Source organism: Galleria mellonella, unplaced genomic scaffold (assembly GCF_026898425.1).
Source record: "Galleria mellonella isolate WM207_F2 unplaced genomic scaffold, CSIRO_AGI_GalMel_v1 utg57, whole genome shotgun sequence".
Taxonomy (NCBI): domain Eukaryota; kingdom Metazoa; phylum Arthropoda; class Insecta; order Lepidoptera; family Pyralidae; genus Galleria; species Galleria mellonella.
This window is the reverse complement of record NW_026442119.1, coordinates 9,191,955-9,251,748: the sequence shown is the minus strand read 5'-3', so window position 1 is coordinate 9,251,748 and position 59,794 is coordinate 9,191,955. Positions and strand designations below refer to the sequence as shown.

At 33.4% G+C, this 59,794-nt stretch overlaps 2 protein-coding genes, 2 long non-coding RNA genes and 2 pseudogenes across 7 annotated transcripts; 3 read left to right on the top strand and 3 right to left on the bottom strand.

Moving 5' to 3' along the window:
• Positions 1 to 5,165: 5,165 nt before the first annotated feature.
• Positions 5,166 to 12,527, bottom strand: LOC113509928 (uncharacterized). 3 transcript variants are annotated; one of them, XM_052899328.1, is made up of 7 exons: positions 12,303 to 12,415; positions 11,549 to 11,793; positions 7,605 to 7,714; positions 6,898 to 7,030; positions 6,148 to 6,392; positions 5,614 to 5,746; positions 5,166 to 5,553 (listed from the first exon to the last, which is right to left on the bottom strand). In XM_052899328.1, exons 3-7 carry the CDS (start codon positions 7,661 to 7,663, stop codon positions 5,305 to 5,307), a joined length of 819 nt encoding a protein of 272 aa, XP_052755288.1. In that variant the 5' UTR covers positions 7,664 to 7,714; positions 11,549 to 11,793; positions 12,303 to 12,415; the 3' UTR covers positions 5,166 to 5,304. The 3 variants fall into 3 exon arrangements, with proteins under 3 accessions (XP_052755288.1, XP_052755289.1, XP_026749159.3); XM_052899329.1 differs by lacking the exons at positions 11,549 to 11,793; positions 12,303 to 12,415 and having other exon boundaries at positions 7,605 to 7,971; XM_026893358.3 differs by lacking the exons at positions 6,898 to 7,030; positions 7,605 to 7,714; positions 11,549 to 11,793 and having other exon boundaries at positions 12,303 to 12,527.
• A 15-nt stretch (positions 12,528 to 12,542) lies between these two features.
• LOC128201665 (uncharacterized) lies at positions 12,543 to 18,548 on the bottom strand. The gene is made up of 6 exons (XM_052899330.1): positions 18,025 to 18,548; positions 16,003 to 16,112; positions 15,307 to 15,439; positions 14,553 to 14,797; positions 12,978 to 13,087; positions 12,543 to 12,657 (listed from the first exon to the last, which is right to left on the bottom strand). Exons 1-5 carry the CDS (start codon positions 18,097 to 18,099, stop codon positions 13,072 to 13,074), a joined length of 579 nt encoding a protein of 192 aa, XP_052755290.1. The 5' UTR covers positions 18,100 to 18,548; the 3' UTR covers positions 12,543 to 12,657; positions 12,978 to 13,071.
• LOC113509854 (uncharacterized) lies at positions 14,761 to 19,985 on the top strand (annotated as a pseudogene).
• LOC128201712 (uncharacterized) lies at positions 19,821 to 21,531 on the bottom strand (annotated as a pseudogene).
• Positions 21,532 to 21,675: 144 nt separating this feature from the next.
• On the top strand, positions 21,676 to 46,827 carry LOC113509938 (uncharacterized). Of its 2 annotated transcripts, none has more exons than XR_008253367.1 (6): positions 21,676 to 21,984; positions 22,367 to 24,444; positions 25,519 to 25,986; positions 26,306 to 26,434; positions 39,002 to 39,112; positions 46,790 to 46,827. It is a non-coding gene; the product is annotated as an uncharacterized LOC113509938 (long non-coding RNA). The 2 variants fall into 2 exon arrangements; XR_008253366.1 differs by having other exon boundaries at positions 21,677 to 21,984; positions 26,324 to 26,434.
• A 4,826-nt stretch (positions 46,828 to 51,653) lies between these two features.
• On the top strand, positions 51,654 to 54,435 carry LOC128201666 (uncharacterized). The gene is made up of 3 exons (XR_008253368.1): positions 51,654 to 51,691; positions 52,018 to 52,129; positions 52,845 to 54,435. It is a non-coding gene; the product is annotated as an uncharacterized LOC128201666 (long non-coding RNA).
• Positions 54,436 to 59,794: the final 5,359 nt, after the last annotated feature.

The window sequence follows — 59,794 nt, the reverse complement described above, 5'->3', positions numbered from 1 at the left end:
ATAGGAATTTTCACAAGTCAACTTAGTTTAAATCTAGATAGTTACTTTTATAACAATTTATCGTTTTCGCATTCTCGTGTCGGATCTGTTTTAAACCTTGTTTCTTTCATTTATTTGATTATCGACATCGACGGTTACCACTTTCCCTCAGGTGAGCCGTCAGCTTGTTTGCCATTCTAAGTTGTATAAACAAAAAAAAAAAAAAAAATAGAAGAGCGAATATATCGAATGTGGGAGAAATTACATTTGTTGTTGTCAAGCGTTCAGGGCAAAGCTTATGAATTGATTAAAAATTATCCTGTTACGAATGAAAAAAAATATATGAATGCTTATGAAACTCTTACGAAATATAATAGGCAGCGATAAATCAATACAACTTATTATAACAAAATGTTATGCTGTGACCCTATTGATTTTAAATCAAGTTTCGAACTTGAACGTATCGTATGTAAATTTTCAGAAAATTTGGCCATATTAAAAAATATAAATTAAGTACCAGATAAAAATTTTATGCTGTTCCATTTGTTGTGGTCAAAACTTGATAAATTTACAAAGGAAGTAGTCGATAGCACAGACTCAGGAATTGATTACTGTTAACTCACAATTAGACCAGTTACATTTATCTGATTCTGATTCCATTAAAAATCCTCATCAGTAATTTTACAATCTTGTTAAGCCGCCGATCATCCAGTTATCAAGTTGGCTCCTATGAGCCTGATATGATAATACCACGATACCTTTACAAGTATTATTCATAGCAACAATTCTATACCAGATATCAACAAATTCCATTATCTAAGATCTTCATTGAAGGGATGCGCTGCTGTGGTAATACAATCCATTGATTTTTGGGCTGCTAATAACAGAGTTGCATGGCAATTATTATGTGATAGGTTCAGTAATCGATGTTTATTGATACAAAATAATCTCTCCGCATTATTTGTTACTTCTATTACTAAGAAGACTTCAGCGTCTATACGTAAAATAATTGATGATTTTAATAAAAGTTTCCATATATTAGAAACGTTAAAGGAACCGATTAAACATTGGGGCACTCTCCTTATTCATATAATATCAAGTAAATTGGATTAAAAAACTTATCACAAATGGGAGGCATTTAGGTGTCAAATAAATAAATCAAAAACTGTCACTTTATTTATTAATGACATTTTTACAAAAGAGAGCTGATTTACTCGATGAGCGCAGTTCTCGCAACGTTTTGTTATCTACAGTGCTTATTAAGTTGTGTGACGTCGACGGGAACGAACGCATTGCCTGTGCTGTGTTAGACAACAGTAGCACGTCATGTTTAATGACAGAAAGTATTTATAATAAATTGAAATTACCATTTAAGCATGTCAATAAATCTGTTTTAGGCATTAATAATTCAGTTTTATATGTTAGTATGTGTGATGTCACCCTAAAATCAGTAAATTCAGACTATTCAACAAGAATTCAATGCTTTGTTTTGTCATTCATTACTGACGACGTGCCATGTTGTTAGTTCGATACTTCAGGTCTTGATATTCCAAAGAATTTAGTATTCTTTGGAATATCTACTTCTCTATTACTACTTATAGATTGGTGCTGATGTATTTTGGGATATATTGGGTTCACAAAAGATTGAATTAGGATTAGGAAAACCTATTCTATATGAAATTAAACTAGGCTGGCTAGTTACAGGCCCAATTAAAGCTCATATAAGCTTTTAACATTACTCATGTTTAATGTAATTTTTTACAAATTTCATTAAATGAGTTTGAGTGTTCTTATAATAACAATGACCTTCAAAATTAGTTGAGATGCTTTAGTAGTTTAAAACGTAAAGTACACTCGTCATATTAATTTTATGTAGAAAGGTTGTTTTAAAACTGTTTGAATTTATTTAATTTAGAAAATGGAATAGAATATTTTGATACTATTTTAAGAAATTTTTTCGAATATGATAATTGGTATTTATTATCTCTTATACGCAGATTGTTTTATTAATTCAATTCAACACGTATTCAATTATATATGCCCGTCTATATTTGTACTACGTCATTGTTAAGAGTTGTGATTAATGTCAGTAGTCTTAGTACATAAAGACTTATGGATGGATCTTATATCTCTATTTTCTATCTTTCTATCACATTTATATTTAAATTAGATTTAGTTGTACATGAATTTTATATTGGAAGGAATATAAAGTAATTTTTTTTGTAAAATATATTTAATTAATTAAAGTATGCACCGTTGTTATCTATGCACTTTTGACATCTCATAGGTAGTTCATTGACCTTTTTACTAAGAAAATCACGGAGGCGAGAATCGGCAAATTCTTTGGAGGCGATTTGGAGTGTCACATCGGAGTTGAATTTTTTCCTTGTAAGAAGTCCGAATTCCGGAAAAAATGGTAATCTGTTGAAGTAAGGTTGGAGTACGATAGATGTCGCACACATTCCAATTATAGCTCGTCTAACTTAGTAGTTGTTTGTTGTGCACTGTGTGGTCTTGCGTTATCGTGAAGCAGAGTGGCCTAGACCGATTGACCAATATTGGTTGTTTAGCAGCGAATTCTTTTTTCATGGTTTACAGTTGCTGATATTAGATATCTGCCGTAATCATTTGGCTAGATTTTATATAGAAAGTTGTAGTGTGCGACACTTGCGATAGTCCACTAAACACTCACAAGTAACTTTTACTGAGTAAATTTTTTTTTAAGGCAGGATTTGGTTGGGTCTCCAGGGTTCTACCATTGCGATGATCGCTTGCATAATATATGCATATCAAATCTCTGCTCCAAAAATTTTGCAATAAAAATATAATTGGTTTTTTTTAACAATAACTCCGTTAATTTTTAATATATCAGCTTCATTCAAAAACCATTTGAAAGGTAATTTCAAGATCTATAAAATCGTCTTAAATAAGATTTTAAAAGCCCTTATTTTTTAAAAAAATAAAGGGTTCCGGTTACATGGTTCTCGCAGTAAAAGTTAGGCTTTAAACGTCTCTATCTCAGTTATTTTTCATGCTATAAAATATAAAAATAAAAAAAGAACCAAAATATTTTTTAAAAAAGGACAAAAATTTCGTCCTTTATCATTTTTACCAATATTTTTGATTTTATTAAATCATACTTTTTTTTTTAAAAATAAGTATTCTAACCTGGGCAAAATATTTGAGGTCATCACTTATTCAGAGAAAAAGAAAGTTTTTTAGCCATAACCATAAATTTAGTTCATTAACCACAAATTAGAATTTTTGTGAAAATGGTGAAGGTTTTGTTTTCGTTTGTTCCTAAAATTCGAAAGTGTTATTTTAGTTTTATTATAACTTGCTCAATTTTGATGCTATTAACTTTGTACAGTGCTCATTGGAAAGGTATTTTCGAATACTTTAAAGAGTGTTTAGGAAGTATATATATCATAAAATGCATCGGTTTCCCGTTATTTAAGTTTGAACACTTAGATTTAAGTACTCGCCGAAAAAAAAATATTTATACAATTACCTATAGTTCACTTCGAATTAATATTAGAAGGTTTTTCAAAATAGGGATTTGTTGGTTCTTTTATTACCTTAAATTTTGGTATGACACATTTTTTTTTGTAAAAACTCAGCTTTTGAGTTAAGAAAAACCGTTTTGAAACATGAATTTTTATCACGAAAAATCACAATCTTTGATCTTCAATAACACAGAAAATATCGATCTATTTCAAAACTTTATATAACAAATTTTACTTAGAATTTGTCTCTCTATTTATTCCTAGGGCTATTTTAATTAAAATAATTTTCACCTCCGAGAAGGGGTGGCATCTACACCCAGGGCAAAAGCGCAAGTTGGCACTGTCCCTTTTTTCTTAAGGTATCCCCCACCTACTCATCAATTTTCATGGTAGTGAGAAAGACTCTGTTTTCTGCGCTTAGCCTCTCATTTGGGCCGTTGTGCGTATGAGTCGTGGCTAGTATAGCCAACCTAGCTCCGCCCAGAAGCGCAGAAGCTTCCTGGGTTCTTCACAGGCCTCACGGAGCGACCTCACCGTTCCAAAGATTTCTAAACGTTGATGGGCCACAGCCTCACATTCCAGGATTACGTGAGCAGCCGTTTCTTCAGCGTCGAAACAGCCTCGACATAGAGGGCTGTCTGTGGGTCCTATTGTGTATAAATGTTTGTTTAATGGACAATGGCCCGTTTTTGTCCCTATCATTATTTTGAGGTTTTTTCTATCTAGATGTAATAAACGTTTTGATAATCGTTGATTCAACGTAGGTACGGCCAATTTTGATTGTCTGCAATCAGTAGTCTGTATCCATCTTTGGTTTTGTATGTCAGCGGATCTTTGACGAATCCACATTCGAAATTGCGAGAACGGAAGAGGAAGAAGTGGATACGGGCCTACCACCCTCGTTCCTGATCCTCTTCTAGCCAGTTCGTCTGCGGCATCGTTACCATAAGATCCACTGTACCCTCTTGTCCATTGGAGGATAACTCGGTTATTGGAAGATATCCTATCCAGTGAATGGTGGCATTCAATTATAAATTTGTTGTTTGTCTTGTTGTTTGGTAATGCTTTTAGTACTGCTGCGCTGTCAGATAAGAATCTAATGCTAAAACCATTTATTCCTAGCTTAATTTTCATGGTAATCGATGGAGATTCTACGAAATCGGAGGTGAAAAGCTTCATTGACTGTATTACTGAACTCAGTAGTAAATAATTAAAATCATACTTTTAAATAATAATTTAATAAATAATATTTACAAAAAAGTTTATTTTTACAAATTAATTAAGTACAGTAACACCCTGAATCTAGACTATCTTAAAATAATATCACTTCAATTACAAAAATACATTGCTCAATATTTAAACAAAAAATAAAATTAAAATAAATTATCGAATGGAAAATCTCATCTAATATTCAATTATAAACGTCAATAGTTATAATAAAGTTTTTAACAAAATTAAAATGACTAGAATTTTGAATCAAATTTTAAGAAAACTTATCAATAAACTTATCAACTACGAGTACTTACATTATCTAAACATCATTAAACACAGCCTAATATTTGCTAATTAACGATTATAAATTCAAATCAACCGTTGAATTCTAGGTAACAAGTCAGTATTAAACAAATTTATATGTATAAGAACAAAAATAACACGATCTGTTATTTAACACAACTAGGGGATTAATTTTAAGAAATACTAAAATTTTGTTTCAGATATTTGGTAAATTAGGCACATGCCTAAATAAATGAATATAAATACAAATGGAATAGCAAACACATTTTCGCTGTAGCTTGAAATATTAAATAACAATAGGTACTTACTGTAATTCGCGTTCCTCTAAACGCCTTATAATTGCGGGCTTAATTTTAGGCCAGCCTCGACTATGCAAGCCCCGACCAGTAATAAAAAAAAGTCGACGAGATTTTGAGGCCCGAATATCTCGACCAAGGTCTTCCTTCATGTTTTGAATATGCGTGTCGATGAATAAATCGAGGGCCTCTTTGGCTTCATCGACACGCAAGTAGTGGAAGTCGATGGTCGAGTCATCGTTGTTACTGGAGTGGACCTGCATACAAAACGATACAAAAAGTTAATTTATTTAATTTTAATTATCCTTCTTACTTACTTGCATAATCAAGGCGGCAGCTATACTATTATACTGCTCATATTGGGATTTGTGGAATGCACTCTCATCCGAGTAATATCTGGCCACTTCCGTCATCCCGCGACGCGTGAATTGCTCCGCCTTCTGATAACTCCTGCAAACGTAATTTCATTGAAAATTATAAACATATATACAATCGCGGCTGTAACCCCTGGTCGGGTAGACAGGCTCGTTTGTTGGTATTATTGTACATATAAGGTTCAAAATATGAACGATTCTTCTCTTATAATCTATTGGTATTTTATATAAATAAATACTTTATTATTGTTATTTGTCTTTTTGCATTTTATTTTCATTACCCATATGCTCCGAACTTGCTTGCGTGAAATAAGCTAAAAATATCTTATGTGTTTATTTAAGATAATTATGTTCTCTGTGAATATCTCTAAGAAATACTAAAGTTTAGTTTCAGATATTTGGTAAATAAGGAATATGCCTAAATAAATGAATAAAAATACAAATGGAATAACATATAAAATAACAATAGGTACTTACCGTAATCCGCGTTCCTCTAAACGCCTTATAATTGCGGGTTTAATTTTAGGCAAGCCTCGACTATGCAAGCCCCGACCAGTAATAAAAAAGAGCCTACGGGATTTTGAGGCCCGAATATCTCGACCAAGGCCCTCCTTCATGTTTTGAATATGCGTGTCGATGAATAAATCGAGGGTCTCTTTGGCTTCATCGACATACAAGTAGTGGAAGTCGATGGTCGAGTCATCGTTGTTACTGGAGTGGACCTGCATACAAAACGATACAAAAAGTTACAATAAAAGTTTGTAAACAGAAATGAGCGTGCCATTGAAAAATCTATCTGTACGCAGTTTCCTTTACACTGTAAACATTATTAATTTACATTTATGATTCAAACTTATACCATTTCAAAATTATATAATAACTTCTTAGAACTAATGGTACTTTGATGAACGATATCGAATTTTTCCCTTATTTCATTGAACGATTGATATATCCGATGAATAGGATTATTTTGTGACACATTATCATTGGTTGATGGAACACTAAATAGTTGGTCGAGTGTGTCTAAAAGAGTGTTTCCGTACAATCAAGTACAAAGACGCTGTTATATTTTTATTTAAATAAAATTTAAGTAGGTACTCATTAAATTTTAATTAAATAAGGTATCCTTTACGAAGTTATTGTCATGTGATAGCAATTTAAAAGCTAATAGCAATATTTACGAAATGTGATCAAGTTAATTCTGTTTTAATTATCCTTCTTACTTACTTGCATAATCAAGGCGGCAGCTATTCTATTGTACTGCTCATATTGTGATTTGTGGAATGCACTCTCATCTGAGTAATATCTGGCCACTTCCGTCATCCCGCAACGCGTGAATTGCTCCGCCTTCTGATAACTCCTGCAAACGTAATTTCATTGAAAATTATGAATATATATACAATCGCGACTGTAACCTCTGGTCGGGTAGACAAGCTCGTTTGTTGGTATTATTGTACATATCAGGTTCAACATATGAACGATTCTTGTCTTATAATTTATTGGTATTTTATATAAATTAACACTTTACCATTGTTATTTATCTTTTCGCATTTTTATTTACACTACCCATATGCTCCGAACTTGCTTGCGTGAAATAAGCTAAAAATATCGTATGTGTTTATCTAAGATGTCCTCTCTGAATATCAAACTTCTTTCAACACTATTCAGCCCTTAAAGCGTGATCTATATTTTTTTTTATTAAACACCAAGAAGAATAAACAACTAGAAAAATATATATATTAAAAAAATGGGTACTGTATCTGTATCTAATATATGATAAAATATAAACAACCGGAAAGATGGTTTAAAACAATTAAATGTGCATCGACACTTTATAAAAACTTTCTCTTCTGCGATTATAAACATTTTAGTAGTAATCCAAAGAATTTTTCTAAAATAACATTTTATTACGTGAACAAAAAGATATAACTTACAAATTACTGCGCGTAAAATGTTTTGCGGCTTCTTCGCGATAACTCTTGGTAATGGACATATCCACCTTCTCGGCCTTAAGTAATAATGCCCATTTCACTTCTCCGCGATCCTGTTTTGAACAACGCAGTTGTTATAATAACATTATTATTAACATATATAAGAACATTAGCAATGATTATTGTGATGTCAGTTTTTTTTTTGTATCAGTATGAAATTGTAATATCCGAGAGTATGTATTGTATGTAACGTAATGTGAATGTATAAATTCAATAGCATTTTTTGATTGTCTGTCTGTTTGTAAAGATTTATTGTACATTCACATTTGACACAGATATCAAGTTATAAAATAAATCACAACGTACACAGGCGGGCGTATTCCTTAAAAGGATTTTAGCATGACCAGAATTTGAAAGAAGTAAGTAGTTGTAACGATATATACATATCGAGCCTTTTCAGGAAGAACATCGTAACCGCCATTTTGCATATTTTACAGGAGAAGGTTTTTTTTAAATATTTCTCAAAATATTTATAGCATCAATTTGAAATTTCTACTAAGTGTTATGTGGGCACCTCCCTATTAATTCAAATATTAAGATTTGTCTCACTACTCTAAAATCACATACATTTGTCGCTTACGTTAAAACTGATGACTGTTATTAGGTAGAGCTGATATGAGTATGTCGATTACGATAATTCCTAAATAGCATGAAATAATAGAAATAATTTTTTGTGAAGTTTTTTTTAACTATATTTACGAGATACGGTGACAGACAGAGACGGACAAAGTGTCAGAAGTACAAAAAAAGTAAAAAAAAAATTAATCATTAATCACTTCTAAGTGAATTGGCTTTATTAACAAAATGAAATACCAAAAAAGATATAACTCAGTCGCCGTTTTTATTAATCTCGTTCTCTTGTGTTTTTATCGTAGGGCAAATCCAGATATTCTTTTGCATATACTTCTGGTATGACACCTTTTTAGCACATTTTCTTTAAATCTTCGTATTTTGCCTTCGAAATGGGATTTTTTTCAGTGTTAGCAGTATTCGGTTCACGAATGACTTGTTGATTGAACATTAACATCTTGTTCGGGTCCATTATAGTCGTATTTAAGATAAAATTTGTCGCCTTTATCAAATCTAGCGTTACGCAGCTTGCTTGTATGTATTTTAATTTTGTTTGGTAAGAAGGCTGTTGCATAGGAATTCCAGTCTTTAATTTCACTATTTTTTAAAAGAATTGTCTCATATTTTTTGGATTAGTTCGAGCATTTCCAATCAAAGTTTGCCATTCAGATAGTGCCTTAATGGTTCTTTTCTGTACAAATTCTTCTATTGCCGCATGCACAGAATCTACTGGCATCATACATCTGACATATCGTATGCAGAAATAAGAAAGTTTATAGTCAGCTTTTCAACAAAACTCGCATGATATTGCATGAAATAATACAATATTAAAATCATGGTTTTATTTTTATTTTGTCCTGCACAACTATCACAGTATAATGCAATTTCATTTTGAGTCCTTCTCTCGTCAACCATTTTAAGGTATTTAAAGATAACAGTACAGATTTAATTACTTCTTTTCGCTTTCGTTTCATTCCAAAGATAACAAAATGCAGATCTGGTACCGCTTTCATAAATGCTTTCATTATAATAGGCAAGCTTTTGAGTATAGTAGAAATTTACACTTTGACTGTGAGGTGTTGTTAAGACCTTTTTGAGATCAAAGCTCGCACATAAAGTTTCTGTTGTCTGCTTATTTTTTTAATATCTAGAAATAGCTTTAATGATCTTCCTTTGTCCTTAATGTGATTCTTGTAAGCAATTGATTCTATCGTTTTTTTCTTTCTTCATCATTCAAATTCTTTATTCTCTCACATTGACCACATTTATCTTTCTTTGGTAAGTGAGACCCTAAGTTAAATTCAGTTTTAAATATTTTTCTAAACTTTTGATAACTTACTGCACCTAAATCTTTCGTTTCATCATCTTTAAAGTAAAAGTTTCTATATAAATAAGTCACATCCCTAAATTCAGTTGGTAAGCACAATTTATTACTATTGTTTCTACAATAGTGTGATTGCCCGACAGGCAACTTTTTTATAAATTTATTTACGTTTTGAGTTTGAGATTGACTGTATTTATTTGAAGGCGTGCTTTTACCGCGTTGGTCAGATTTTGACTTAAACTTGCAATTTTATGCAATTTAGTGTATTGCAGTGTTATTTGCGAAATATCAAAGGTTTTCAAAAGAAACTGCTGGCAACTTTTCTAATATAGTTATCAAAGTTTATGGTATTCATATTTAATTTATTTGAGTATAATAATGTTACAGTTTACGAACAACTAAACGCAAAACGCATTTTGTTTCTACTGCAAGTGACAAGTATTTAACTTACGTTGCATAAATTTATTATCGTAAGTGCCAAATAGGAAGTTTACAATAAACTTAAGAGCCTAATACTATATTGTAAGCGACAGGTATTATCCTTACGATCTGTCAGTCGGTGGAGGTTACGTTAAAAAACCGAATGGCTTGTTACTTACGATAAAAACAAAGAATATTAATAAAGTTGATTACATTTCTAATCTGAGCTCTAAATTAAGCTATAAGGTGTAAAATCAGTTGATCTGGCGGTTCATATTAAAAAAAGTTTTTGGAATTTTTGGCGCTTACGATCTTCTTCCTGAAAAGGCTCGATATATACATACTAGTTTATAGAGTATAAATAATAAACTATAATTTTGTACAACAATACATACAATACGGTAATTCTGAACTAATATTGATAATAATTTTTGAATTCAATAGGACTTAGAAATGATATTGGTTCCATATCGATACTGCAAAGCCTTTTTGGGAGAGTAAAATATATTGTTTTTAATTTAAATCACACACACAGTCTAAATTCGACTTCAGTTCACAAACGTTCGTCGCTAAATGCGAATTTGTTGTAAAAATAATCAAATCTTTTAATTTTTAAACAATGGTCTTGAATCTCGTGAGATAAATCGTCAAACGCGGATATGGTTGATACCAGGAAATCTGGATTTTGTTCACTGTACCTGAAAAATTAAAGTAATATGACTAAGTTAATGAATGGAGCATATTACAGCACACCTGCAATGCCGCTGGTGTTGTGGGTGATCATGGGCGGCGGTAGTCACTTACCATCAGGTGAGCCGCATGCTCGTTTGCCCCTTGTGTTGTAAAAAAAAAATATTAAATTTTAGTTTTGAGTGTATTCTATTTCATGTTGTCGTGATGATGATTGAATATTTTATGACCATGACCACACATAGTTTTCACTGCATTCCAATAAGAAGAGACTAGGTCAAATAATATAGATACAAAAAATTAAATATATCCATTTCAACAAATTCGTCCGTATCTTGTCAACGTTTTTAGTAAACTTTCACAGACCATGACATGCACAGTAATGAAAAAAATCAATTTCTCAATTTAATCACTGCTTTAAGAAATTATTATGAAAAATTTACATTTTCTAATATTAACAGGATTAAGCACCACAAATTGAATCGCTTTTCAATGGAGTGCAGTCATTTCACTTTTGATTATACATAATGTTGATAAAATAGAACAAAAACTATATTAACTTTTATACTTTCGTTTTGCACGGTTTATAACTGATAAGAGACAAGAATTGACACGATCATTTAGATACAAAATGTGCAGTATATAAATGCATCGGAAAGACACTGTCAGTACCGTTTGCATAACCCATCAGTAGGTATAGCAACAAAAATAACACGGTCTCTTATTTAACAGAACTAGAGGATGAATTTTAAGAAATACTAAAATTTAGTTTCAGATATTTGGTAAATAAGGCATATGCCTAAATAAATGAATAAAAAGACAAATGGAATAACAAACACATTTTCGCTGTAGCTTGAAATATTAAATAACAAGAGGTACTTACCGTAATCCGCGTTTCTCTAAACGTCTTATAATTGCGGGCTTAATTTTAGGCAAGCCTCAACTATGCAAGCCCCGACCAGTTATAAAGAATAGCCTACGGGATTTTGGAGCCCGAATATCTCGACCAAGGTCTTCCTTCATGTTTTCAATATGCGTGTCGATGAACAAATCGAGGGCCTCTTTGGCTTCATCTACACGCAAGTAGTGACAGTCGATGGTCGAGTCATCGTTATTACTGGAGTGAACCTGCATACAAAACGATACAAAAAGTTACAATAAAAGTTTGCAAACAGAAATGAGCGTGCCATTGAAAAATCTATCTGTACGCAGTTTCCTTTACTTTTATGATTCAAACTTATACCATTTCAAAATTATATAATAACTTCTTAAAATTAATGGTACTTTGATGAACGATATCGAATTTTTCCCTTACTTCATCGAACGATTGATATATCCGATGAATAGGATTATTTTGTGACACATTATCATTGGTTGATGGAACACTAAATAGTTGGTCGAGTGTGTCTATATATGTGTGTATATATGTGTGTCTATAGAGCGTTTCCATACAATCAAGTTCAAAGACGCTGCTATATTTTTATTTAAATTAAATTTAAGTAGGTACTCATTAAATTTTAATTAAATAAGGTATCCTTTACGAAGTTATTGTCATGTGATAGCAATTTAAAAGCTAATAGCAATATTTACGAAAATGTGATCAAGTTAATTTTGTTTTAATTATCCTTCTTACTTACTTGCATAATCAAGGCGGCAGCTATACTATTGTACTGCTCATATTGGGATTTGTGGAATGCGCTCTCATCCGAGTAATATCTGGCCACTTCCGTCATCCCCCGACGCGTGAATTGCTCCGCCTTCTGATAACTCCTCCAAACGTAATTTCATTGAAAATTATAAACATTTATACAATCGCGACTGTAACCCCTGGTCGGGTAGACAGGCTCGTTTGTTGGTATTATTGTACATATCAGGTTCAAAATATGAACGATTCTTCTCTTATAATCTTTTGGTATTTTGTATAAGTTAACACTTTACCATTGTTTTTATTTTCACTACCCATATGCTCCGAACTTGCTTGCGTGAAATAAGCTAAAAATATCTTGTGTTTATTTAAGATAATTATGTTCTCTCTGAATATCAAACTTCTTTCAACACTATTCAGCCCTTAAAGCGTGATCTATATTTTTTTTATTAAACACCAAGAAGAATAAACAACTAGAAAAATATATATATTAAAAAAACGGTTACTCTGTCTGTATCTAATATATGATAAAATATAAACAACCGGATAGATGGTTTAGTACAATTAAATGTGCATCGACACTTTATAAAAACTTTCTCTTCTGCGATTATAAACATTTTAATAGTAATCCAAAGACTTTTTCCTAAAATAACATTTTATTACTTACAAATTACTGCGCGTAAAATGTTTTGCGGCTTCTTCGCGATAACTCTTGGTAATGGACATATCCACCTTCTCGGCCTTAAGTAATAATGCCCATTTCACTTCTCCGCGATCCTGTTTTGAACAACGCAGTTGTTATAATAACATTATTATTAACATATATAAGAACATTAGCAATGATTATTGTGATGTCAGTTTTTTTTTTTGTATCAGTATGAAATTGTAATATCCGAGAGTATGTATTGTATGTAACGTAATGTGAATGTATAAATTCAATAGCATTTTTTGATTGTCTGTCTGTTTGTAAAGATTTATTGTACATTCACATTTGACACAGATATCAAGTTATAAAATAAATCACAACGTACACAGGCGGGCGTATTCCTTAAAAGGATTTTAGCATGACCAGAATTTGAAAGAAGTAAGTAGTTGTAACGATATATACATATATACATACTAGTTTATAGAGTATAAATAATAAACTATAATTTTGTACAACAATACATACAATACGGTAATTCTGAACTAATATTGATAATAATTTTTGAATTCAATAGGACTTAGAAATGATGTTGGTTCCATATCGATACTGCAAAGCCTTTTTGGAGAGTAAAATATATTGTTTTTAATTTAAATCACACACACAAACTGTCTAAATTCGACTTCAGTTCACAAACGTTCGTCGCTAAATGCGAATTTGTTGTAAAAATAATCAAATCTTTTAATTTTTAAACAATGGTCTTGAATCTCGTGAGATAAATCGTCAAACGCGGATATGGTTGATACCAGGAAATCTGGATTTTGTTCACTGTACCTGAAAAATGAAAGTAATATGACTAAGTTAATGAATGGAGCATATTAAATTTTAGTTTTGATTGTATTCCATTTCATATTGTCGTGATGATGATTGAATATTTTATGACCATGACCACACATAGTTTTTACTGCAAATCAATAAGAAGAGACTAGGTCAAATAATATAGATACCAAAAATTAAATATATCCATTTCAACAAATTCGTCCGTATCTTGTCAACGTTTTTAGTAAACTTTCACAGACCATGACATGCATAGTAATGAAAAAACAAATCAATTTCTCAAATTTATCACTGCTTTAAGAAATTATTATGAAAAATTTTTATTTTCTGATATTAACAGGATTAAGCACCACAAATTGAATCGCTTTTCAATGGAGTGCAGTCATTTCACTTTTGATTATACATAATGTTGATAAAATAGAACAAAAACTATATTAACTTTTATACTTTCGTTTTGCACGGTTTATAACTTATAAGAGACAAGAATTGACACGATCATTTAGATACAAATTGTGCAGTATATAAATGCGTCGGAAAGACACTGTCAGTACTGTTTGCATAACCCATCAGTAGGTATAGCAACAAAAATAACACGGTCTCTTATTTAACAGAACTAGAAGATGAATTTTAAGAAATACTAAAATTTAGTTTCAGATATTTGGTAAATAAGGCATATGCCTAAATAAATGAATAAAAAGACAAATGGAATAACAAACACATTTTCGCTGTAGCTTGAAATATAAAATAACAATAGGTACTTACCGTAATCCGCGTTTCTCTAAACGTCTTATAATTGCGGGCTTAATTTTAGGCAAGCCTCGACTATGCAAGCCCCGACCAGTTATGAAGAACAGCCTACGGGATTTTGGAGCCCGAATATCTCGACCAAGGTCTTCCTTCATGTTTTCAATATGCGTGTCGATGAACAAATCGAGGGCCTCTTTGGCTTCATCTACACGCAAGTAGTGACAGTCGATGGTCGAGTCATCGTTATTACTGGAGTGAACCTGCATACAAAACGATACAAAAAGTTACAATAAAAGTTTGCAAACAGAAATGAGCGTGCCATTGAAAAATCTATCTGTACGCAGTTTCCTTTACTTTTATGATTCAAACTTATACCATTTCAAAATTATATAATAACTTCTTAAAACTAATGGTGCTTTGATGAACGATATCAAATTTTTCCCTTACTTCATTGAACGATTGATATATCCGATGAATAGGATTATTTTGTGACACATTATCATTGATTGATGGAACACTAAATAGTTGGTCGAGTGTGTCTATATATGTGTGTATATATGTGTGTCTATAGAGCGTTTCCATACAATCAAGTCCAAAGACGCTGCTATATTTTTATTTAAATTAAATTTAAGTAGGTACTCATTAAATTTTAATTAAATAAGGTATCCTTTACGAAGTTATTGTCATGTGATAGCAATTTAAAAGCTAATAGCAATATTTACGAAAATGTGATCAAGTTAATTTTGTTTTAATTATCCTTCTTACTTACTTGCATAATCAAGGCGGCAGCTATACTATTGTACTGCTCATATTGGGATTTGTGGAATGCGCTCTCATCCGAGTAATATCTGGCCACTTCCGTCATCCCGCGACGCGTGAATTGCTCCGCCTTCTGATAACTCCTCCAAACGTAATTTCATTGAAAATTATGAATATATATACAATCGCGACTGTAACCCCTGGTCGGGTAGACAGGCTCGTTTGTTGGTATTATTGTACATATAAGGTTCAAAATATGAACGATTCTTCTCTTATAATCTTTTGGTATTTTGTATAAGTTAACACTTTACCATTGTTTTTATTTTCACTACCCATATGCTCCGAACTTGCTTGCGTGAAATAAGCTAAAAATATCTTATGTGTTTATTTAAGATAATTATGTTCTCTCTGAATATCAAACTTCTTTCAACACTATTCAGCCCTTAAAGCGTGATGTATATTTTTTTTATTAAACACCAAGAAGAATAAACAACTAGAAAAATATATATATTAAAAAAACGGTTACTCTGTCTGTATCTAATATATGATAAAATATAAACAACCGGATAGATGGTTTAAAACAATTAAATGTGCATCGACACTTTATAAAAACTTTCTCTTCTGCGATTATAAACATTTTAATAGTAATCCAAAGACTTTTTCCTAAAATAACATTTTATTACGTGAACAAAAAGATATAACTTACAAATTACTGCGCGTAAAATGTTTTGCGGCTTCTTCGCGATAACTCTTGGTAATGGACATATCCACCTTCTCGGCCTTAAGTAATAATGCCCATTTCACTTCTCCGCGATCCTGTTTTGAACAACGCAGTTGTTATAATAACATTATTATTAACATATATAAGAACATTAGCAATGATTATTGTGATGTCAGTTTTTTTTTTGTATCAGTATGAAATTGTAATATCCGAGAGTATGTATTGTATGTAACGTAATGTGAATGTATAAATTCAATAGTATTTTTTGATTGTCTGTTTGTTTGTAAAGATTTATTGTACATTCACATTTGACACAGATATCAAATTATAAAATAAATCACAACAAATAATATAGATACAACAAACAAAACACAGGCGGGCGTATTCCTTAAAAAGATTTTTGCCAAACCAGAATTTGAAAGAAGTAAGTAGTTGTAACGATGTATACATATATACATACTAGTTTATAGAGTATAAATAATAAACTATAATTTTGTACAACATACTTTAGATGTTTGTTTAATGGACAATGGCCCGTTATTGTCCCTATCATTATTTTAAGATTTTTCCTATCTGGTTGTAATAAACATTTTGATAGTCGTTGATTCAATGTTGGCACAGCCAGTTTTGATTGTCTGAAATCAGTAGCCTATATCCATCTTTGGTATTGTATGTCAGCGGATCTTTGACGAATCCATATTCGAAATTGCAAGAACGGAAGAGGAAAAAGTGGGTACGGGCCATCCACTCTCGTTCCAGAACCCCTTCTAGCTAGCTCATCTGCGACATTGTTACCATAAGATCCACTAAGCCCTCTTATCCACTGGAAGATAACTGGGTTATTGTAAGATGTCCTATCCAATGCCCGGTGGCATTCAATTATTAATTTGTTGTCTTGTTGTTTCGTAGTGCTTTTAGTACCGCTGTTCTATCAGATAGTAATCTAATGCTAATACCATTTCCTTCTATCTTATGTGTAGCTGCAGTTGAAACGTTGCTAAATGATATTTTTTAACAGATATAATAACGACTGACGACAAGAACGACTGTTATCTGTTACCTTCGAATACCTGTGACTTATGTTTGTTATGATAAATACGCCTCATCCCTATTTACGCTTGTAGCGTTGACCTCACACACTTGATTCCGCGCGTCGCGGTAGGATTTTACTACGTATATTAATTTATACGTACATTGCTGATTTTTGGTATTTCGTAGTATTTCACTATAAAATTTTATTAAACCTTTATATTATGACATAACATCAAAGATTACATGATATTAAATGAAAAAAAGGAGAAAACATTGTAATTTTCCGGAAAGAATTTCCACTAGTTTTTAGTTCAGAATAATGGTCTGAATTCAATGTATGAGTTTTTTCTAACCTGTCTCTTACACCGTGTATATTATGATTCACAAAATATTATTTCTAGGGTATCTTATAGATACTTTTGTATTATTACAAACATCGGGGTGGGTTCTGGAATATCATCCTATATAACCTCTAAAATTCAATTATTATAGTGACCTTTCAGCAAAATGATTATGTTACGGATCATTAAAACTTTTCTACCTACCCAGGTACTAGACAATTTTTATATATAGTTTTTACGCTTATTATCAGAGGAAAAGAAATATTAGGAATCGAGTGATGTTTTCAGTAGCAAGATAATATTATTAACCCTTCTTTGCATGATTTTTATTTTTTAATTGGTAAAATAAATCAAGGTGATATAATTCATGTTCAAAATTAAAGGAAAAATGGTTATAAAAATACATTTGACAGGTATGTTTTCTTTTCTGCAATGGACATTAAAAAGGTATCCAGACACGATCAACGTAAAGTTAAATTGTTCTTTTTTATAATTTTATAGCATTCAATGTTATGATTGAATTTTCTAGCATTATGCAAAGAAGGGTTAAGGGTACAATAAAAAAGTTAACTACCAAGAAGTATTTACACTATAACACTCCCCCTCACGAAGATTCCGATGATAATCCCATTACCTCACAAAGCTTCAATATTCCCGATTGAGGTAGAACTTTGGTTAAGACGTCTGCCTCTATCATACTTGATTGCATATACTCTACAGCAATTTTATTGTTCTGCACACATTATCTAATGAAATGCTCCTTGATGTTTATATGTTTAGACCTCTTACTCAGTAGTGAATTCTTTGCTAATTTTTGTGCAGCAATGTTGTCGCTATAAATTGTAATAGCTTTTGTAGTATCTTCTCCCAAATCTCGAAGAATGTTCTGTGAATAAATTACTTCTTTGGCAGCATCAGTTAACGCCATATCCTCAGCTTCAGCTATTGATAGAACTACGATGCGCTGTTTTATAGATTGAGAACTGACAACTCCACTTCCGTATTTAAAAATGAAGCCAGTATATGACCTACGGTCTAATGTGCATGCAGTCCAATCAGCGTCTGCCATTCCATATAGTGGTAGTCTTTGAATCTCAGTTTGTAGTCTTTGGCACCTTTCAAGTGTCTGAGAATCCTTTTTGCAGCTTGCCAATGTTGTTGGCCATAATCATATCATCTGTGGCAGAGATCAAATAATAAAGAAGGTTTGACCTGTGAGATTTAAAATAAATAAAACTACAAAATAATACTATATACAAAATAAAGCTAGTTGACAAAATTTGGAAATGAATTTAAAAATATAGCTTGGTACTTATTGTACCCTAAAATATATTATTTTAAGAAAAATAAGTCATTTTACCTAGGAATTTTGTGTTTTTAGAAATGAATTCAAAATTGACATCGAAAAAGGCCAAGACTGTCATGGCGTCTTGAATGACGTCACGCCTCGCAAAACATTCGTGTCTTTTTATGACAGTCAATTATTTTTATTAAGAAATAATGAATCCCTCATATTATAAATACTGTGCAGTGTCCCAATGTAAAAGTACAATGATACCCAATAAACACCGAATAAATTATTCATATACGTTCCTAACAATAAGCAAATACGTAAAAAGTGGTTAGAAATAGCAAGGAGGCAAGATGCTTCTAATATATGAAGTGATTCAACATTTTATTTTTGTGAAGATCATTTTTAATGTAACTATTAAGCCAAGTTATTGTATCTATTGGTAAATGTAAAGTAAAAGTAATGAATTTAGTAAAATATACCATATAAAAGCATACCCTTATAGGTTATGTAACCATAAGTTATTAATAACTTGAATATGTTCGTGTTATTTTTTAAGATTATTAACATTATTTTTGTTTTAAAAATGAAATAATTTATACTTTTTGTATTGTTTTAGTTGCCAAACGATATGAAGTATCATATTATGGGAATAGTCTCTCAAGTGGGCATGAAACCAGGTTGTATACCAAAGAAATTCGAATGCCAAGAAGATAGAAAGAAATGTACATGCAGCAATATTAAACATCCATATATATATTAACAAAACAAAGACTGTCAACAATCGCAGTGTTTGAATGAACCAGAACGAAGTATGAGTAGTACATCAAGTTCATCTATCAAGGATACTTCAACAAGTTCAGGTACCTATGTAACAAACAAAACAAACTATTTGCAGTTTGAAACATGTATTAAGACATTATTATTATGACCATATTTTGTTAATTTTCAGATTTTCAAAAAGTTGGGGAGGATGTACCTGAAGCTTTATGTGCACCAACAGCAGATAAATCTGTTCAAGCATTAGTAACACACAATTTCAGAAGTAAAGCTGTCTAAACTAAAATAAAATCAACAGAAAAGGCAGTACATCCTTTGAAACCATCACAAATATCTGTCTCCACATCCCCATTCAAACCAATGAAAATTATAAATTCAAGACCTGTGTCCCGCCTCAGCAAAATTACAATATATTTATTGAAGCAGAGCAGTCTGATAGTGATGTTTCTTTATATGTACCATCTGCATCTACCTATACATATGCCTATCTATCTAAGATTCATTAATAAAATAAAACAACTTTATTTTATTTGTATTTTTATTTTAGTTTTACACTGTTATATAATAAAAGATAAATATTGTTTTTCCAAAAATATAACAAATCTTTGATTATATTTTCAATATATTTTGGATCATATTGAACCATTAATACCTCAACCACTTTATTTTGGCTAAAATCAGGATCAGCCACACAAAATAAACAATTTCTCTTTCCAGTTAAATACATTTGTATTTGCATTTGAGTATAATACTTTTGTGTGGTTTCATCATTCTCAATGTAATTTTTACAAGTTTTTACACTATTAGGGCATTTAATTTTAATTAAGCCATCTTCCAATATGCCATCTGGGGAACCAGCAATCATTGGGTAATCTATATTTAATATTAGTCCGCACTTATTAATTTTTTTATTCAATTTTACCTCCACAGTCTTCCTTAATTGACCTTCTAAGACACGTCCATTTCCCATTGATGGAGTATTAGGTATTTGCCCCTAATATTATAGACACAAGTGTACCATCATTCTTTTTAGAGCGTCTAACCTCAAATGCTCTTGATGCGGTTATTCGTCCATACCGCAGCTCATGCCAAAGAGAGCTATTGGATTGTTCCCTTGTTTTCTCTTGAACTTTTGTTATTAAAGATGCAGATATCTTTACATTTTTCAAGAAATTATCTAGAAATTTCTCTTTAAACTTCCACATAAGCTGATGCATTGAAAAAGCCTGTATTTCACTTGCACTATGTGTGGGTTGATACTTAAGGAATTGACAATCCTCAATTTTTGTGTTCTTTCCTTCTAAAAACTTCAGAAAAACACATGAGTTTGACAGTATGAGAAGGCTGCCCTTAGATAAATCTTTGCCCGTCATATATTTTATGGTGTTACCATCTTTTGATAATTAAGATTTTTTTTCCAGTAGCATTTAACAAATGTGCATGAGGGCTCCTCGCTTCGGCGATGAACCCATATTAAGAATGCTATTGCATGCTTACAACCACCCTGTGAAGCTATGCAGTCTTCACATTGCACAGAAAGGACATATTTTGCATTTTATAATACATAATTTGCCATCGCGCTTAAACTGCACATAGCTTACAGCATCATCTCCGTATAAAGCTCGTGATGACCTGAAATAAAAAATTGATTAATTAAAACTTTGTATTCGATAACCTCAAAATTAGTTATTACTACATAGAACGTTGGTACAAAGTAGGTAAATGTATGTAAATAGTTTTTTTACATTATACTTACAGAAAAGTTTTAACATTTCGGAATTCTGATGAGCAAAAATCGGCGTTTGCAGGAAAAAAATTGCCAAGCATAACGGCGTCAATTTTGGGCAAATTACTGCTATTTGCTTTGATCTACGTGATCTACCAGCGCGACCGTTTTTTGTATATTCAGTACTAAATATATGGTATAATTTAGGCTCCGTAAAACTAATTTAGTTGTTTTTTTTGTATCCTTTCATAGCCTGGTATTTTTTGGTACATTTTTAAAATTTTAACATTTTTAAACACATTATTGATATATCTTTTGGTTGAGCGGGCAACACTAATTTCCATTTCTTCGTATTTCGTTCACATATTTTTTTTGTTTGATGTTTACTGCAACTGTATCATTTTGTCTTTTTCGAACAGTTAATACTAACAAAACCGCGAATCGTGCTTTATCTACGTTCCATGCTCTACGTCGCGGGGAATTACTGAAACTTAAAAAATGATACATAGCAATGAATATAAAAAGGACTACATTTTTTTTGTCCTTTATTTATATGTGTGTCTGTTATCGTTCTTGTGTAATAAAGAGAATGAAGCGCAAATACCATCAGAAATATAGATCTCAGTGGGAACAAAATCCTGAATTTTTTTCATGGATAACAAAAGATAAAAATAGTGAGAACGCCTTGTGTAAAACTGTGTGGAGCAATAATTTTGAGCAGAATCGCAACATTTAAAAGTCATGCAAAGTCTGAAAAACATCGGCAGAAATTCATACATTATAATGGACAATGCAAGGTAAGAAAGCTATGCCAATGCTATGCTAAGCTATTAACATATTTATAAGATTATTGCGTCCCATATATTTTTTTTGGTACATAAATTAATTGTCCGATCTTGGCCAGTGTACATGTATAGTTGTACACACATGTATAATCGATTCTCAAGCGATTTTAGAAAGTTGAATTTTGAAATTTTCGTAAATGAAATTGTAGGTATACATACATGCCGAATTGGTTCTGTGTGATGGAAAGATAGTTTTACAGGGTTCAAACATATGTAATATTTTTATCAAGACATTTTAACTGAATGAAACACTAGTTTCCCGAGATAAGAAATAGGTAGTTATTTTACTTATTTTTTACGATAGGAAAATTAATCAAATATTGTTTGTTTTCAGATTGATAAATTATTTCAAAGGAAAGGACCCATATCTGACGAAGTAAGAAAAGCAGAGCTTATATTTTGTGCAGCGTTGCAGAAAATAACATACTATTTCGGGCCATGGATCATCTTAGCTATTTATTCAGCAAAATGTTTTATGATTCGGAAATTGCAAAGGGTTTTTCCTACAAATGCACTAAATCTGCTCAGTTAATTTGCGACGTAATGGCGCCGTCATTTGAAAAACAGTTATTAACCGATATAAAAAATACAATTACCGATATAAATAATATAATATATTTTATCAGATAATGCTGCTACTTTTTCATTAATTATAGATGAAAGCACCGACATTACAACAGAAAAATTACTTGTCATTGCAATAAAGTTTTATAGCGTTCAGGATAATCTATCTAAATCTAATCTAAGTCTATTAAGTGAAACTGCTGAAAATATTTTTATCTCACTGTGTATTTAAAAATTGAAAATATTTCAGGATTTGCAGCTAATACAACAAATTTAATGTTTGGGAGAAACAAAAGTGTGGTTGCAAAGGTTAAGTCGATCAATTCTAATTGTATTTTTGTAAAATGTACATGTCATTCATCAGCATAAACTGTAAGTTATGCATGTAAAAAATTGCCTAAAGCATTGAATCAAATTGTGAAAGAACTCTATAATTATTTTGATCATTCTCATTTGACAAACGCACAAGAGAATTTGCAGAATTTCAGACCTTTGTAGAATCAGAGCATGACAATATTTTACGTCACTACGACATATGTTGGCTCTCCCTTTACGGCTGTATAAATCGCATAGTAGAACAGTGGAATGCACTTCAGCTGTATTTTCAGCAAGAACATCTCGTAGAACATAACTCTAGCCATTCGCAGCAGCTACATTCGTGCCACTGCTATTGTAGACATAGATCCTAATAGTAATAAATTTTGTAGAATTACATGTGATATACTTAGGTATAAAAGTGTTTTTAATAAAATAGCGCTGTTAAGAAATCAACCAAGTAACAGTAGTATCGTAATTATAGACTTTTTAAAAAGGTGTTAAAGCTTTTTGATAGAGTTATGTACTCAACTTAAATGTCGATTTCCTAATAATGAAAAAATATTTTCCGAGTCACGATTCATAGACCCACAACTAGCGGCTTATGAAAATTTTACATCTCTTATCAGCGTTATGAACAGGTTTCCGACCATTACTACAAATAATACAGTAAGACAATTATCTGACGAGGAATATCGTCAAATTAAGTATGATTCAGAGGTACAAAACCTGATGTGTGGTTCTAGTAGTAGTCCTAGTGCTGTAAATGTTGAACAGATTTGGAGACAATTAAAGTTGTATTGTTAACAGTAAAAATGTTCCTAAGTACAAAAATTTGACTAATTTTGTAAAATGTCTAATGTGCATACCCATTTTAAACGCTGAATGCGAAAGAATTTTTCAAAAGTTAATCATATAAAAACTATGTATAGAAACAGGTTTCTAGCTAAACATATTGCGTGCCTGTTGTATGTTAAGCAAGGTTTAAGTGAAGGGAGTGTAGGTTGTGTGTCATTTGACCCATCGAAAGATATGGTAAAAAATAATCCGTCGAATACTATTTGCAATAAAACTTATTGTAAATATTTATTATTATTTTAATATGTCTGTATACAGAAGTGTGAAATTGGTAAAATAAAAAAAAGTTAGTGATAATAAGTGTTTTAATTAAATTTTTCCTCTTCTACTTTTTTAGTACATTTTTAGTATAATTCAGTATGTGTTTTGGTATTATTTAGTACTGCCACCTTGTAGTTTTAGTAGATTCTATTTTTTAAAACGGTCACATTGGATACTGCGTTTACTATCATGATACGGTTTCGTAAACAATTGGCGAAGTCTAAAGCTAAAGTATATTTTTATAAATTAACTTGTAAACTTGATATTTATTTCGTTACCACTGTTGATCAATATGGATTTAGGGGAGAAAAATGTTATGGTAACCACGACACCATTGTTGATATTTTGATTAAAGTTTTTGGTTACGTTGCCAATCGAGACGATGTCGGTGCTATTGTAGGTGCTCCTGTGATTGTAAGTATCAACTTATGTTGACCTTATTCTTAGTGGGGACTAGGGACTGTGTTGCTAAAAGTTGATAATGAAATTCTAATAACGCTTGCTTTATCGATACATGATAGATGAATATAAAAGCAATTAACCATGATAATTTTCAGCTCGCAACCATGTGGTATTTTTCTGTAGAATTAATCATGTTGGGCCAAGAGATCTGACTTAATTCTCACTTTACTATGTATACTAGAAATAATCTATATTAAAGCAAACCAAATTTTAAGCAATTTTAAACACATCATGAAATAAGTGTATATAATACAATCTCCATACCATACAATGTGTGGAGGCAGTGTGTTAAATTGCTATATCCAAAGATTTTTTTCCTAAATTCTGTTTCATTCGTAATTAGTGACTCACCTCTGCTTTGTATGGGTAGTAGATTTTTTTTGTAGATTTTAAAAAGAGAAACAGTCCTACCATACATTGCTTTCTTATATATCAAACAGATGAGGCAGTGTTCTTAATAAATGCTCTCTGTGGAATTGATGTCACATTAAAATCCTTTATACATTTTAAAAGCTTCAAGCGTACAGATGCCAAGAAGTAACTTTCTTTTATGCTATGTAGATGTGACATTGTATTATTGTGATTGATATGTATTATGATTTTACATTAAGCTTATATTTAATTTGATTTTTATTTCTGATTGTTATGTTAATTATAATATTAATTATTGTCTCTTCTGATGGTTGTGAGTTTGATCTTAGTATAATACAAACATTTCTATTCATGTATGTCTGCAATGGTCTGGGTGATGTCTATGTATAATATGTATAACATATCTTTTTTTCTTTTAATTTAAGTTACTGTTTGTTATTTAAATTATGGTTTATAGTATTTGTTTCAGTGTACCTTTAAGATACTAAATTGTGTCAAGTTGCCATACAGAATTCATTAGATGTCTTGGATTTATATTTTATTTTTATTTTATTTACCATATTTTTTTACTCCCATTCCTTTATAATCAGTCCTATGTGTTAACAATTGCTCAAGAAAAATTGTAAAATATATTATTAAAATTCACTATTTCAGTTTTAATTTTATACTCCATCAGCGAAGATGACATGAGTGGAAGTAAATTTGATGAAGATATTAAAAAATCAAAATCACCCATATGATCAAGTGACATGGTTTACATATTGTACATCTAATTATCACTAAATCAGCATTAGGATTGAGTTGAAGTCAACATTATGTTGGCATCATCATGTTTGTGATACAGAGAGTGAAGTAACAAAAGCATCACATGCATTGCAATCCTGACTAAAAGATAAGTCCCTTTTTCTCTTTGTACAACTATCCAAAGATTCCATTCAAAATCACATCTAAAACTCACAATTTACGTTATTTTATGAAATCTAAATACATTCAGTCGTCAGTTGACTGTTTTTACATAAAAACAAATAATAAACATTAAAGAATTATACTTAAATATATAAAATAAGTAAAACAAAATTGTCTTGAAGATCTTGTGCCCAGAAAGGGATAAACAGTGCATAAGTAAGTAAATACTTTTTATTATAGTACATGTGTCTTTTTATCTTCACACCTCATCTCTTTCAGTTAAGCATAAAATTAACATTAATGTAAACATCATTTTTGTTAGTTATTACAATAGTTATCTAAACAAATAAGTGAGCTCTAAATCTATCATCCTTTGAATTTTGCATTAAATTATGGTACTATTATCTAGTTATTAATATTTCAATACTAATTAGAAAAATTTATATGCAATGAATATTTACTTAAATAATATCCATTTGTACTCTAAATAGATTTAAATTTTTCGATAACCATAGCTTTCTCATTTTAATGTTAGTTTGCCGACTAATTCCAGTAATAATGCTGCGCGCATTGCTGAGATGCGGATTGAGCAACAGTGTGACATTGACGAGCTATGTGAGCATTGCCGGCTTTGATTGGCAGTCACACCACCAGGGCGAGGAGGGTGAGAATTTTATTTCCTTACATTGTTCACATTACAATAACTAAAATATTTATAAATCCATATACTTATACCAAAATCATTATACACCTAATTAATACTTGTTTTGCAAAGTGACAGACAAGGAGACAGGTGTCTTGCCTTCTTCCTAAACTTCCTTTAGTACATTGCATGCTAATTTAAAGGAATTGTTTACTAATTTTAATCTCCGGCATGCATTAGAGTTCGTCGCCTGACGGGCCTTTATGTGGCGGATATATTCTGAAAAGTATCCTAGCTCCGTCAGGACATCGGCTATCTTCTCCGTTGGTGTGTCCGCTGGGATACCGCGGATGGCTACTGTCATGTATATTGATGTGGGTACTTTTATACTTTGTTAAATAATAAAGTGTACTAATGTAGGCAGAATATGTTCCAACATGACATAAACTGATTCAAGCTACACAGCATGTTTTATTTCACAATATCATATAATTAGAACATATTAGTGGCGACGAAGTGTAAAAAGTAATAAAATGGACGTAAAAGCAGTGAAATTCGATGAGTTTAATCCGCAAACAGACAATTGGGACATTTATTTTGACCCTTTAAAATTTTGTTTCGAGGCTAATGGCGTCATAACAGACTCGTCTAAAAGAGCTAACTTCTTCACAGTGTGTGGTTCGCGGGTGTTTGAAACTTTATTGGCATTAATCACACCCAGAAAAGCTAGTGAAGTGACATTCAATGAAATAGAAATTGTTTTGACTAAACACTACAGTCCAAGACCAAATGAAATATCAGTGTCGTTCCAGTTTTATAAACGTGATCAAAAACATGATGAATCTGCGGCAGACTATATAGCTCAATTAAGAAAACTTAGCTCTGGCTGCAATTTCATTGACTTAGAGCGAATGCTTCGCGACCGGCTCGTATGTGGTATGCGTGACGGACGGTTACAGTATGAACTTTTAAAACGAGATAAGTTACGTTATCAAGATGTAGTGGATGCTATGCTATCATCAGAAAGTGCGGGAAGGGATGTCCGCATGATTCAAGTATCTGCCAGCGTGACCGCTGATACTACTGTCGCGCCTGTCCTCTCTCGAACGACTTACACTACATCACCGTCGGGTTCAGAGCCGATGAACTTCAACATCAGCTGGGAGAAATACTTTTAATGGCTGAAACACCAGAAGATTTTCCATACAATTCAGAGCACATAGCCAGGGAGACGAATAGAGATAAAATCTTGTCAAAAGTTAGTTATTATATACAACGTGGGTGACCAGCTAAAGAAACTGATGCAGATATACGCCCATTCTGGTTACATCGCACAGAGCTGTCACTGCAAGAAAATTGTATTCTACTAGGATGTCGGGTTGTAGTACCTAGTACTCTCCGTCCTGCAACTCTACGAATGTTACATAAAACACATACAGGTATTGTCCGAACCAAAGCACTGGCCAGAAGCTATGTGTGGTGGCCACACTTAAACGAAGACATAGAATCACTAGTGAGTGGTTGTACCAAGTGCCTTGAAAATCGACATATGCCTCCTAAAACTACACATGAATGGATCACACCTTCAAGGCCATGGTCAAGAATTCATATAGACTTTGCGGGGCCATATCACAATAAATATTTTCTAATTATAGTCGATGCATATTCTCGTTGGCCAGAAGTGTTTATGGTGAACAATACAACAACGACCACTGTGATTCGGTTGCTTAGAACGACTTTTGCAACCCATGGCCTTTGTGAAGTTTTAGTGTCTGATAATGGCACATCATTTGTATCAGGCGAAATGAAGGAATTTCTGCAGGCAAATAATATACGTCACGTTACTACTGCACCTTATCATCCAGCGACCAATGGTTTAGCGGAACGAATGGTCCAGACAGTTAAAGACAAACTAAAAAAAATGGATCATTTATCCTGGGACATTAGAATTCCAAATTTGTTATTAGATCTGCGTGTCACTCCGTGCTCAGCTACGAATAAAAGTCCAGCTGAACTATTAATGAACAGACATTTGAGGACATTGCTGAATACAATTCATCCAGACAGTTTGAAACATAAAAAAACAGAGTGGCAGATTGACCACAATCAACATAAATCACACAGAGAAACTAATGAGGGACAAAAGGTAATCTACAGAAATTACAACAATCAAGGCCCCAAATGGTTATCAGGCATAGTATTACAGAAGAATGGATTGTCTAATTATAAAATTGAGACAGCTAATGGTTCAGCAATCAATCGTCATATTGATCAGTTGATTAGATACAGATCAAGAAAGGAGGAAGGAGAAGAAGGAATTGCTGGTACATCTGAATCATTGGAAGTTTCCAATAACACAGATAATAATGTTAAGAACCATCAACAAGAACAACAGGAAAGTAACAGCCAAGAGTCTGAGAGGATTATTGAAATACCAGATTCTGAAAAATGGGTTGAGATATTGGGAATCCCACCAACTTCTGAATTGGTTACGCCAGCTACAGGCAAAATAAAAAATAAGTTAAATGTGCATTCTAAAACTCCTTATGAGAGACCACAAGATCCTAAAGACAATCTATACTTATTCTAAGTGTCATTATATTTTTATATTAGTATTATATATGTCTAAAATGTAATCATAATATCTTTCTATATTTATAATTGATTTAACTATCTTAGAGGGGAGGTATGTCATGTATATTGATGTGGGTACTTTTATACTTTGTTAAATAATAAAGTGTACTAATGTAGGTAGAATATGTTCCAACATGACATAAACTGATTCAAGCTACACAGCATGTTTTATTTCACAATATCATATAATTAGAACATATTAGCTACCTTCAGCTGGCAATTGGTAGCTAAACCAGCTGACTTTTTCCAATTTTTCCAAGTCGGAGAGGTACCGTTGCATAATACGGTACTCTTCCTTCGACTTGGGGGAGAATCGCACCCCTCTCCCATATGGGCGGGCGTTGCAAGCATATCTTAGCTTTTCTTTCAATGTCCTAAAGTGGCGCACCCAGTCCGGCAGATGTTCCACAATGAGCTGGGGTATTCTTTGCTGTTTTCTCACTGGAGGGGATGAACGGCGGCTGTATCTGGCTTGTCTGGAACGCTGGTGGATCCGCATACGAGGGAACTGGTACCTGTTGCTTGTTATTGAAACCGGTATTTGATCCTTTTCTCGGTCTGATTCGGTGGTCTCTTGGAAGTAACGGTGCTGCAGTGGTGGTGACGGCTCTTGATAAGGGCGCTTATGTGCCTCCTCATTAGGTTCGGGACTCCTCTGTCTTCGAGTCGGTCTTGTGGACATCTGGAATGACCGGACAAGTCCCTTGCCAGTTCCATTTCCTCTACCGGAGCCGACGGCTGGTCCCTTAACCGAGCGGCTTCGTCACCCATTAAGGCCGCAAGCCTTTTCCTCGTACCCTGGGAAAGAAGGTTGGTAGTCAGGACTTGCCCCAAGATCAATGAGTCACACTCAAGTGTTGATCTCGGCGACAAGCTGATCCTCCTGAAGTGACGGGCGCGGCGGTAGCAACGGGGGTGTGGTGCGCAGCGTAGGAGCGGTCTCGGCTCTTAGATGAAGGGGAGTCGCTACGCGGGTGCGACACGGCGTGCGCAGGGTACGTGGGCGCAGGGGTGCAGCGGTATTACCCCCCGCGCGGATGGCAAATTGGGCCCTGAGAAGGGCCTTTTCGTCCATCCGTCTGGCCGGATGATTCGGCATGATGGGGCCTTGCGGCCCGCTGCGATCTTCAGAAAAAGACCCACCGCCAGCGGGATGACGGTGGGTACTGTGGGATTTTTACCCACTAAAAACCACCTCGGTATTTCCCTCAGCGCCGTGTGCCGATGACTGGGGCTCGCGATTTGCAGTCGTCCCAATCACCGGCGGCGCCACCCCATGACAGGGCCACTCCGATTGGCGCGCCGGGAATACGCAGCGTGCCGACTCCCGGATCTCCACCTCTAGTTGGGCTTTGGAAGTGTCCCGTCTTCCGCCGTCCGGAGATCCACTTCAGAGCCGAGGGACATCCTGTAGTGTAAAAGGCCGCGGGTCCAAGGAGTGCACCCGCGCCATCAGCCAACCCAGTTTGATCTGGCCTGCACCAATTAGCGCACCCAGACCGATCCCACGCCGGCGCACGTGCGACGGATCTCCCCCGTTTTCACGGAGGCCTCATCGCACCTGCCTTTGCGCGCCACAGCTGAAACCACGTCGGCTACCGTGGTGGCATCGTCCAGATCTAAAATGCGCAGCTCCGCGCATTTGACTGGCCTGGAGACCTTAACCTGGCTCTCCGGTAGCACCTCCCGCAATTTGGCCGCAAGTGCATCCGCCTTTGGGCCACTCTCGGCAACAACACCAGGCACCTCTAAGATGCAGGCGCCTGTTTGCGCCAACCAAAAAGTCATCGACGGTATTCCGAGGCTATCCAAGGAGATCCTTGTCCTAGCCTCGGACATTACCTTCAGGTAATCGGTGCCGGCCTCTTCCGCACCCGGTCTGAGGGCCAGGACGACCGCTGAAGACCGGGGCGGGCGCAACCTTCGCTTCCTCTTCTTTTTCTTAGGCATTGCAGCCTTCGTCACCTGAGAAGGTGGTGCTGCCTCCCGGGGCCTCATCGATTTGACAGGTGTCGCTTCACCTGGGTCGCCTTCGGGTGCTTACCGCGCCTGACCACCGTCGTCCACTCCTCTCGCTGTGTGTTAGCGGACGGTTGTGGCAGGTCACTTTCAGCGCCCTGATCACCGGCTGACGCCGCTTGGCTTGCTAACCCGTTGCCAGCCGCAGCCGTTTTCGGCTGTTGGACCCTCTTTGCCTCGCGTTTTTTGCGAGGCGCCTTCTTTTTCTTGGCTTGGCCGAGGCTTTCCTCTAAACTTAAAAGCCGTGCGCTGAAAATCTCGCCGACTTGTCAGACTATCCGGGCCTTCAATCCCTCATCAGGTGGAGAGACCACATCCGGCTGTAAAGGTGCAAGGGCGGCAGGCGACATCTCTATGGCCACAGGTGCCGAGGGTGGTGGTGCAGCAGCCTTGGCCTCCGCCAACTGTTGTTTTAGGCGACGCAGCTCTTGACGGCTAAGCGCGAATTCCTGGCGGAACTCGGCGTTCGCCGATTGCGCCTCCTTCAGCTCGCGCTGGAGCTGCTGGTTGCGAGCCATAAGCGCCGCCGTGTCAGAATTAACGGACGTCGACAGCGCCCTACGCAACGCCGCAATCTCCTGCCGGTGCTGTTCCACCTCCTACCATGTGCTGTCCAGGAGGATCTTCTGGTCGGCGGGTTGGGTGGTCAACCTCTCCACGATTTTGCGAAGCTCCGCATTCTCTTGCATGGCCGAGCGCTCCACCAGGGACGACGAGGAATCACGGATGTCAGCGATATTCGCCTTTATATCCCTGACGGTCGTCTCTTTTATGTTGCCCGGCCGTTTTACCGCATCCTTGATCTGGTTTGCCCTCTCCTTGATGTCAGCACCCAAGGCGTCGGCCAGCAGCGCGTCCTCCAGGAAGCCACGATGAGTCACCTTCGAGGTGCTGGCAACGGTAGCCGCAGCCAGCCTCTCAGTTTCTTTTATGGAGGCGGTCGTAAAATATAATAAAACTATATAAAATATAAAACTACCTTTGCCTCCTTTACGTCCGCTTTCACGGGCGTCTTTTTCTGGTGGCTGTAGATGGCGAGGACGGAACCTCGACAATCTCCACGTCCTCCTCCTCACTGTCGCGTCCAGCGTTTCGCTCAACCAACCAGCGCTTACGCCGAGAGGTCCTGCCGACTGGTCTTGACGACGTCCCTTCGCCTGCGACATCGCTCTCAAACTCTGAAAAGAGTGACAGAGACGACGCCGTGCGCTCGGTGTCGAGCTCCTCCTCGTAAAGAGCGTAGTACTCTCATAGGAGTTTCCTATGCTCTTCCTCAGTTTTATTCCGCACCTCCCTACCTCTACTCCCTACTCCTCTACTCCTCTACTTCCACTACTACCAACACTCCCTCCCTGGCCTCCCGCTGCCTTCCCCCTCCCCCAGATAAACGGGGCTGACCACCCCCGGCTTGCCCGGTGCGGTGGTGGCGGATTCTCCACCCACTTTGGGTGGTACCGTCCTGGGGAAATCTGTTCCTCGTTTGGCCATTTTTCCATCTTTTTTCCTTTTTTAACGGGGGAGGTCCCGTGACAAGATGAAATGAAAACGAAAAGGACAGAAAACAAAAACCAAAAGAAAGAGAGAAGATATAGAAAAACAAAAATTCAAAATAAAAACAAAACGTAGAGAAAAACCAAAAGAAGAAGAGAAAATGAAGGGCAGATTGGACGAGTCGTCAACTCATCGCGTCCCTGCGACCGTCGGCTTTTGTCGACGTAAGAGAGAGCGAACCCACCAGCCTCCAAAGTCGCCGACTCGCCCAACCCGCGGCGTCGGAATATTAGCCGTCGGTAAGCGAGATCTCTAAAAAGACGTCACTTACCGCCGTTGCCCGGGATGCACCGTCCCCAGCCATTGTCAGCCACCGTTCCCGCCGGACGAATCCACCAGGACAAGTGACCATACAATGGCCAGGGCGCACTAGGAGTTTTTCCGACCCAGCACCCCTAACAAGTGACCCCTAGACGAGTAAACTAATCCCACCAACCCCTCCATTCCGTCAACTTTTTGACCTCGTACATAAGTTTCATTATCTTACATCATATTTAGTAGGAGATGCTGCTGGAATTATTTCTAATCTGCGAATTATTCAGAGGCATAGAGATTCATCTGTGACAGGACTCGGGTGACTCATAGAACGGCCTCTAGTACGTACGTGCTTATTTGTATTCCTAATTATAAAATAGTTTTCAAAAGTCTTAAGTTTAAGATATTAGATGGAAATTATATCAAAGTTTTAATTACGACCCGTACTTTAATTATTTTGAACAAAAATTTATATACCACCTAATAATTTGCAAGATCTTAACGTGACAAGTGATTGAAAGTCAGTTATATTTTAAATCATCCATTGTATATTAAAGTAAACAACAAGTACAAGCCGGTGAACTGCGCATGACTCATCCAATAGGTTCGCGGACTCGTCCGTTGGACTGTAACATGGTATCATCCAAAAAAGATATAATTATCATCTTTAATCGTTTTCCTGTCGCCAAGATCATAGAAGAGGTGGTGAAATGCCGAAGACAAAGAATAACGTTACGTACACTCATTGCCCCGAGGAAATTCGAGTTGATGATTTCATCAACTGTCATTAAAAAATATTTTATTATGTATTATATTGCCGGTTGAATCAGTGAAATCATGGATCTGCTTGACTGTAGAGTTGTTATAAAGCGAGAAGGAGGTAGTGCTATGTCCCTGGTACGTTCCACTTTATCTTCGAGTAATGTTACTATCCGCAAGACATCGTGAAGGAATGATGACCAGTCAGATGATGGGAATACTTTTTCGTTAGTAACAGAAATGCGTCTCCTTCGCGAATCGATGATGAAATTCAGACATGGACTGTCGGAAGTGGTTGCATTTTGTGGCTCGTTGCCATAACCGCTTGGATGATATTGCCGGCAAGTTAACTAGCACGGAAGTCCGAATGCGGTCTCTTGAAGATAGTCAAAAGAAATGCGAGCAATTAAAACAAACGTTTGAGCAGCTCCAACAGCAATCAGACACTCAAGCGCTATCGTCTCTTAGAAACGAAGTCGAAATTATAGGACTACAAGAAGTGAACAATGAAAATCCTTATCAATGGACTCTTGTCACTGCATCAAAAATTGGAGTACCGTTGACGTAGGCTGATACAGACAGCGTTACTCGCCGTGCTGACAGAGATGGGAAGGAAATTGATATGCCATGACCACTTGTAGTGTGTTTTACTCGCGATACGACAAAACTTTTTGAAGGTCGCCAAATCACGTCGTTCATTGAATAGTAAGGACATAATGTTGAATAGTCCTAAGCGAAAAATCTTCATAAATGAGCGCCTTACTCGAATCAATCGACAATAATTTCGCGATGCTAGAATACGTGTTCTTCAAATACTGTTGGACAAGGAATGGCTCAATATTCGCAAATGTACAGGTAATTCTGCTATCCATATTGTTACATACAATGACTTGCTTTGCCAGTGCCCAATTAAGCTGAGGGTAAGAGAAGCCTCTACCGTTACTGCCGAGGAATTTACAGCTAAACCCTATAACGCGTTTGTACTCGTTCGCTACACTTATCGCGTATACTTATCATCTTGTTTATGTCCAATCGGCTTTATGTTTTTGAATATAAAACTATTTAAAGTTTTCGAAAATACTTTGCTACCGCTAAAATGTTTGTTGTATATGTTTGCTTTTTCTATTTTTTATAATATTTGTAACTGCAGCTTGTTTGTTTATTATATACTTATCACTAAACACTCATGAATATCACGTCGCGGCTCGTACATAAATACTCCTTTAAAAATCTTACACACATTCACATTACATTTATTTTGGCGATAGTTTATTGCACCTGTATGGGATATACATAATAACACATATAAAATAATAACATCACATTTCTGTTATAAGTATGGCTTCAGGTTTCAGACTTCCTTTATTATACACTACATTTTTTAAAACCTCGTATAATATCATACAAGAAGTTGATGAAACCATTGAAAATGAAAGTCATACTGTAAAATATCCATGCAATAGCAAAAAAGATACTTTTAAAATATAATACCAAACTCCTGATACTTAATATAAGGAGTTTACACGAAAAATTTTATTGACAATTTATTAGTGCTTCTCGCATGGTTGGATACTGTATTTGATGCTATAGTTTTTACCGAGTGTTGATTAAGTGAAAATTCAAATATGGAGAAAATTGATGGGTACACGGCTTTCAAGACCACAAAACATATAAACAAAGCGGATGGCGTAGTTATTCTTCTAATTCTATCTTTTATTTCCATCCAACTGATCCATTTGAAGTTTCCTCTTTCATTTGACTTTTGAAAGAAAAAAGTGCGCCTTATATAGATGGAGTCGCAAATACTTTAATAAGAGCAGTTCATCAATATATATGTAGACGATCCTCTTTCTGCAATTTTCAATTTGAGCCTTGCCTCTGGTGAAATTCCAAATCGATGGAAAATTGCCACTGTTACTCACATACGGACGGAGATAAAGATTTAATAATAACAACTACCGTCCTATATTTCTTCTAGTTACCTTTTCTAAACTTCTGGAAAAAATCGTAAGCAGAAGATTCGTCAAATACCTTGAGATGAATGGAACACTCTAGTGCACAGTTTGACTTCTGTCGAGGTAAATCCACTGAAAATGCTGTGAGCTTTCTTAACAATAATTTCTGTTATTATCTCAAGTATGTGTCGATGCGTATTTTGACACATACTTGAGACACCGTGTTCATTCCCATACTTTTGTGAAAACTGGAATGCTTAGGGATTAGAGGCAAACCACATGCGTTGTTTAATTCGTACCTAACAAATAGAAAGCAATGCATTAAAGTGCTTGACTATACAAGTGACGTAGAGAATACTTGCTTTGGAATACCTCAGGGTAGTGTTTTGGGTCCAACGCTCTTTTTTTGTTACATAATACATCAATGCATAATTTACTTGTTATGTTGATAACACCGCTATTATATTCCATGGTAATACTTGGAACGAGTGTTATCAGAACGTTGAGAGAAGTATGGTTTTACTGACAACTATTGATATTTATATTATTATTTATTGTAATGAAGCATGAGCACTTGCGCCAAGTAATGAAAACAACGTATTTGAATCTACTTCTATTTATTTCTTTATAATTCAGAACAATTTCCTCAGCCATTTAACGTTACATTTTTAATACACCAAAGACACAATTCCAGCGCCCTCTGGCATACTCCACTGTAACTACTTTTTATTCTCTATGCCTAATGTTGCTCTATTAATAAAATAATAATTTTGGAGGCTGGAGACAGAAAACAATTAAACTCAACAACAACATGGTTAAATAAAAACTTACTGACAATAAATACTTCAAACGAAATACATATGCTTTTATAAAACTAAAGCATCTAGCTTGCTCTTCTTTCCAGACATCAGGATACACAAGTGTGTGACGCATAGGTCTTGAGCGAAAATTATAATTACCGGTCGCAACTGAATCCAAAAGTCAATTAATAATAATCCCGAAGCCTTAAAAAAGCATCTATGTCAGAGGCTTCTCTCCGTGTATGATCCCATTTATGTGGCGCGGTGGAATAATAAAAACAATAATCCAAGCACTTCTTAAATTTTTTTTTATAAAAATTTCTTACACATGCGCCGTCGTCGTAGTACTCTTCCTCCATCTTCCTTTTTCTATCTCCCTTCCACACACGTCCCTCTCTCTCTTTCTTTCTCTCATACTCATTCTAGGTCGTAACTATTCACATCTCTCATACTATCTCGCTTCTACGCGTCATACTCACTTACCTTACTTACCTATTCTATCTCACACCCACATTTATATACAATAAAATTTGCAGAATTTGTAATCTGAAAAACAAACCTAAACGCTAAAAGAAACCATAGTAAAGGTAAGCGAACATCTAAGAACTATGAACTACGACGATGTTGAAAATATACTCATGTTAATCATATAATGTTTTTTTTCAAAAATAACTATGGCTGTACAGAGCTGTAATCAGGCCAATGTTGGTCTATGGTGGTTTGGTGGCCGAGGACAAAACTATCGACCACTGCCGCCAAACTAAAAAGCTTTCATAGACTGGTTTGTTCTTCTGTCAGCGGCTGCATGAAAACAGCTCCTACAACAGCAATAGAGCTGGCTCTCAACATAACACTCCAAACCTGCATATACAGCAGGAAGCGGCCTTAGCTGCTATCTGACTAATGCATCTGGATCTATGGGATAAAAATCACAACAGTCCCCACACTTTTATTCTGAACCAGGCAATCGCATATGAACCATTGATTGCGGCTCCGTATGATAGGACTCATAATCGTTATATATTTATTAAAAAAAAAAAACCAAGTACAAATAAAAGAAGAGGAAAAGGACCAATCTGGTGTGCATGAATTACGCATATAGATAGATAGATAGATGGATATATCGTTTATTTGTTTGTTACTAATCACACACAACATGTTCATATACACCGTTGTGTGTGTGTTATATACATCGATGGCTCCAAAACTGAGAACGGTTCAGGAGACGGAGTCTTTTTCTTAGACCTTAATATAAACATGCACATACTGCTTGGCGTACACAGTTCAATATTCCAATGCGAATATGTTGCAATAACCGAGGCTGCTGCAGCTGTACATAAGCTAGGAATAAATGGTATTGGCATTAGAGTCTTATCTGACAGCGCAGCAGTACTAAAAGCATTACGAAATAACAAGACAAACAACAAATTAATAATTGAATGCCACCATTCACTGGATAAGATATCTTCCAATTTCTGTTGTATAAAAAAAATCTGGTACCTCTAGAAAGTAATTTCTGTAAGCATGTATTTGTCAACACGATTCCCGGTTCCTCCAGAACAGGCTAATGTAGGAATCAATGTTAAACTTTGTGCTTATAAAAACATATTTTGGTAATAAAAACATTTTTTCTTTACTTTTTTTTACTTTTTAATAATAAAATATTATTAATTAATCATAATAATAAAGTGGCTGTATATTAAATAAAGATTTGAGATAAATCTTTATTTATTATACAGCCGTTTAGCCGCGAATCTGATAAGGCGCTGAGATTCATAGCTATTCATGTAACAAAAAATACATAAAATAAGTAAAACAAAATTGTCCTCACGATCTTGTACCCAAAAAGGGATAAACAGTGCATTGAAATAACATTGTACAAATGTAATAAACATACACAAATAAGTAAGTAAATACTTTTTCTCAAACATGCTTGGAAATGTGAGCATTATTTTGACAATCTTCTTAGAGATAAATCAAAATTGCCGTACTGGCCAGATACATGCAGGCAGCGGCCGGCAAAAGTTGTATGAAAATCCACATCTGTCGTGTTTTGCGGCCAGATAAATTACTATGTAGACTCATATCTGTCCTGTAATTTAAAAATGGAATGACCTTTTACTTCGAATCATGGCTACCAAGGAGGTAACTAATAAAAAGTTTTATATACATTTCGAATTGGCTTGCAAATAGAAAGCTGTTTATTGAAAAAAAAAAAACAAAGGAACATTATGGCTGTGAAAAATTATTATTGTTCGTTATTCGTCATTGAACTTAAAAAGTAAAATTGTGTTTTTGATTTCCGCGCATTGTTTGAGAAAAGTACTATACAAGCCTTGGCCACAACACACGCATTGACGGATTCACGTATGTGTGCTTCGACTACGCCTCGGCCCATATTTGCACGTTCGTCCATCAATGTCTCAGTTGCTGGTCGCTGCAGTAATGTACTATTACCTGCCTTGTTATTAATATTTCAATACTAACTACTTAAAAAAAAATATATAATAAAAGAATATTTACTTAAATAATATATGTTTGTACTTTTAATATATTTAAGTTTTTCGATAACCATAGCTTCATTATTTTAACGTTTGTTCTCCGACTAATTCCAGTAATAATGCTGCGCGCATTGCTGAGATGCGGATTGAGCAACAGTGTGATGTCGATCAGCTACGTGAGCGTTGCCGGCTTCGATTGGCAGTCACACCGCCAGGGCGAGGAGGGTGAGAATTTTATTCCCTTACATTGTTCACATTACAATAACTAAAATAGTTATAAATTCATACACTTATACATAAATCATTATACACCTAATTAATATTTGTTTTGCAAAATGACACAAAGAGACAGCTGTCTTGCCTTCTTCCTAAACTTCCTTTAGTACATTGCGTGCTAATTTAAAGGAATTGTTTACCAAACGATGTTCTATAAAAGGACAAATAACGATCTTTAAAAATTATTTGATTATATTAAGGGGATAAGAACAACTGTTTAATATTGAATTGGCCGAGTTAAATATCAAAATAACTAAATTCGAAGGATTGTCTGCCAAATTCGATAATTTAAAGTAAGATTGAAGTTTTAAATGCTGCTAATATTGGTCACCTATTGAGTGAATGCCACAAGGCACCTTGTCGAGAATGTAAGCAAATATACATAACGGTTAACATAACATTTACTTCATAATCTTATAAATTAAAAGTAATGCAGTTGTAAATGATAACGATTATGTAATTGACTTTTCTAATCAAACTCCATATTGCGAATTATCTTGCAAAAAAAAGGAATATTTACAAATTTTAATAGATATAATACGTGAACTGCCTGGTAACTTAAATTAAACCACAACTAAATCTATATTGGAATAAAACTAATTTTGGGCTCCAGGAGAGTTCTTATGTTGCTTATGGAACTCTGCTAAAACCAAACCATGGCTATCCTCAGGGATATTTAATGTCTAACTTCAGGATTCAATCAAGGGCATTTCCTTAGGCTACAACAATGAAGATAATCATTGTTAACTGTGATATCATGTGTTTAATATAACTGTTAATTAGGTATATCAATTTGTCTGAACTTACCTCTTCGGTATGTAATCATCTGAAATCACTTAAGATTGGAGAAGTCGTTTAACACTGATATACTAATGCCGATAATATTTAAATACTTTTTCTGTTCACTAGTATTATAATAACGAAACTCAATTAGGTCAGCTTAAACCACATCATAACTGTCTTGATTACACCTCTCCGAACATGCTGTTTTCTGTCCCCGCCTGATCTTATTGTACCTTTTTTTTATTTACGTCTGGAAAATGCTTTATTCAGACCCATACACCTTGTGGGAGGTGAATGGGTACTGTGAAAATCCTCCCGTAAGGCGGGGTGTACCCACCAAAAACCAGACGACATACCCTCGAGGTGCCATATGTCGGAGACATGGGTTCGCTTTCGCTTTTCGTTCGCTTTACACTCGCCACATCTCCGACGGTTGATCTTATTGTGCCTGTATTTTATAGATGATATTAATTATTCGACTACCTTTTCGACGCAAAATTCTATAAACATCATATTGAAGTAATTTTTACATATAATACGACTTTGATCCCCTTATGTTTATACAACTCGTACTTGTATAAAAACGTCGTTTGCACTTCTATATGACTGCATTATATGACTATTACACCAATTTCAATAGTATAACGGCGATGTCGTCCTAGGAACGTTTTTACGGCTTTTACACCGTCATCAATTGTGTTAGAGTGACATGAACTACTTTTACGTGACAATCGTGAAAAAGTGATAAATTGCACTCTTACACGATTTATAGTAAATTTTTTTATTATTATCCAACTTTTTAATGACTGAATGTCCCATAATCTCTCAACTGTGTCGACAAAAAATGCGCATCTGTGTCTCGTTCGCTCAGCGGACATATAGATAATAATGTCATAAATACTGTTTTGTCTAAACTAGCTTGGCGATAAGCTTAAATTATTGTAAACAAACCACCTCTTGTTCCTGACGCCAAGAATGTACGTAAAATAATAAAATAGGAGACCCACTTAAGTGTCAATTGAAGAGGGACTTTTTTGCTCCATGTTTATAAACAAGTGCTGTATAAAAAAAAATTATTGTATTGTAAAATCTTTATTGTACATAATTCACATTGAACACTGATAAATGATTTAATATACAATGGCGGACTTATCCCATAAAGAGATCTTTTATAGTCAACCTATGTATTGGAACATAAGCCATTTTATTTTTATTTTATCAAGTATATAATATTGTACAAAAAATATATAATTTTACATTCAGCAAGGTCTTAGTTTTTTAATAATTGAAAAATAAAAGCTAATTTATAGGTGTCCCCATTTTATTTCTCATAGAACAGTTGCAATGCAATTTAAGTCGAGTGTAGTGTAAGAAAATTACATAAGGAGACTAGTTGGAATATAAATCTAATCTGAATTTTGTATAATTCCAATTAGATTTCGGAAAAATCTGTTTTTTTAAACCTATACGCTAAACATACCTAGTCTGTGTAAAGTCCGCTCACGGGACGCCACAGATATAGATTTTCCACCATTTTGCATGACACAGATGAAAGGAAAAGTGTATAGTATATAAATATTATGATTCAGCCATATTTTCTAACCTTGTAAAATATTACGTTAAAATGGATAAATAAAGCTGGGCTAACGTAAAAAAAGTGGTGCTTTTAAAAAGAAAGTTAAAAGAAACTATACTGCGCTTCTTCCGTCCAATTAAATTAGATTGAATATTTCTACACGACAAGATAATTTTCGTCAAACGGGAGTTGGTTCCGTGCAAAATATAGTTTTGAACTCAAGAGATTGAGGTTAAAATTAAATTGAGCTCGGTGCAGAATCCATAGCTCAAGCCCAAAGATGATATTTCTCCAAGCACATTAAGTAGACCTACTAGTGGTTTAACAGTAGTTAAGGGGAAATATGACGAAGTAGATGAAATATTTGAAGAACTATATCTTATGAACTTAGGAATCTTACGTGTAAAATGCATTAAATACAATGATAATCTACACTAATATTATAAAGAGGAAAACTTTGTTTGTTTGGTTGTAATGAATAGGCTCAAAAACTACTGGACCGTTTCTAAAAATTCTTTTACCATTAGAAAGATACATTATCCACGAGTAAAATAGGCTAAATTTTATTTTGGAAAAAAATAGGGTTCCGTAAAATATTTGGGTTTATCGGACACAAGGTGTAAAAAATCAACCAGAAAAGTTACTTATTTTGCGTATGCTGCCTAAACTATAAAAGATAGAACCATAAAATGTTCTAATTAATTGTAGATCGTATAAATATCTACAGAAAAGTCCGCGACACACTATACCTATCTATGTCGAGTGAGGCACAGCAACCATTTTTTTATTTAAAAATCTTGAATTTTTTTTGGACTACATTTAAACGCGTTTATTTTACTCATGCTATTAATCCTTATCAAAATAAATTATTTCATCAATAAGTACAGTTTATGTTGATAATATTTGGTCTTTGAATGATTAAAATTGGACGTTTTGTTTTGAAGTTATAGCGAAATTAAAATATTACGATTTCTGCTGCACGGCCCGTTGCGAAATGAGCGTCACCAAGGCAGGGTGCGCGTGCAGGAGGGGAGGTAGAGAAACACTGATAATTTTAGAGGTCTAGCGCGCGAGGCGTGTTAAATAAAACTTAAAAATTCTCACCGCACCAGTATGGTATAGGAAGGTAAGTTTTAACGTTTAGGACATAGGTGTTTTGAAAAGTAACTCCTAGGGGGGTAAAAATGGTACCCGAAGCGAAGCGAGGGCGGGTCCACTATGCATAATATAGCAGAGAAACACTGATAATTTTAGAGGTTTCTAATGTGATGTCGTAAATTAACCCATTTTTTGCGCTTAGCATTGCACCCGTGCGAAGCCGGGGCGGGTCGCTATAATCTACACTAATATTATAAAGAGGAAACATTTGTTTTTTGTTTGTAACGAATAGGCTTCGAAACTACTGGACCGATTTCAAAAATTCTTTCACCAATTCTACGTTTTTAAAGTACTCATTGAGATCTACAAATAAGTCCACCATAGCATATATCTAACTATTGCGGTTAGGTCACAATAATCACTTTTCTTTCTAAAATTACGAATAACTACGCTGGTCGCCGTCTGTGTGGTATTTTCATACTCCAGTATTAATCCTTATTCAAATAAATCTATCGAGTTATTTCCAAAAATTGCATATTGCGATAATCAAGATCCACGCGGGCAAAGCCGCGGGTGAAAGCTAGTTCAAAATAATTAAAAATATTGGAAAAAAGAAAAATTTTTGTTGAGATGGTTGGATCGAGGAATAGACAATAACTTTTACTTTATCTTATATTTTATTATAAATACATATTTGAGCCGTGCAGCGCAAGTAACAGATGAAATTAGAGAGGAAATATAGTATGGTGTGCGCTGAGTTATTCCCAAAACGATAATAGATGGCGTTACGTGTTCCCTTTACATAAATTAAGATTATTAAATTTAACCTAATTACTTATTTATAATGAGACTGGTTAATGTGTACGTACTTACTATATTATTAACTAAACGTCAAAGTTTTATTTTTGGTGATTATATACTTCAATTTGCTTATTAAATAACAGTAAAAATTAAATTTGATCAAGTTTAACCAATGAAAGATGTTATTTAGTTAATTTTGTCATTAAAGTTATTAGTGACGATTTTAGACATCAAAAGGCTATTTTGTGCCAAAGTGGGCAACTTAGTGGCACTTAAGTGGGCAAATAGCCTTTTGGCGCTTACAGAGCGTTAGATTTGGGCGTCTTGGGCTGGTTTAATTGCTAAATTTGGCAATTTTGAGTGACAAATATCTGGCAACCCGGCCACCCCCACCTTACGCTATCCTCTAGGGATGGACACTTAGAATAGACATTGATATTTTTTACGGTCAAGTTTCTCGTTAGCATTTTGTTTTAAAGTTAGTAGTTTACGGCAAAAGTGTATAATAGTGATTTAATCACTATTTAATTTTTTTTTTGTTGAAACATATCTTTTAAAACTTCTAGCATTCTCTTCGCTGTATCGTATTGTTGGATTACTTTTAAATACTTATCGGGAAGACATTGCACAATAACATTTTTTGCTTTGGCATTGGCCTTTTCAAAATTTTCTGTACGTTCATCTGCTATTTAATTGTTTATAACAAATAATAATTGTTTTTCATCTAACATTCGTTTTACACGAAAAAGCCCAATGTTGAAAATTTCGATTCGTAGTTGCGGAAAGGTTAGAGATGGCAGCGCCATTACGTGGCATTTGAAAATTATATATTACACACAGTATTATGGCTTATAATCTGTAGAAGTCGACAGTAGGAGGAGCCAAGAAGTCCAGTAATAAGAGGCACAGTTTTTTTTTTATTATGTTTTTATGGATACAAATTAATAATTTATTAATGGTAGCAATACAAGTACCAAGTTCTCCAATAGCCTTTGCACTATTTAATATTGTAGATAGTGCCATATGTGAGTGTGGAACTGCCATTGGAAATTTAAATCATATTATTCTATCCTGCCCTCTCTACAATAATTCGCAATTGTATAATATTCTTAATATTCATCGCAAGAATAAATGTTACCTGTTATCTTTGAATACTTTTGATTTATATTTGTTATGATAAATACTCCTCACTACTAATGGCTACCCTAAAAAGCCGAAGCAGAAAAAATAAAAAACAAAATGTAAATGATATTTTAATGTAAGAACAAGCGTTTTGATTTAAATGTAATTTAGTTTAAAATGTTCGACTAGTCTGGGATCTATCCCGTTGTTCATATATTACAGTACAACGTGTACTTACTATATTATGAACTAAACATCAATGTCTTATTTTTGCGATTATTTCAGTTTGCTTATTAAATAACAGTAAAAATTAAATTTAATCAAGTTTATGTAAATAACATCGAATATATTAGATGTTGAAGTTTTAATAACAGATCAGTTCTAAACGATGCATCGTTACTATACACGGATGTATATTGTCCCATCCCTACTATCCCCACCAATAACACTTTTCATAATTGTCATGAGCCATGCTAAGTTACAACAAACTCCTCGCATTTAGTGACGAACGTTTACGGACTAAAGTGGAATTTTGAGTTTGTGTGTGTGTACGCTTTGCGGTATTAATATGGCACCAATATTATTTGTAAGTCCTATTGAATTAAATAATAATTATCAATATTAGTTTAGAATTACTGCAGATGTATTGTTGTACAAAATTATAGTTTATTATTTATACGCTATAAACGAGTATGTATATAAATTGTTACAACTACTTACTCTTTTCAAATTCTGGCCTGGCAAACATTTTTTTATGGGATACGCCCGCCTGTGTACGATGTGATTTACTTTATAACTAGATATCAGTGTCAAATGTGAATGTACAATAATTCTTTACAAACAGACGTACGGACAATCAAAAAATACTCTTGGATTCATATATTTACATCGCGTTACAAACAAAACATACTCTTGGATATTACGATTACATATTGATACAAAAAATAAAGAACTGAAATCACAATAATCATTGCTAATGTTTTTATATATGTTAACAATAATGTATTATAAGAATTGCATGTGAAAATTATATATTACACACAATATTATAGCTCATAACCTGTTGAGGTCGACAGTAGGAGGAGCCCAGAAGTCCAGTCCAGACACAGCTTTTTTTATTATGTTTTTATGGATACAAATTAATAATTTATTAATAGTAGCAATAAAAGTACGAACGGAAGCCACCGTAGTTTGCAGAAGAGAGAATGAGAGAGAAAGTGAGTGGTCGGCACAGTTAGGAAAGGCCAGTGTTGAATACAGATTAAATATTCTATAAAGCATAGATTACTTATTTTAACAAGGTTTATATAAAGCAGTAGAATATGTTCATCTGACGAAGTTGAAGCGTACGCTATTTTTTAAAGATTCATTGAGTTCATTGTAAGCTTTCAAGAAATTTCCCTTCAAAAACAAAAAATATTGATCCTTTAATTTATGATATAAAACTGTTGTTACATGAAAGTGTTCAAAAAGACTACCTATCGCTTTCTCCTGAAGATCTGGAAAGAGATTTGGGTATAAAATAGTAGATCGAAAGCTAAGTTCTATCGCGACATTTAAAGTGATATACCTGTCAATACCATGGTTTTTTTTTAAATTAATTTGGGCAAGAGGTACACTAGTTTATTAACTAGGATGAGAATAGGTCATACTTGTTCTCCAGCAGCCTTTGCACGATTTAATACTGTAGATAGTGCCAAATGTGAGTGTGGAACTGCCATTGGAAATTTAAATCATATTTTTCTATCCTGCCATCTCTACAATAATTCGCAATTGTATCATATTCTTAATATTCATCGCAAGAACAAATGTTACCTGTTATCTTTGAATACTTTTGATTTATATTTGTTATGATAAATACTCCTCACTACTAATGGCTACCCTAAAAAGCCGAAGCAGAAAAAATAAAAAACAAAATGTAAATGATATTTTAATGTAAGAACAAGCGTTTTGATTTAAATGTAATTTAGTTTAAAATGTTCGACTAGTCTGGGATCTATCCCGTTGTTCATATATTACAGTACAACGTGTACTTACTATATTATGAACTAAACATCAATGTCTTATTTTTGCGATTATTTCCGTTTGCTTATTAAATAACAGTAAAAATTAAATTTAATCAAGTTTATGTAAATAACATCGAATATATTAGATGTTGAAGTTTTAATAACAGATCAGTTCTAAATGATGTATCGTTACTATACACGGTACATCCGTTATTATAACAACTGTGTTGTTCTAAACAGGATCGCGAAGAAGTGCAATGGCCATTACTACTTAAGGCTGAGAAGGTGGATATGGCCATTGCTAAGAATTATCGTGAAGAGGCTGCAAAACATTTCTCGCGCAGTAATTTGTAAGTAATATCTTTTTGTTCACGTAATAAAATGTTATTTTAGAAAAATTCTTTGGATTACTACTAAAATGTTTATAATCGCAGAAGAGAAAGTTTTTATAAAGTGTCGATGCACATTTAATTGTTTTAAACCATCTTTCTGGTTGTTTATATTTTATCATATATTAGATAAAGATACAGTACCCATTTTTAATATATATATATTTTTCTAGTTGTTTATTCTTCTTGGTGTTTAATAAAAAAAATATAGATCACGCTTTAAGGGCTGAATAGTGTTGAAAGAAGTTTAATATTCAGAGAGGACATAATTCTCTTAGATAAACACATAAGATATTTTTAGCTTATTTCACGCAAGCAAGTTCGGAGCATATGGGTAGTGTAAATAAAAACAATGGTAAAGTGTTAACTTATACAAAATACCAAAGGATTATAAGAGAAGAATCGTTCATATTTTGAAACTTGTGTACAATAATACCAACAAACGAGCCTGTCTACCCTACCAGGGGTTACAGCCGCGATTGTATATATGTTTATAATTTTCAATGAAATTACGTTTGCAGGAGTTATCAGAAGGCCGAGGAATTTACGCGTCGCGGGATGACAGAAGTGGCCAAATACTACTCGGATGACAGTGCATTCCACAAATCCCAATATGAGCAGTACAATAGTATAGCTGCCGCCTTGATTATGCAAGTAAGTAAGAAGGTTAATTAAAACAAAATTAACTTAATCACATTTTTGTAAATATTGCTATTAGCTTTTAAATTGCTATCACATAACAATAACTTCGTAAAGGATACCTTATTTAATTAAAATTTAATGAGTACCTACATAAATTTAATTTAAATAAAAATATAACAGCGTCTTTGTACTCGATTGTACGGAAACACTCTATTAGACACACTCGACCAACTATTTAGTGTTCCATCAACCAATGATAATGTGTCACAAAATAATCCTATTCATCGGATATATCAATCGTTCAATGAAATAAGGGAAAAATTCGATATCGTTTGTCAAAGTACCATTAGTTTTAAGAAGTTATTATATAATTTTGAAATGTTATAATTTTGAATCATAAATGTAAATTAATAATGTTTACAGTGTAAAGGAAACTGCGTACAGATAGATTTTTCAATGGCACGTTTATTTCTGTTTACAAACTTTTATTGTAACTTTTTGTATCGTTTTGTATGCAGGTCCACTCCAGTAACAACGATGACTCGACCATCGACTTCCACTACTTGCGTGTCGATGAAGCCAAAGAGGCCCTTGATTTATTCATCGACACGCATATTCAAAACATGAAGGAAGACCTTGGTCGAGATATTCGGGCCTCAAAGTCCCGTCGGCTTTTTTTTATTACTGGTCGGGGCTTGCATAGTCGAGGCTTGCCTAAAATTAAGCCCGCAATAATAAGGCGTTTAGAAGAACGCGGATTACGGTAAGTACTTATTGTTATTTTATATTTTAAGCTACAGCGAAAATGTGTTTGTTATTCCATTTGTATTTTTATTCATTTATTTAGGCACTAGCGGCCCATCCCGGCTTCACACGGGTGGACATTTTTACATTTTAAAAAGAGGCCATTAAGGCTGCACACGCGACGGAAGCTTAAAAATGGAGTAACTTCTCTTGTTTTCCCAACATTTTCCTTCACTGCTCTGCTCCTATTGATCGTCGCGTGTTGAAAAGTATACTATAACCTGTCCAGGAGTATGGAGAATAATTGTACCAAGTTTCGTTAAAATCCGTCGAGTAGTTTTTGTTTCTATAACGAACATACAGACAGACAGAGAGACAAAAATTTTACTGATTGCATTTTTGGCATCAGTATCGATCACTAATCACCCCCTGATAGTTATTTTGGAAATATATCTCATGTACAGAATTGACCTCTCTACAGATTATTAGATTATAAGTATAGATAGAAGATATGCCAAATGTCTGAAAATATGCAAATAATTACACGAGTCACAACATGTTACTGCGTAGGTACTTTTTATTGTTTATTGTATGGATGTTGGTTATAGTTTGTGTTCGAAAGTTAAATAAAATATCTAAAGATATTACAATAATTTGAGGCTAATAGACGAAATAAATTAAACCTTGTCTAAGCTATATGATTATTATATTTTAATTTCTCATTTTGTATAATTTAATTTTATACAATCGACCAATACTCGATTGATGTAATCTATCTCAATCTAAAATATCAGTTTAATATCAATTGAAAATTACGTATGTATAATAATAATAATAATATTGTTTGAAAATTGTTATCTGTCACTGTCAAAACAACTTAGTTTTGTTCATTAAAGTCCGGCCGCCCAGAGATTGCGCTTCTGGCACCTGATTACTAGTGGTGTACTATAAATGACATTTATAATATTTAGTAACGTATATATATAGTACTAGCTTTCGCCCGCGGCTTCGCCCGCGTGGATCTTGGTTATCGCAATATGCAATTTTTGGAAATAACTCGATAAATTTATTTGGATGAAAAAACGCGATGACCGTACTCCAGAGCCAGGTAATTGGTAATTACAGTATTTCCAGACATAGTTCACTACAATAAGGAGTTATCCACATTATTTGTTAACGTATAACTATAATGATAATATAATAGTGTCAATTATAACATGACTAATGAGTAATTATACTTATGTTGCTAATAGCTCACGACGTCATTACTCGTCTCCTCTATCTAAAACTAATTTCATGTAATTAATATTGGTCCAATATTTCCAGACATAGTTCACTACAATAAGGAGTTATCCACATTATTTGTTAACGTATAATTATAATGATAATATAATAGTGTCAATTATAACATGACTAATGAGTAATTATACTTATGTTGCTAATAGCTCACGACGTCATTACTCGTCTCCTCTATCTAAAACTAATTTCATGTAATTAATATTGGTCCAATATTTCCAGACATAGTTCACTACAATAAGGAGTTATCCACATTATTTGTTAACGTATAATTATAATGATAATATAATAGTGTCATTTATAACATGACTAATGAGTAATTATACTTATGTTGCTAATAGCTCACGACGTCATTACTCGTCTCCTCTATCTAAAACTAATTTCATGTAATTAATATTGGTCCAATATTTCCAGACATAGTTCACTACAATAAGGAGTTATCCACATTATTTGTTAACGTATAATTATAATGATAATATAATAGTGTCAATTATAACATGACTAATGAGTAATTATACTTATGTTGCTAATAGCTCACGACGTCATTACTCGTCTCCTCTATCTAAAACTAATTTCATGTAATTAATATTGGTCCAATATTTCCAGACATAGTTCACTACAATAAGGAGTTATCCACATTATTTGTTAACGTATAATTATAATGATAATATAATAGTGTCAATTATAACATGACTAATGAGTAATTATACTTATGTTGCTAATATATTGTTCATAGTACTACACATTAATGCCATTTTGGTAATTATACATATTATGTGTTAATATATAATTATAATGATAATATAATACTGTCAATTATAACAAAATGAGTGATACTTACGTTGCCAATAGGTAACGCTGTCATTACTCGTCTCTTATATCTAAAACTTATTTCATGTAATTAAAATTGCGCGTTCCAGAATATTAGTCATGTCTGTATATTATGAAGAGAAAAATCCTTAATGTATGACTCATTAACGCTAATAAATAAATAATAACTGTGATTATACTAAGGCTAGTATTATCAAATTTTGACAGTAGGTTTCTTTTATGACTTAGATAAGAAATAAGACAGGATTTTCAAAATTCGGTGCCTAAGTATGTGTTTGTATGGATTTTTTTAACCGATAGATACTTGAAATTTGCTATAAATACTCTTAAATAATAATGATAAAATTGAATTTCAGCATCTTTTTAAAATTATACTACTAGTATGTTAAAGAAATGAAGTAAAGAGAAATGTTCCGACTAACTATTCATAAAAGCACATCCGAAGCTACTAAAGTTAAAAATAATAAATTTAGAAACTAGATTCCTTTTATAACCTAAACAATGGTCAGCCAACAAACAATAAAGAGTACCTACGGAATTACATGAAAGCTAATTATGCGGCCGAACTATAAAGATAACGGATCATTTAAAATTACAGTGTTATTCCATCGCTTAACTACTCGTGTCTGGTGGTAGGGTTTTACTGTCACTCCGAATGAATAATAATAATATGTTGGACTAGCTTACTAATTCGTTATTTTGTGTTTATTAATACATATAAATTTGTTTACTACTGACTTGTTACCTAGAGTAAAATTAATCTGGCTCCACTCTGTGTTAATATTAATAAGAGTGTCAGCATGTAAAAATAGGTGGGAATATGTAAGAGACAGTTTATATTTTTTTAGCTGATTTACTTGAAATTAGAGATGTGATGTTAATTTTTTGTATCTATATTATTTGACCTAGTCTCTTCTTATTGGATTGCAGTGAAAACTACGTGTGATCATGGTCATAAAATATTCAATCATCATCACGACAACATGAAATAGAATACACTCAAAACTAAAATTTTATATGCTTCATTCATTAACATAGTCATGTTACTTTTATTTTTTAGGTACAGTGAACAAAATCCAGGTCTCCTGGTCTCAACCGTATCCGCGTTTGATGATTTAACTAACGAGATACGAGACCATAGAATCTCGTGAGGTTAAAAAACGTCATTGCGTGGCTTACATAGATTCTGAAATTATATTGTGCTGCTGCTGGGATATTTTTCTCTTCACGTGACACGAAGGTACGTACTGAAGTCGACACCACCTGCGTATACTGATGATGTCATCTTTTTGGATAAATCTTTTTTTAGTATTAATTATTGACTGAAAATAATTTTACCGTTTAAAATGAAAAGATTTGATTATTTTTACGACAAACTCGCATTACTAAATGCGATTATTTCAGTTTGCTTATTAAATAACAGTAAAAATTAAATTTAATCAAGTTTATGTAAATAACATCGAATATATTAGATGTTGAAGTTTTAATAACAGATCAGTTCTAAATGATGTATCGTTACTATACACGGTACATCCGTTATTATAACAACTGTGTTGTTCTAAACAGGATCGTGGAGAAGTGGAATGGCTGTTATTACCGAAAACCGAGAATCTGGTCATCGCTGTCAACTCCAACGCGCGTCATATCCTCTGGGGTAACGGCAAGTCCAATAACAGAGGTGAGGAAATGCTTCATTTTATTTTTAGTAATAGCCTTGCTCTACTTAACAAAGATTAGAACCTACCTTTATAAACGCTCGATCACAAACTATTATAGATTTAACTCTACGTTCTGTTGGTATTTCGGAATCTATTTTTTTTTTACAACTTAAATGGCAAATAAGCTGACTGCCCAGCTGATGGAAAGTGGTAACCGTCGCCTATAGACATGAGCAGTACCATGGCCATAACAGAGTATACTGTTTCGCTCATGATACCTCCCATGCGTTGCCATTCCTGAGGACTCAGGTGTTATTCCTCTGTACCCAGTAAATTCACGCCTGTTTATAATATTTGTGACTGGGACTCTGTAACTTGTGACTGGACTCTATCGTTCCATCAACCAATAATAATGTGTCACAAAATAATCCTATTCATCGGATATATCAATCGTTCAATGAAATAAGCGAAAAATTCGATATCGTTCATCATCGAAAGTTAAGAAGTTATATAATTTTGAAATGGTATAAGTTTTGGATCATAAATTTAAATTAATGATGTTTACAGTGTAAAGCAAACAGCGTACAGATAGATTTTTGATATTGTTTTATTTTTAATAGCATGCTCATATCTGTTTGCAAACTTTTATTGTAACTTTTAACATTTTAACTTTATATATATATATATAGAACAGATGGTGCTTTCGTATGTATTTATGTGTCGTTTTATATCCAGGTACACTCAAATAATAATAAGGACGACCATCAATGTCTTCATCGACACGCATATTCAAACAATGAAGGAGTACTTCGGTCAAAACAATCGGACTCCAAAATCCCGTAGGCTGTTCTTGATAACTGATCGGCGCTTGCATAGTAGGGGCTTGCCTAGAGTTAAGCTCGCAGTGATAAGGCGATTAGGGGAACGCGGATTAAGTTATTATTTTATGTTGTTATTATATTTAAGTTGTTATTTTATATTTCAAGCTACAGCGAAAATGTGTTTGTTATTTCATTTGTATTTTTATTCTTTTATTTAGGCGTATGCCTAATTTACCAAATATCTGAAACTAAATTTTAGTATTTCTTAAAATTCATCCCCTAGTTGTGTTAAATAACAGATCGTGTTCGACTATTTATTTTAATTTTGTTTAAATGTTGAGCAATGTGTTTTGTAAAATTGAACTTTTTTGTAAATATTAATTATTAAATTATTATTATAAAAGTATGATTTTTATTATTTACTACTACTAAGTTCAGGTATTGGGAGAAGCAAAATGTGAGGATCGGTAATTATATTAATGGAAAAAAATGGACGTTTTAGTCCAATTTATATAGTCTGGCAAGATCAGAACAGTTAATTTTTGACTCATTTTCTTATCATTATGATTAAAAGAGCCTATTCTATGCCGTGACCATACGTGATAATTTTTTTTATTATATAAATTTATAAAATGTAGTCCTTAACATTTTGCGTATTCATTTCCACATAGTGCCTGGTATCATTGTGTATACTTTTATTTAATCAAATGTATGGTTTCAACAGATAATCGACCTTCACATTCAAATATAAGTCGTTGGTTCTCGAAACTTGTAATTTGTATTGAAAGCTATTTTTGGACGAAGATTATTTGGTTTGTGAAAGTGCACCTTTAAACCAATGACAAAAAGAAATTTTCAATAAAACGCTTAAATGAAAGAGATGCAAACAGTACTTCTAGCATTTTTAGTCTTACTAGTATTGTATTATGTTATTATTTCGGAATGTTATCTACTGAGAAGAGCTTTTAAGAAACTATTTTCTAATAATTTACAAGGAAATTTTGCATTTTATATTATAATTCCTAACTAGTATTTAGGAAAAATATATATCAAATTGTATGTAATTAATGTGTGATTTCATGTCAGTAATTGTCATGTTAGTATTTGGGAGTCTTAATGTAAGTAAATCGAATATATTTTCTGACTGCTCGATTCGATAAAATTCGAACCTGCATCTCTCGATTTGAGCTGAGTGTTTTTTTCTAGTTAAGAAATCCTACAAGGTACTTCCAAATTGGCATTTTAGATTTAAATATACATATTCAAACTCTAGTCTTTGATAACAAGTATATTGACTGTGGTTATAACAGGGTTTAAGATTAAAAATAAATCTATTAAGTTTAATAAATACTAATAAGTAAAGTCGTTGGAAGTCGACCTGACAGGATATATTGTAGGCAATGCGGCGTGTTAGATCCCATTGTTAAGAACCCACTTCCTCTGTTGTATCTAATAGTTATTTTTTTTTTCTTTGAAAGGAACAATAAAGAATTTTATTTTCAAAATTTTTTTATCGTTTTTTGTTATTCATTTTTAATGGCATGTTTCATTTAATTTACAAAGATTTACATTTCGACTGCGTTAAATTTTATGTCTATTATATAATATTACTAGCGGCCCGTCCCGGCTTCACACGGGTGGACATTTTTACATTTTAAAAAGTGGCTATTTAGGCTGCACACGCGACGCAAGCTTAAAAATGGAGTAACTTCTCACGTTTTCCCAACATTTTTCTTCACTGCTCTGCTCTCATTGATAGTCGCGTGTTGAAAAGTATACTATAACCTGCCCTAAGTATGAAGAATAATTGTACCAAGTTTCGTTAAAATCCGTCGAGTACTTTTTGTTTCTATAACGAACATACAGACAGACAGAGAGACAAAAATTTTACTGATTGCATTTTTGGCATCAGTATCGATCACTAATCACCTCCTAATAGTTATTTTGGAAATATATTTCATATACAGAATTGACCTCTCTACAGATTTATTATAAGTATAGATATATATATATATGCATAGGTCCTCTATGGAAATCGAATTTTTGACCCCCTCAAAACTCAAAAACTATTTTACATAAACGTGTAAAATTTGGCTAGCGAGATACATACGTTTTTTAAATTTCATAAACATATCTCAAACGGTTATTTAGATATTAACGTCCAAAAATCGTCATTTTTATTAGTGACTGACTTATAGATCAAAACTAACCCAGTTCTAGAGGGCCTAGAAAGTTCATATTTGGGATGCAGATAGGTAATTAGGTAAATACACAGGTATAAATCAGAGTGTGGTAATTTTTTATCATTTTATTAAAAGTAAAAACATTCTACAAATCTATTTTAACTATTAGCGCAAAAGAAAAGAGCAAAACAATAGCTAAATTAGATTTTTTGAGAAGTTTGAATAATACGTTAATGCAAAAATGAAGTTATAAAGTTTATGATGAATTGATATTTTTTTTTTGCAAAGGATTTTCTTGTGTTGGTGCCATTATAATTTCATCAAGATTGACTATCTTATCAATGGAGTACCACGGTTTTTTTTTGTGAATAATATAATAATGTGAACAGGTATTACCTGTTCACATTATTAGACACTGCAGGTGTTTTTGTATTTTTAAAAATCGATATTATCATGTTGCCGTGACTTTGCTGAATGGACGTATGTATTTAATGTAATTTACTAGGGGGATATTTTTTAATATGGTAAACATCTCTAAATTGTATAAAAGAGTCTTCGTCCGCGTTATTTTGACTGTCCGCTTCTTCAAATCACGTATCGGATCTTGTTTGCGTCGTTTTGATATTGTTTACGAAAGTTAGTATGCATATTTTTGTATGAGTTGATAAATTTAATGGCCTTGTAAAAAGTTGCTAAAAATTTATTTTGTTGCTCATTAGTAATTTGAACCCGTACGAAACTGGGGTTTGTCAGTTATATATGACAAGTCATACGCTGTAAAATTACGTTTAATGTAAGTAATAATAAAAAAAATGTTTTTAAATGTGTTCGTGACACTGTTGTTCTCGTGGTAGGAATTATTCTCATCGGCTCTTTAATGCTCATGTTATTTTAGTTACTCGGTATATTTTGATTGCGCTTAATTTCTGTAACCTTTATCATGATCTAAGAATAATGATAGTATTAACGTATTATTCTAACATTATGTTAAACATTGTCATTCATTAATAAACATAAAGCCAGATTAATCTTATTCTAGATACCATATCAGTATGAATCAATTTTTGTGTTAACAAACATGGAATAACGAAAATAAAAGTTAAACTGTAAAAGTTAAATTCTGCCACCACGTAGTTTAGGAATGGAATAAGACTATTATTTCAAAGGATTGTTTACCATTACTTTATGGTTCGGTCGCATATATAGCTTTCATGTTCACTGCTTAGGTACTTTTTAATGATTTCTATGTCTTTATTGTTTACTATGTCTATTGTTTACAATGATTTAGTAAAAGAAATAAATTCGGTTAGGAAACTACAACTGGTTAAATTATATGATCATAAAGATTTTATACACAACACCTATATTTTAGAATTTTTATAACTTCTATTGTAGTTTGAAAACCTGTCCCTAACAAATAACTTGTCTTACTTTGATCTTTTGAAATGTTTTATTATAGTGGAATGTTCTGGCATTTTCTTAATGTCTTCCCAGTGTTTCTCTCGTGAGAAACTCATTACTTTGAATATCCTGTCAAACTGATCGTGATGGTAAGGGTTGCTCGTTTTAATATCTTCTTGCCGACAATGGAATGTAGGTTCAGATGTGAGTAACTCAGCAAATATACAGCCTATTGCCCAAATATCTGAAAATATGCGAATTGTGATTATTTCTTGTAATTGTTTATATCTAGAATAAGTTTACTATTGTAATCTTTTAGAGGAAACAATAAAGAGTATCTATCTATCTACACGAGTTACAATAAAAACAAAAATAGATGACTTGTAGTAATTTTTGACTAGATTATAACATTACGCTATAATACCAGTTACAATTTGTTAAGATTTTTTATTATTTACTGTCTGGACGTTGTTTGTATGAATGAATGAGTATACATACTTTATTTGCATTATACAATATAGGAAATAAGCAAAATAATTAACAAATATAACGATACAATTGTATGAGTACAGTTACCAATGTATATCTCTCTAATATATAAAATTCTCGTGTTGCGGTGTTTGTTACCAAACTCCGCCGAAACGGCTTTACCGATTTTTATGAAATTTTGTGTACATATCGGGTAGGTCTGAGAATCGGCCATAATCTATTTTTCATACCCCTTAATGATAAGGGTGACCCACCCCTAATTTTTTTTTGACGAAATTTTTTAATTTTTATTTTATTATGATTTAACATTAAAAAATATATACAACTTCAAATTTTCACACTTTTACGATCAATCCCTGTTTTTTAATCGCGATTTTCATATGCCGCAATAGGGTTGCAAGATGGCGATCGAATATAGTAATTGTAGTACGAGAAATTTTCATGTATAGTTCTCGAAATATACATGAAAATTTCTCGTAATGAACATGGTAAAACAACGTTTGCCGAGTCAGCTAGTAATATAATAATATTCATTGTAAATTGTTATCTGTCACTGTCAAAACGACTTGGTTTTCGTTCATTATTATTATTTTTTATTTTTAATATTTAGGGGTTGTCCTGAATTACACGTTAGTTACAACATTAGTACATGAGTAAGGAATGTATTGTCCGAGTTATTATGTCATGTAGTATCCGCCAAAAACGAAGTTACTATATGATTAATTTAAAATTAACTAGTCCAAGTGCACGCTCAAATTGAGAAGAACATATTTTTATTAAGACAGTGGAAGTAAAAATAATCTTTTATACATATAATAAACCTGTAGAGTTTGAATGAATGTACATAGAAAAAAAAAACGCTAAAAACCGAGTCATGTTATGTTAGAGGTGAAACAGAACATGTCCAGATTTTTTCAAATATTTCCTTTCTCTTTTTGTCTGGTTGTACGGGTTAATATTTGAAGCCGTTAGACCGATTTACATGAAATTTTGCATGGTGGTACCTTACTTCCCCGGTCAACATTTTGGATACATTCCCAGACATAGTTATATTAAAGCTAGAATTATCAAATTTTGATAGTAGGTTTCTTTTATGACTTACATAAGTAATAAGAGGGATTTTCGAAATTGGGTCCCTAAGGACGTAAATATAGGGGTGAAAGTTTGTATGAAATTTTTTTTTACCGATATAGATACTTGAAATTTGCTATAAATACTCTTGAATAATAATTATTATTTTTTTAAAGAAATGACATAAAAGAAAGTTTCTATGTTCCGACTAACTATTCATCAACGCACAACCCAAGTTACTAGAGTTAAAACTACCAATTTATTTAGGTTCCTTTTAGAATCTTAACAATGGCCAATCAGCAAACAATATAATGCGGCCGAACTATAAAGGTAACGGATCCTTTGAAATTATAGTGTTATTTATTGGTTACCTGGTGGCAGGGTTTAACTTTCATTCCGAATAAATAATAATAATAATATGGGGGGAAAGGGATTGTTAGTAATGGAGACTGAGAATCCTATTGCTAGCAATATACCCAACCAGGTCGACCCCCTCGCGGTTCTCCCTGGAAACTATCATGGTTAATTCCTGGTGAATTCATCATGATAGGCTAAGTGGCCTGTTTTCATTCTCATCTATCACCCTTCACTGGTGCTCCGCCAGCGTATCCCGTTAGCGCAGGCGGGGTTACCATACCATTTTCACCCATCAAAAAAAATCTCTAATTTTAATTAATTTTATATTTTTAACATATCTCTTATATAAGATAATTAATAATCTCTTATAAAAGATAAAAACAAAATTTTAGTATTTCTAAATATCCATCCCCTAGTTGTGTTAAATAAGAGATCATGTTAATTTTCGACCCACGTTTATTTGATGAAATTATTCAGTTTCACCTGTAAAACACTTCCTTCATAGAATGCTAACGTTTAGATTTTAGTCTGTACATAAAGAATAAAAAGACAATTACATGTTTAAGGTTTTATAAATAATGAGGTTAAATGAAATTCTACTTCATTGGAGGGGTAATATTATAAATGCCTTAGTGAAGATGTACATTTGTTACTCAATAATACTTAAACAGCTGAACGGATTTGAATTAAATGTAGTAACACCAATGTGTGTATTATACTATGTGTTAAGTTACAATATAACCTTGATAGCTTATATCCTAACTTAACATACAGGATAATATATACATTGATGCACGTGGATAAAATCAAGTTACATATTGATACATTGTATGTTTACGCCACCACCAAATGGAAGTATATATTGTAACGTCCTTAAAATTTTGTAATATGGAGGTAAAAATATATTTAGAAAATAAAATATATAATAAATTACTTAATAAATAATTACTTTATATTATTCTCAATTTCGTGTATAATATAGTATATGCCATATATGTGTAAGTATATTTGTTATTTATATATATTTATTCGTTTATATATGTAATTTTAGTATGTATGTATATCAATAATTAGTAGTACCGCATTCGAGTATTCTGACACTTCCCTATGGTTGACTGGGAGAGAATGCTTTTAGCATTAAGTCCGCCATGTACACATATTTGTACTAATGAATAAATAAATAAATAAATAAATTTAATATAAAATAAAGATGAAACGTTACTCTTAGAAAAATGTGTATATACGGTGTATATAATGTATTTGCATTGTTCTATAATTAGTATTTTATGACACCTACAATAACTATAGTAAATTATGTTATTATAATTAGATTTTGTACAAAATTGGACATTATACTCGTATA

Coding starts and splice junctions, on each gene's coding strand:
- LOC113509928 (XM_052899328.1), bottom strand. CDS start 7,663: ATGTCCATTACCAAGAGTTATCGCGAAGAAGCCGCAAAACATTTTACG. Junction 7,031..7,604: donor CATTTTACGCGCAGTAATTT/GTAAGTTATATC, acceptor TTACGTTTGCAG/GAGTTATCAGAAGGCGGAGC. Junction 5,554..5,613: donor CTGCCGCCTTGATTATGCAA/GTAAGTAAGAAG, acceptor TTTTGTATGCAG/GTCCACTCCAGTAACAACGA.
- LOC128201665 (XM_052899330.1), bottom strand. CDS start 18,099: ATGCAATCAAGTATGATAGAGGCAGACGTCTTAACCAAAGTTCTACCT. Junction 16,113..18,024: donor GAATATTGAAGCTTTGTGAG/GTAATGGGATTA, acceptor TGTTCAAAACAG/GATCGCGGAGAAGTGAAATG. Junction 15,440..16,002: donor CATTTTACGCGCAGTAATTT/GTAAGTTATATC, acceptor TTACGTTTGGAG/GAGTTATCAGAAGGCGGAGC.